We start from the raw sequence: 72,089 nt of genomic DNA on the forward strand, positions 1-72,089 counted from the left end.
TTGGAAGGTTGACATTTATTCAGTGACCTAATATATTTTAAGACAGGCTTGCACGCACCACTGTTTCATTACCAGAATTTGTTTAATCAATGCCGCTAAAATGGGACCTTTTAATATTCCTATGAAGATACTTCATAGAAATTCCTATAAGATAGAATTATTATAATTGGCGGTTGCCATATCACCACAGTAGGAGACTATGTCGAATCAAGTCAAATTTTGTCTAAAAGTTGTTTTATTAGTCAAGTCCGGGGCCTATTGAGTGAAGTGCTATTTGAATTAATATTTCCACAAAACGGCACTTATCTTTGATATTAGAAATCATCATATTTTAGCGTGTATTTCAGTTATTTTGTTGCAAAAAAAGTTTAAACAAAAATTTATTATTATAATTCCTAGTAAATATTCACATCGATGTTGCTTACGCCATTTATCCGCCGAGTGCATCTAAATTTCCTCAAGGATCCAACTGTAGTTGTATAGTTTGGTCTCAAAATCCAAGCGTTTGTAAACTCCCCGAAATTCATCTTTCCTTTCTCTATTTGAACGTACAGCAGACAGGACGAAATTTTTGAGTCGTCTCTTGACGAGGTAAGCCGAAAACTTCCTTTTTTTCTTTTATATTTCAAATAAATACTTATTTTAGACCCCTACCGGGAGCACTAAGAGTTGCCAGAACTATGTATCATAACTAACACGTCCGAGTTTATCTTTTCTGTATTACACCGGGCGACTTAACATTCAACGGTTGGAACTGAGGATACTCTCGTCAGTGTTGCCAAATTTACCACGTACATATAATACTCTAAGCCTAATTAAAAAATTACTGCATCATATGCTTCTTCTATATAAGATTATAAACGAGATCCCAGTATGGTTAAAAAAAGGGGGTGTCAAGCAATACATTTGTCGTATTTAAAAAATATATTTAAAAATTATAACATATTTTTTTTTATTATACAGGCAAATTAAAATAAATACAAAGAATGAATAAAACTTATCTCAAAAACTTTAATGTACAAATCAAAAAAGATATAATTACAACATTTTCATGTCTTAGATAATATTTTTTCAGGCAGTTTACTTATTTATATACATTATTTTAAAAACATCACTCCACAGTACGTTCAAGATGCTGAAAACAAAAAGAAAATGTCGATTAGTTATGAAACTGAAGAGGAACATCAATTTATGTAAAATTAACAGTTTTAAAATTGAGACGCGCCAAGAGTAATGGCAGTTTTGAAAAAAAAAAATATGCAGCGTGGGTCACATAAGCCCTCTTTGTAGTTAATTCGAACTAAAAATTGCGATTTTGATTTTTTTTTTTAAATGAGGTTCATAAACTATGTCCTCATAGATAGAGATGAATTTCTCTAGCGTTTTTTAGCAATTATAATGTGGATGAGATTAGACAAGAAACCAGAGTTGAGAGACTATTGGAGCAACAATCCACTTAATAAAAATGCGATTTCTCAAATATGCAATTTCAGCAGGAACTGATTCGAGGTCTTTTTACATTTTTTTTTTTCACATTTTCCATAATTAAAATATTCCACAGGAACTGATTCGAGGTCTTTTTACATTTTTTTTTCACATTTTCCATAATTAAAATATTCCACTAAATAACAGACTGTACAAAATCTCACCTCTATAACAATTCTTTGTGTATGAAACATTTCCAAGAAAATTCCAAATTCCAAATTTTTTTGGAAATGTGTTCCATAAAATCTAGTACATCTTGCACCAATAAAAAGTCTGACATAAATAAACTGAGCAACATTTATTGTTACTTACTGGAAAAACATCCAAAATAAAATAAATATTTACCTGTACATAAATTACACTAGTATGCATAACATGTTGCATACCATTAAGACAGGTTTAAAAATTAAAAAGTAAAATCACCCAAGATGGGCCTCTAGTATTTCTTATGCTTTTATAAATAATCTCAACGACTAGTAGTTGCACTGAAGAATTGTGATATTTTATAAATATTTACATATATTTCTTATTACAGTGTCTTGAAAAAGGAATAAAGCCATTCCGAAAGCTAGACAAAAAGTCAAAAGAGTGTTTCATTAACATCCCAGCCAATTTTCTGACTGCAACCCTAATAAACTGTGTTGTTTGTAAATATTATCATCATACGTGGCTCGACAATCGGTTGTGGATCTTGGCCTCACAAAGAAGTCGCCACTCCTGTCGATTCCTGGCAAGTTCCATCCATCTTCTAACCCTTAGAATCTGTAGGTCTTCTTCCACATCATCAATCCATCTCTTTCGCGGTTGTCCTCTGCTTCTTGTGCCCTCTGGTTTTGAAAATGTTAATCTCTTCGTGTATTTGTGATCTGACATCCTAGCAATGTGTCCAGCCCATGTCAGTCTCTGCACTCTAACGAATTTCACAATATCTGGATCGGTGTATAACTGATATAGTTCAAGTTGTATCTTCGACCATAGCAAATTTTCATTTACGGCCCCAAAAATCTTTCTAAGAATTTTTCTCTCAAAAATACCAAAAAGTGTTTCATCATTTTAAGATAAGGTCCACGTTTCTGCCCCACATATCAAAACCGGTCTTATTAAGGTCTTGTATACATTGAGCTTTACTGCACGTTTTATATTTTTATTTTTGAAATGTTTCTGGAGACCATGAACAGTTCTGTTTGCCGAAGATTTTATACGCAGATGCTAACAGAGTAATGCCTCTATAGTTCTTACATAGTTGATCACCCTTTTTATGCAACGGACATATTATTCCCTTTAGCCACTCTTCTGGTACCAGTTCATTCTACCATATAAGTACTATTAGTTTATGGATTGCTGCAAAAAGTTGATCATCACCTTTTTTATACATTTCCGATCATCGATTCCGGGGGCTTTATTGTCTTTGAGTTTTAGGACAGCATTTGACACTTCTTCTCTTGTTGGGTCTTTACTGTGTAGTTGACGTTGTAGATTTTGTTGAATTTTTATGTTGTAACCTCCTTCAATATCGTTTATATTTAGATGTTCGCTGAAATGTTGTGCCCATCTGTTAAGAACTGAGTTTTTATCATGTAGAATTTCACCGTTAGTGTCTATACAAATTGTTAATCTTGGTTCAAATTCTCAACGGCTATTATTTAAGGATTTGTAGTATTTCCTCGTTTCATTTTTATCGAATAATATCAAATATTACATATTATTATGTAAGCTTTTTTTTAACAATTTTATTTATTTGTTGCGCCACTGCCTACTAACATGAACACATGACGCTCGAGACCAAAGGAAAGGATTTTAGTTACCACATAAAACAATCCCTCGCGATGGGAATCAATTTTTAAGTACTTACAGGGAAGTACCGATAATAAAAAAAAACGGGTCATTCGATACAGGCAATCGATACTCAGCGTTCAAAAGAGTGTGTTTAAAATAACTATAAAGACGAATTTAAGTGCCGGTTATATAAACGTATTTAAGACGGAATTTTTTCGAATATGTTTTGTTTTTAAGCCCAAAAATAGCCTAATTATTCTTTTATAAAAAAAACGCATTTATCGTCACTTTGTTTTTTGTATTACAATGTTTAATTAATATTACACATCTATAATTTTCGACCTCGTCCCGAAGTGGGCCAGGTCGAAGAACGTAATGATTTAGAAACCCGAGGAAATGGTTTAACGAATCCTCTCCATCCCTTTTCCGAGCTGCCGTCAACAAAATTAGTATAGTCAATTTGAAAGCCAACGCACGATAATCCAGGATGGCGCAGGAAGAAGAAGAAGACAGATAATTTTCATTCAAAACATTATGGTAGTAACAAGTGTTCACCTAATTTGTTTATATAATGCAGTAGTAGTAATTAAAATATCTTTTGAAAATATATATTGAGGTATGATGCGAAGAAGTTAATACTACATTGAAACCATAAACTGTGCTTACCTCTAAAACAGCACCTCTCTATAATTCTATGCTCTATAAAACGGGACTAACTGCCATTATTATAACTAGACTTACTACTACCAGCATTGGCAGCCATTTGTTGCAAGGAATTTATGAACTGTTTCTGGAATTCGTCCTGGAACCCGCCAGGGAACTCGCTTCGGCTATTCGCGTCGCCTCTACCCAGATTGAGACCCGCCGTGGTCGTTTTGGGTGACGGGAAGTTTTTGTTATTGTAAGATATTACCGATACAGGAGAGTTGGCACTGGTGTCTGTCTTGGCAGGAGAGCAGGATAGTTTTTGCAGCGCCTTGAGGTTCTCCATTACCATCTGAATGTCCTGCTGGCCATCTCCCTCCGATTTAGTGACTAGTGGAGTTGATGTTGAGTATTCATTATGCTTATTTGATGCTGAAATACACAGAATAATATATTTATTGGTTTGGAAATTATTAAAATATAATAAAAAAAGTCGTGGGAGATGGTAGATGATAATATTATTATCAGTGTGAACTGGGTGAATAAATATAATAAATGTTCAAACAAGTTTGCAGGAATGCGCAGATTCTAAAATAGACAAGATGAGTGAGTCGGTGGGTGTCACTAAAGTGTCACTAAATGTCTGGAAGTCTCACAGATACCTTCCATGGAGATCCCTGGATTGAAAGTAATAAAAAATAAATTTCAATTAAATAAATTGCAGATGATACTGCTTTCCTAACATCTCATAGTAATCCAGTAATAGCATCAGAGATACTGCAACTACATCTAAACAAATCTAATGAATGGTTTAAACTCTGGAGAATTAAATTAAATCCCCCAAAGTCCACACACATTACATTTACTCTAAGAAGAGGTGTATGTTAACCTCGACGACGTAAAATATCTGACTGACTGACAGAATGTTTTAACCTTGTTTAAGCTACATGCTTCTTCAAGGATGGTTTTTTATATATTTATTAATTGGTGCTTAAAGCTTGGTTGGTTCATGCGAGGACTAAGACCGGGTGCCGCCACTGTAGGCAGGAGTGTCAGAAGAACTATATCCGCGACCGATGAGCAGCTGGAGCCCTGTGGACCAAGCCCGCTACTAAGTACAAGTTCCATGAAAAACGGTTCCTTTCAGATTGTTGGCCATTATTTGTTTGTTTGGAAATCGCGTGGAGGATAGCTGTGGCTATATCCTCACCTAGGATCAGGTATCATTGTACAATGAGATTGTATGGATTTTGTATGTTTATGAATGAGTTTCTATGTTTATGAATTGTGTTGGTGTGAGCGTATTGGTAAGTGTAATGTGTAAATGATAAGTGTATGTATTCTGGTGTGTGTATAGGTGTGCATGTGTGTTTTAGGTGCGGAGTTGGGTAAAGGTTTGGTTTATGCGGTTAGTATAGTGGGAAGTGGTAATGGCATATCCGTATAGTGCATTTGATATTTGGTTAATGACTCGGATGGTTGCGCTTCTCTTTTCAGGGAAGACGTTGAATAGGGTCATGGATATGAAGTGTATTAGGGATTTCATATCGGAGGAGAGGTTGTTTAGGAGTGTATACTGGTTGGGTTTGATCGTAGTTGTTGGGAAATGTATTTGGTGTGGGCATCTTGGTGAGAAGGCAGGGTGGGAACCGCTACAGTTCGGACACTTAGGTTCGGATGTCTTGGGGCATGCAGAGGATCTGTGATCTTGTCCACAATATGGACATGTGTAAGATTTTTCGGGGCATTCGTTATTGAAATGTCCGCTTTTGCAACATTTCTGTAACAACATGTAAAATGCAACATGTAAAATATCTAGGCATTCATCTGGACAAAATATTAACATGGGCCAAACATATATGGACGAAAAAACTACAACTAGGAATTTTATACAGAAAACTTTATTGGATGCTGGGAAAAAACTCACACCTATCGATCGGCAAGAAGCTGATGATATAATGCAAAGTTATAATAAAACCCGTTTGGTCATAGGGTTCGCAGCTCTGGGGATCAGCTAGCAACTCTAATGTTATGAAAATTCAAAGATTTCAATCTAAAACTCTAAGAACAATCGCTAATGCCCCTTGGTATATCCAGAATGGCGCCTTACATAGAGATCTGCAGGTACTAACAGTCTCTGAAGAGTGCAAACGAATTTCTGAACAATATCAAAACAGGTTGAGCGTGCATCCTAACACCCTGGCATACAATCTTCTCCACAACCAACAAGCGAAGAGATTAAAGCGGTATGATCCCTTCGACCTATCAAACCGTTCCTGACAGTGCCTACAGTAGTCGAAGCTACACCTTCAACAGCGCCCAGCCATTGTGCCGTTTTTAGTATTCGTGTTCGCGTATCCGTGTATGTGCGCATCCCACCGGTAAACAAGCTAATATTTGTGTTATGATGCTTTGGTCACTGGACCTTACATCTCTCTGAAATTGTAAAGACAAACAATTTTACTTATTCTTTTTATTGTGAAACAGATTGTAAAAAACCTTAGATGTCAATAAAAAAAAAATTAAATAAATATTACTTTCATAAAAAAATACATGAAGTGGCTTAAAAGAATTATTTCGTAGCGTTTGGTGGTATAGTCCCGGTAACATATATATTAAAACGCTTTAAATGCCTTTTCTTTTACAACCGAACGGATGCCGTTTTAGTAAGATAAGGATTTTATACTATTTTTCAAAGTAAAAACGTTGCACGTCACAATTTATATAAAGTGAAGTCACTTATATTTAAAATTTCCAGAACGTCAATCTTAAAGTTCAAATTTTCCTAACACAGCTAATAATACGAAACCCATACGGAACTGCTTGATCTTTCATAGGCGTCAACATGGTATAATAATCAGAAAAATGTAATCATCATTATATTGGGAATTTTAGAATTATATTGATTAATTAACCAAAAACATTAGTTATTATTATTAATATAAATTTTATTAAATAACTCTTTGAGTCTAATATTCCACAAAATAATAATTTTAATTAAATATATTAGACAATTGTACGCAACTGGTACGGGAATACTTCAAATTTTTTGACAGTTCAGCGTGTGGTAAAATTGTTTAATTGCCGCTTTTTTAGAGTAAGAATTCTGTTTATGTTTTGATTTCTTACACAATTTGATCATAATATATTATATATTAATAAATTGTATTTATAAATACATATTAAATTTAGATTAATAGATTTAAAAACTAATTATTGCTGTGTATTGTGATTGTGCTATGCCAAAACAACTAAATAGTATGTAGTAATATAATAATAGTTCTGTGTAATAGTTTTTACTATTAATGCTCTAAAATAGGTAAGTGTAAAATTTAGAATATATAATTTTGTATTAAAATGTTTTTTATGTATTTTAGTGTGTTGCAGTAGTCTTAAAACTAAGTGTATTTACTGTTAATATAACAGGTAGGCTTAGATGGGCTGGACATGTGTCAAGTAGAGATGTGTAGTTCACCATTGAAATAGTTCAAATGAACGATTCTTTCAACTGAACTAATTGAACTAGTTCATTAATTTTTATAGAACTAGTTCACTGCGAACGATTTGCATTATAAATTGTGAAAATAATGAATGAATGAGATCATATATTTATTATTTTGAGAATGGGATGGACTGACTAGTTTAAAAAGAAAAATGTCGATTAGCTTCAGATAACAGATCATAATTCTTATGAACGTGACAACAACATAAACAGTCTTATCTTAATATCATAATGGTTAATGGTTCGGATCTTATGCCCATGCATTGGCCTGAACGTTGACATGCTGTGTTGTTTCTCGTATTGTAATTTTGAACTAACAATTTTAAGTTGTGGTTAAAATGATTGATGCATCTACATAAAATATAATTTTATGTAAAAGTGAGAATGAATATGTGTTATTTAATGTTCCTAGAAAATTCACTGATTTTTTTGTAAGGTTCTTTTAGAAATAACCTAATATAGATACCTATGAGTTTAAATATACGTAAATATAAAAATAAATCATACGTGAACCATATTTATATTTAAAACGGTTAATAAAAAACAAATCTTAATAATTTTTTGCAAATAAAAAAAATGTTATTTGCAAAACATTTGAGAAATAAATTTAAAACATTTAAACCTAAACATACGATCGAAAGAAATGGTTCCAAACCCGAACTACTTGTACGGTAGTGAAAGAGTGAAAGACTGACTGAAAATCGAAGAAAACGCGCGGCCGGCGCCGAGCTTGTATGATGATAAGACGAGACATCTGGCAACCAGTTATGTTAGGGTTGGATTTCGATTTCGGTCCTACAAATAGTTCTTTCGCGAACTAGTTCACTGAACTAGTTCATTTTTGTGAAATAGTTCTCTTGAACTAGTTCGTCTAAAAGAACTAATAAGCACACCTCTAGTGTCAAGAGCAAATGAAAATTACTCACCCAGACGAACTCTATTATCGGTCCCAGTGGGAAATAGGAGTAGAGGCAGACCACGACTGAGATGGAGGGACGGTGTGGACGAGGACGCAAGGAAAATCGGCGCGGCAAATTGGCAACGGTTGGCGATGAACAGAAACGACTGGCGAAATAGACTGGGGAAGGTCAAGGCTCAACTAGAGCTGTAGCACCACTAATGATGATGATGATAACAGTTTGACAAATAGTTGACATTTTAAAAATTCCTCACTTACTAACTATTCTAATGTTTTGGCAACGCTGTGGGGTTCTGACGTCGTAAATCTTGCACGAATGACGTGCAATCATTTTTATATGAAAAATTCTGTAGTTGGGAAGCAGTTCCTTAGTAGAGTGTAGAGCGTTATTTTACATTCAGATTAGAACAGTTTGTTCGACATGATGTTTATAAATAAATTATGATATATTTACCAATACGTTTAATACAAATAAGTTACGGAATAACAAAATCATAATTTAAGTACATTAAATTTATAAGTAAATTATTGTACTTGTCATTTTTAGAAGGGCAATAATTAATCTGTTATATGTGGGTGGGTGGGTGTGTGTGTGCGTGTGTGTTTGTGTTGAACCATGAATTTAATATTTTTGTTAATTTTTCTGACACCTATACTTTATTTTGCAGCTTATATTATTTGCCCACCCTACAGTGGAGGGGTGGGCTAAAATTACCCAACTTTTTTTTCCTAATTTTGGTTTAGACACTCTTCACAACAGGCTGTAATATGCTCCAGACAAACTCGGCTCTTACACAATTTGCAAAAAAATCTAGTTTTACGTCTTTTACGCTATCTTCGACAACATTTCTCTGATCGGTGTTTAAAGCTAACCGCCGATGCAATGAATTCCTCTAAGGAACATCCATTTCATCAATAGAACTTTTCAGAGATTTCAATAACTTTCATATCTTTTCATTAACAAATAATAATTACAAACATTCATTATTTAAATAAAAGCTATGCGAGTAGCTTCTAGTAGTGAACCAAGAGCGGTTTGGTCCTTATTTTAATTTTTGGTAAAACCGATTTTTATAATCGTGTCTCTGTACTTTTGCAACTTTATTGTAAATTAATTTAGTATTATTATGTACTTGCTATAACTTATTACTTTTAAAGCCAGTTATCTCGAGATAAGTGTAAAACTTTAAGGAGAGATATTTATATGATCTAAGTACTCTTTTGAATTTTTTTTTAAACATCAAGTTCTCCTTAATGTTATATTTTATTTATATGTGCATGTGTCTATGGCTATAATATTGAAAGATTACATATATTACCGTAGATTTATTGGTATTTCTTGTTTTTGGAATTCACCCGCCTGGTGATTCAGTTATTGAATATATTTTGTTTTGTTTACCTACTGAATTTTATTTGTCTACTCCCAATAAGTTTCCTGATAATAGAGTATCTCTGAATATTTGCTAATAAAAATATTTAAAATATCACGATATCTTAGACCGGGAGAAAGATCAGGCTTTATATGGTGTAGGTAAGTAGGTGGACGAATTATGTCGAACATATTTATTATTTGTTTATGTAGTGTGTTGACCACATTTATTTAATAAATAACTGTTAACATCTTTTCTTGTATTTGGTCTCAGAACCTAATTATATATCCTTATCTCTTTTCGTTTCTAAGTTTTCTTAATTTTCCCTTGTAACCCCAAAAAGTTAAATGGCGCCCTTTTTCTTATCTTCTCTTATCTTTGGTAATTTTACCTATCTCTCTTGTTTTATATTTCTCGTATTTTCTAATCTATCTTCGCTTGTCTTAATATTTATTATTTCTTCTGTTGGATCCATTCTCGGTCCCAAAAGCTAGTTTCGAATCCACGACTCGCTCTCCACTAACCATCTAGCTGCTGTTCGCAGTGTCTCCATTGGTGACCTTTCAAGCACCATCCAAAAAAGGTTTTCGAGGTTACAACATCTCAGTTGCTCCTAAATTAATATTGCTTGTCGATTTTTCGTTTATTTTTGGTTATATAAAGAGCAAGAACCGTTAAAATTATATCGTTATCTGACATGTTTTGACGTGACAACGTCTTAAATTAGGTTGTGGCTCGGAGTCATTCATGAAAAAGTGTAACGCCCGCTCACGTCTGTTACGATGAGTCACCGAACGAGAGATAGGCCCGCCGGACCGGCGAATGCCTGGCGTCTCTCTCCCACTCAAACATGATCGGTCCGCTGCGCGCGCAGCACTAGAGAATTAGGCGCGTTGAATCGGTGCGTGCTTGTGTCTCTGTCTTTCTCGAGCGTTCTTGGCGTTCAAGACACATTAGAGCAGAAACACTTCCTTTCATTTCATATTTCTCCTATCATCGTCCTATCCTCAACAAAATCACTCAAATAGAAATTAGTTAAGTTTAAGTTTACATGTACAATGTTTTAGTAAACAAAATATATTTCTATAGTTAAAATTTGTGCAATTCTTATTTTCATTCAATTCCTTGTTCCTATTGTGCAATTTAATAATATTCATATCAATAAATATTCTACCGAGAAAAAGACGTTGTCACATAAAATCTTCGCCCGTAAAACCGACTTTACAGGCAACCGATTTTTTTTGATTTGAAAGTAAAACTCATACTACAAAATCAGTACGTCTGTATTCCCATCCGATTTACTACTAGTGTACTGCAATTGCATCCAACAAAATCGTACTGCGCTGTTGGAACGTGAGTGGCGGGCTTTACACTTATAAAAAATGAATGTGTTAACCTTGAGATTCATTATTACAACTATGAATATAATAGATGCTCCAACATAGGGGTTGATAACCTAAAAATATTATTGCGGCAATAATCCGTAAACGTATTCAATAAAAACATCGATTGATTTTTTTGTTTACAAATTTTACTGATCTTCAATATCAGCTATTATAAGTACGTTTCTCACTGGTATTGAATGAGTGAAGTCGATACAGGTTTTGTATATGGGCAATAGTAACAGTAAGAAATCATGTTGTGTTGCCAAAACTCAACAATGAATACCGCCACTACTAATAATCTCTCAGCATCTGTATCCTAAATAGATGCTACGAAGTTAAAACCAAAATCAAATTTCGCAAAAAAGGACCAAGCGACTACGTCAAGCGTATATCTAGAATATAATATTTCCTCTCGTATATCGAATAATATATTTGGAATTTATCTAAATAAAGTTATAAATAACTCGTGAACCAGCTCATTATCAATGTAAGCGGTTTAGATCTACCTAGAAGAAGACTGGTGACTGGTTTACTTGTATCGGACATACTTCTTTAGCGATTACAGATTATAAATCATATTAAGTAATTTATAATTAAAACAAAAAGATGAAATATCATATATATGCATTTAAATGTTTATAAAATCACCCACGACGTGTAACTCATTAACTTCAAAGAACTTACCGACGGTATAATAATTTGGAGGAGTAATCTCGGCGGAGTTCCTGGAATAAGTTTCCATTAGTTTCCTTTTGACCGCTTGGCAGTGAGCAGGTGTTGGTATCACAGGGTTATGGTGATCTTCTCTATTAATGTCTTTCGTTTGGATATTCTTAACTATCACGCCGTTATCTTCCTTGACTTGGGGAATATCGTTACTGAAAACAGAACATTTCGTTAAAAAACAAACAATAAATTAAGTTGATATATCACTTTTTTATTTTATTACATGTCATGTAAAGTGAACTAAACCCTTTCAGTGCGATATACTTGTACAAAAGTATTTACGTCAAATAGATCTTAAACCAAGACCAAGATCTACTTGTGACCAAGTAGTGACTGTCCAAATCCCACTCTGATATCTCAAACCATGTCCACTGACGTCACACGCTACGCCCACTAATTTAGATGCATTGTCGCTCAGATGTAAAACGTCAAAAAAGTACCAACAAAGTGGGATGTCACGTCAGCGAGCGTAGTTTGCAAGAATTGTACGGGGTAGACCTATATTTAAAACCTACTATTTTTAAAAACTGGGTTCTTGTAATGCCTACTGTAACAGCGCTATTACAGCCCATGGACCAGGAGTTCTCGAGAAAATCAAGAAGGTTTACAGAAGACACATGTTAAGCACAATCATAAAAGATGAAGGGTATCACGGTGTAGTTGAGATTCTCAGAATGTTTAATGCCAAAACTGTAATTTACATGATTGCAAAATTTTGGGAGCAAGTGACTAGAATCAGCTTGATAAAATCTTGGAAAAAACTGTGGAAGGGTGTATGCGACTTGCCCTAAAATTCAATTCAACCAATGGAGAACTGTAACCCGGAAAATGACTCGCCAGACGATGTAAACCTCCAAGAACTTTTGGACATGTTCCAAAATATTGACGGCTGCTCTGAAGTCGATGAAAGTGACATTAATTTGTGGTTAAGGGCAGACAATACCGGAGGCTATGTGCCACTTACTGACGAGGCGTAAAGACGTCGTGTTTACCTGATGCTATTAAATCAGACGCTGAGGACGCAGTTTTATTACTAAGAACAATAACTAAGAAACAATATTGTGTACAACTGTAAGTAATTTAGATCTACTGTGCATATATGTATTTCCTGTTTTTACAATTACAATGGAGTTTACTGTAACTTTACTGTAAAAACTGGAAGAGACTAGAGATTGAGAAAGTTTAATTAGTGAAGCCTCTACAGAAGAGATAAAGGCAAATAATATGATAAATTTGGTTGTATAGTCAAGGTCCTTTTATGACAAAATTGACAACAATGAAAAAAAATTTCTCAAGAACAATTGTTATTTGAGACTCGAGGGTGAATGAACTACATCTAAAACATGCTCACCTGAGGTTACCTATAGTAAAACTATGTACATTGGTGCTCCGATGCTTCGAAGACGAAACATCGTACCGCGAATTCATAAAATCACTGGGCGTAGTAAAAGCTTTCGTTGTAAAGTTGGACGCATCTTGCGGCATTGACATGGGAATGTCCATAGATCTTTGGTGTTTGTCCTCCTTAGCTTTATAGTCTGCGATGGGATGATGCTTGGTAAGGTCTTTCGCGTCCATGTGTGACTTAGGTGTCTCAGAATAGGGTTTGAACATCTGAAACTTCGACAGGTCAGTTGGCTTATCTAGCTGTTTAATGAGATTCGCGGGTTTGTCGTTGTGCAACAAATTATCCAACTTGGAGGTTCTTTCTTGATGGTGCAACAACTTATCTTCGTACTTCTTGTGCTTATCTCTTTCTAAATGCGTTGAATGTCCATGTCTGTCTTTGTCAGAGTACGATTGGAAGCTATGCTTGTCTTTATCTGCTGTATACGAATGTGAAACATGCCTCTCCTTATCCGAATAGGAATGGGAACTGGACTTTTCTTTGCTGGAATACGACGAAGATTGTTTTTCTTTGTTCTGAGCAGGAGCGGAATGTGCAAGGGCAGCGAGTTTCTCCTTATCTACGTAAACGTGAGAACTAGACTTTTCCTTATTCGAATAGCTATGGGAACTATGTTTATCTTTACTCGAATAACTATGAGAGCTGTGCTTTTCTTTCTCTGGATGACTGCGTGAACTATGTTTATCCTTTTCTAGGTAAGCGTGAGAAACATGTTTATCTTTATCTTTCTCTGCATATCCATGGGCCACGTGTTTATCTTTATCCGCATAACTATGAGAAACATGTTTATCTTTTTCTACGTATCCATGCGTAACGTGTTTATCTTTCTCTGCGTATCCGAGGGGAACGTGTTTATCTTTCTCTACATATCCATGAGAAACATGTTTATCTTTCTCTACGTATCCATGGGTAACGTGTTTATCTTTCTCCACAAAACCATGAGAAACTTGTTTATCTTTCTCTGCGTATCCGAGGGTAACGTGTTTATCTTTCTCCATAAAACCATGAGAAACTTGTTTATCTTTCTCTGCGTATCCGAGGGGAACGTGTTTATCTTTCTCCACATAACCATGAGACAAATGTTTATCTTTCTCTACGTATCCATGGGTAACGTGTTTATCTTTCTCCACAAATCCATGAGAAACTTGTTTATCTTTCTCTGCGTATCCAAGGGGAACATGTTTATCTTTCTCCACATAACCATGAGAAACATGTTTATCTTTCTCTGCGTATCCGAGGGGAACGTGTTTATCTTTCTCCACATAACCATGAGAAACATGTTTATCTTTCTCTGCGTATCCGAGGGCAACGTGTTTATCTTTCTCTATATAATTAAGCAGCGCATGCTTGTCTTTGTCTGCATAGCCATGATCGCTATACTTTTCTTTTTCTATGTAACTAGACGTGCTATATTTATCTTTATCGGGATAAGAGACAGAACCATGTTTTTCTTTATCCGGATAAGTCATTAAACTGCGTTTATCTTTTTCGGGATTCGTTTGCTTCTCTTTATCTACAACATGGGAGCTCTGTTTCTCCCTGTCTGGATACGATTGCGGGCTTCGTTTGTCTCTTTCTGTATAACTATGAGGGATATGTTCTTCTACGGGGAATATGTGTGTGCTGTACTTTTCTTTTTCTACACCTGTAACAAAGATTGTTTTTATAGTAAAATAAAACAAATATAAAATACAGAATACGTTAGGGCAAGTAGTACAAAGAATTTTGTGACAAACTACGGTAGCCAACACGCGTCGGTTATTTCTTTATTTATAACTAAAGAGCAGATAAAATGTAAAAAAAATCTTTAAAAATGCTAGAACCGGAAAAAAAGTAAACAACAAAGTGATCGGTCTATTTGGAGAAGAGAAAATAACTCAAAGCGTTGAAAGATTAATAAGTTCCTGCCATCATATGAATTTAAATATGAATGGATACTATCAGCGGAAAGGATATTCATAAATTCAAGTGGACCTAACAAACGAGAAATTTGAAATCAATAACCGATTACTGTATATGCAAGCAACACTCCACAATAAAGGTTAACGTTATAATCCATCGAGGAGCAGAGTGTGGATCTGATCACCATTTACTTCGACCGTTACTACTACTTACATTTAAAGAAAACCAACGACAAAATGAAAATGAAAGTTCAATGATACTGCAAGACATTTCATAAAGAGATATAACCTACAAGGTTTTGAAAATTAGTCTACCCAGTTTCTACATCGAATGAGGTTGAATTTGAAATTAACAATGTTTGATACTCCTCACCAATTAATACGTACAACGAAATTAAGAAAGCTCTTGACGTTGCAGCAATGGACGAAGCTATGCGAGAAGTGGATATTCTAGAGATTAGAAATGAATGGTGGAATAAAGGAATAGAACAGTATAAAAATTTAAAGAAAGAAGTAAACAAAAATAAAGCCAAAATGAGATATGAAATAAAGCCTGCGATAATGTAGAAACTTTTATGGGTCCCGCAAGAAGTAAAGAAGCCTGGAATCTAATAACGGAAGTAGAACAGATAGAAAAGAACGCAGTAAGTTAACTCTAATATCTCCGGAATTATGGATCGAATTAAAGAGAAGAGATTAAAAATCACGTCAACGTTATGAAAAATGAGTAGGCTCCAGGACCGGAGGAAATACCAATAGAACTGATTAAATATGGCCCTGATAAACTAGTTCAGCTCAAATCACGTTTGCTGTACAATACCTTCGCTCTTTGGCTCAGTTGATTTTGAACTACCGCACAAGATGTTCAAGTTTTATTTAATTCGTTCGAGACCACACCGGTTGATTGCCATTTCAAATAACTTCATAATGATTTTAATAACAAAAAATCTTACTACTGGATTACAGTTATGTAATTAATTTACGAACATGAACACGAAAAATACTTCGATGGCCAACAACTCAACAAACCGAGAATAAACTTTGCTGATTTCACACGAAAAAAGACTCTAATTGGCTAAAAATCTCATAATCAGCCGATCATTAACACTTTTCAGTCTCTTGGAAACATTTGCATATTCTTTTCAGATAGTGGAACTATTTTCAAAAAATGGTGGTAATCCTGGACTAAGACTATGACGTGTTGTGTCATTTTCTTTGAGGTTACATAAATGTATTTTCTAAAAACAAAACGAATTGTCTACGTTTTAGTTATATATTGAATATTTTATTAGTTGTTAGTTTATATTTACTGTCTGTGAAAGTAAACTAGTAGCAGCTTTTTCATAAATCAAATTTTCTAAATTTGTTTGAAATATTTTTTTCTCTTTAGATGTTGTACTCAATATCCGAATTTGGCCATTGACCAACATTTATAACCACAACACGTTGTGAATTTCGTTTATTTCTCGCGTTGTGGATAAATAACAATGACCTACAATGCGAAACTACGAAGGCCGTCAGAAACACACGACGAATTTTGCTTTATGGCTAATATAAATACTCACAAAGAGAAATACAGAAATCGCCTATCGAATTTTGCCGATAACACGAGTCTTATTCAGTGTAGTTTCTGATACAATGGGTGAATCGATCGAAAATCTTAAAAAGGAATTCGAGGATGGGTTAAATAAACTTTACGTGGAGTCAAGTATAAGGTCTACGCTACTTTTAGAAGGCGACTATTTAAAACTAATTTATGAGGTTAAAAAAGTACAAGAATTGCGAAGATTCGGCAAAGGACTATTATCTAAACATTATTGAAGACTCAATCGATATGAATTATTAAACATTGGAAAAAATGAACATCTGATAGCAAAAAGACACACTATGTGAAATCAGGAGGAAATCAAATTTTTTGTTCATCTTGAGCAATTATTAGATATTGTGCATACAGCCCACATAAATATAGGACATAAAAGAGAAAAAGCTAGGTACGTATTTCCGTTTTTTAACTATGCGTTAGGCACAGTCTTTAGGTGCCCCCCCTCTCTCCCTCTCTATCTGGCAAGTTGTTGTCAAAAAGTCTTTTTTACTTTAAACTTCAAACATTTTTTTATTGTTTCTAGGAATGGAGGATGAGTTAAAGAAAAAATACGCAAATATAACCCGAGAAATTATATACTTGTACCTTAGTAAATGTTATGCCAGTTGAAGGAAAAAAATCCAAAGACAGGCTTGGTTGTTAAGCCTATAATTTCTAAATATATGAACTGTAGATATCAGGTAATTATAAAGAGCTAATAATTTGACTAAATTTTTGTTTTTGAGACCATTGAAAAAAAAACAGCACTTATTGGTTGATATTTTTTGTTTAGTAGGTGCTCCATATATTTTGCAAATTAATAACAGCCGTGAGTTTGCCAACTCGGTTATTGTAGAACTAACTACAATGTGGTCTGGTCTGAAAATAGTTCACGGTCGACCAAGACACAAAGCCAAGGTTCTGTAGAGAGAGCTAATTAAGATGACGTCATGTTTGGCAGCAGACAAACAAATGGTTTAGAAGATGCAGACCTTCCGAAAGATGTCCTTGATAAACTACAAAATGAAAAAGACTTGGAAGAATTAATAAAGAGCATGAAAAACGAACTTGATGATGATTATTTAAAAAATGGAGAACAAAGCAACAGTTAGAACCCTGTCAAGATAATTTAGAGAATCAAGACAAATATATGAATGAATCTTTAGAAATCCTGGATAATAATAACCTGATTAAAAATAATGAAGATGCACCCAATATACAAGAAGGCAAAAATGACGGCAATGATCAGTTAACCCAAAGAAGTAAGAGAATATTGAATAAGAGAGAAGAATCACATAAAATGATGAGAGTTCAGGCATCAAAGATGATATGTGGGTTAAATAAAAGATTTTGCTCCTTTTAAAAAAGGAACTAATGTTTTGATTCGAGTGCCGGATGTTGATAGAGATCGATGAACTCCAAGAAATGTATTAGCCATTGTTTCTGAAATTAATAATGATGGCTTGTACAAACTCAGTACTGTGAATGGATCACTGGATGGATTATTTTCAAGAAATGAACTCCTTCAAACCGATTCGCAATTCATGTTTGAATCAAATGATATTAGTAGTAAGAAAATACCCTTGCGAACTGTGGCAAATATGTGATCCAAAGGTTCTGGTCAACGTTTTCTCAGATGCAACTGTAAAATAAATATTCCTGTAAACCAAGGAACAAACAATGTAATTCAAAGTTTCGTGGATGGCTGACATACACAAAAAAAATGAAGAAATTTGGCCCTAAAAATTTTTGTGTTGAAAACTTATTGTTATCTGCGTTTTTTAAATAAAATTAAGTTTCGTTATGTGGGTATTTGTATTTTTATTTACATCATTTAGCATCATTTACATCTATTATAGCCATCATTTTTATTATTTACATTTTTTAAATAAAATTAGAAGTTTAGCTTTGTAGGTATTTGTATTGCCCATAACGCGAAAAATCGTCTTAGGTGTCCGACGGTCTTCGTAGCTTCGCATTATATTCACAACGCGTTATATGCACGTCAAAAATACCAGAAACGCTATGTGAGAAATAAACGAAATTCACAACGCGTTTTGGGTTAAATTTCGGTCAATGGCCGAATTCGGTTATTGAGTACAACAGATAGATAATATACCGAATAAGTATAATATGGTGATAAAACATTCCAAATACATCTATTAAAAAAATTAAAATGACCGCTTTGGAATATTTCTAATCAAAACCTCAATATACCATAGCGGTAAGATGGTCATAAAAAATGAGGCGTACTTTTGCGAATTAAACTTACCTTGTTTGCTTTTTTCGGAGTACGACGACTGTCCGCCAGCCTTTTCTTTGTTTGGATACGAATGATCAACATGCTGAGCAACTTGGGGTATGATTTCGGCATGAGGTAGACGATGTTCTTCATACGATGAAACTTTCGGTTTTTCTGGAATGTTCCGTTCGATCGATATGTCGTCGGCGTATGGCTTAAACATCTCAGTTTGCTTCGGTTGCTTTTGGTAAGTCAGAGGTTTTCCCTGTTCTGGTTTCACTTTATTGACTTCGAGAAATTGGGAATCATCACTGCCGAGCTCGACGACATCGCTTTTGTTGGGAGGTATCGATAAGTCAGCGGGTACATCCTTGGGATCAACTTTGGGTGGACTGGGATGCTTAGTGATAATTTCCAGATCTTTATAAGAGCTGGAGCTACTTCTCTCATCTTTCTCTTTAATTATGGTGATATCTGGAATCAAATGGTTCTTTTTCGCGGAATCGATCTCACTATTATTAACTACTTTGGTAACAGTAAGACTATTAGTAATTTCCGGCTTTTCTGTGTTAGTTTTGCCATTGGTGACAGGCGTTATAGAAAGATTGGAATGTTTAACTGATTTGACAGTGACCGTGCTGGTACTCGACTGCGAACTGGAGGACGAAGAAGCAGACTTAGAGTTATCTTGCATGCTATTGATAATTTTCGTCATGACGTTCACGTACATCCACCCCGTCGGCCACATCGGTATGATCTGTTTTCTTAAGTAATCCATAATTTGCTCTTCTAGTAAGTTATCTTTGCATTTACCTTCGAGGGTCAAGCAACGTTTCTTTAAACTTACTACGTCCTTCAAAAATTTTCTAAAAAACCAACATATTAGTTTATTTGAAATTAAAATAATGGTTACTACTTACTTAGTTTCTTCAGACCAGACAAACTTCCTTCTGGGGAGCTTCAATGCTTTCATATCTTCGTTATTATCACCTTTGGGGAACCTAAAAAAATTACATTAAAAAACAGCATAGAATATAAGGAGTATTAGGACAAAACCTTACTTTTGCATGATTTTTTCGCTCTCCTGCTGATACTTCTCTTCCAACATCGGCATTACGGCGGCGACAGATGATTTTAACTTATTCTCTAAGATCTTCAATCGCCTCTCGCTGTCTTCAAGATCTAGAACTCTAGCACGACGTGTTAATGTGTCTTTTGTACAATTCACATACTGAGAAAGATGTTCGTAGACTTTCACCCTTGACGATTTACTTATGCTTTTGCTTCTTTTTTCAAGACTGAAACAAAATATAATATAAATAATATAAAATTTAGATCATTATTTTGTATTTATTGTACAACATATACAAAATTAGTTTAGTTAAAAGATCATTGAAGATAGTTACAAGAAGACTGTGGCCCGAAAAAAAAATGTCATGCCATTTTGCCATGCTAATAATTTTGGACAATAGTAGACTATATTAAACTACCTCGTATAACATTGCAAAACCTTGTAATACCGAAACAAGAACATCGAGAAAAATCCCAAAAATGTAAAAAATATATACAGGGTGTTCCATTAAAAAAAATTATTCTTCTCTGTCGATATGGGTGGCCTGTATATTTGAAAATATTTTCAAACAAATAAGTAATTGGAGTTCTTCGTACTAATGCCAAAATACAAGAAAATTTGTATTTTCAACTAAAATTATGCTTAATTATCATTAAAGAAAGTAAATAGCAAGAAAACGACAAAAACTTACTTTAAAAGCATCGAGTTCACTTCCTTCGTGAAGAACGCCTTTTTACCCTCTCCCTTATAATTTAATGCTGCTTCCTTCATCTTCGATACCAAGTCTTCTATATCTGCTGGTAAATTTTCTGGTAACTTCACCATTTCCTCTTTTTCTAACCTAGTGAGCTGTGGCTTGTTGTCCTTTTCTTTAGTCAGAGAATGTTGAGAGTCTGAAAAGAAAAAACCGTTAACCAACAAGTTTAGTAGTAAATAAACAAAATGGTTCTTTGCTTCATTCTTTAGACTTATATTTTTCTTCAACATTAAAGTGAGCATATCAGATATCACCTTCTTTGGTTGGCTTGCGTGAGCCAATTGTCAAAAACTTATATTGGTCGAACAACCTGCAGGAACCCAAAAGAATGCTCGAACATAAAAGTCTCCTTTAACCCAAAATATATGAATCTCATATCTTTATATAGATCACTTTATATGGAAGAACCCAAGACAATATTGAACATTCACCAAAAGTTATCCCAGTGTATAAGTTCTCTATTTTGATGATAAGAATATTAATATATCGATCAAGACCAATAAATATTGGGTAACTATTTAAATTACACTAATTTTACCCTTATAGTAGAGTATTTCCAATCAGAGACACTTACCACTTTTATTTTGAGTCAGTACGACATTCGGAGTGACCTCAGAAGGCGGTTTGGTTTGATTTATATTGTTATTATCTAACTGATCTTCTTCTTGAACCACTTTTTTCAAAACAGATTCTATGGCATCCGTGACACTGGTAATATTCATTGGCTTCTTATTTTCTTTCGAGGATTCTTTCTCGACGTTATCCTCCACAGTCTTCAACTCCTCTGGTACGGTCATGTTGAGATCCTCGCGTTTCTCTCGCAGTAAGTCTTTCACAGTCTTTTTAAGAGGATCTATCAAACGCCTTTTCTTCACCTGTAACGAAAAAAAAAAATTAATAATTTAAAAAATGCGTGATTAAGCTAATTACTGTTGTACATTCATATGTACAATATGCCAAAAAAAATATAGGTCTTGACAGGAACTCAATCTTCATTATCAGAGTATCTTTTACAACCATTATTGAGGATCGTCATTTTCTTAGATCAGAACTATGGAAGGCAATGTACAAATTAGAAATACAGACGGAACTCATAGAAGCTACAAAAGCTCTGTATAAAGAAAATAAAGTGCCCATTAAAATGGGAACAAGAATCATAGGACACTTCAACACAACAAAAGGGCTCCTGCAGGGTTGTTCCACATCTCCAACTATATTCAAAATATACTTAGAGAAAGCCTTGACTATATGGAAAAGAAAATGCGAAGGCATGGGAGTACCGGTACGGAACGAATACCTATATACGTTAAGCTTTGCAGACGATCAAGTAGTGATTGCACAAAACCAAGACGACCTCAGCTACATCATGAAGAAACTACAAGAAGAATATACCAAGGCTGGCCTAGATTTTTAACTCTCGAAAACAGAGTACCTATCTACAAGTGAAGAAGACATAGAAGATCTACAGATTGATGACAACGTAACAATCAAAGGAAAGGATAAATTCAAATACTTGGGGTTTATAATCACGAAAAAGGCAACAACAGAGGAAGAAATTACACAAAGATTAGGACAAACAAGAACAGCAATCCGCCAACTTAACTCAGTATGGTGGGATAGACACCTAAATATGAAGACAAAAACACAGATTTATAAAACATTAGTGCGAAGTATTATGACATATGGGGCTGAAAATTGGATCATAAACAAGAAAAACAGCAGTAAGATAGTAGCAACAGAGATGGAATGCCTGCGAATGACGAAATAAAGCAAAGAACGTCAATAGAAACAGACATACTAACATACATAGAACAAAAAAGATTAAAGTGGTATGGACATGTAAGAAGAACTAGTGACAGCAGATGGATAAAGAGAATAACCGAATGGAGCCTCATAGGAAGGAGGAAAAGAGGACGACCGCGAAAATCCTGGAGGAACAAAGTAGACGACGCCATGAGTAAGAGAGGCCTAAACGATGGAGAATGGGACAACAGAGAGAGATTGGGATGTTTTGGGAATTTCAATTTCTTGAGCATTGAATATTGAATTGAATATTGGAGCCCCGATTATCCAGGTCCAAAAGCAGAAACAATAACGCGTAGCTACCACTTGACTTGCTACATCAAACAGGTAAGTTATATTTAAGTTGCTATCTCACTTGTGTTTGGTAATGCGAAGATCACGTGGTCAATAAACTACGGCCGTTATAAAAGAAATGCAGGAACTGCTTTGCATCATTTTTCTCTGTCGTACTGGGGGAACGGGTCTATATTACAGCACTCAGTCTACGTATTCAACGTCTATGCCAAAAACAGCTATTTTTGTACTTTTAGGTTACGTTATCTCAAAAACCAGCGCCAATTCTGCAATTTGGAGCTCAGATTCGTATTCAGCACACCAAAAATCTTAGGAAAAGTATACTCTGTTTTCTGGGTCTCATGCCTGTCTGCCTGTGTAATTTATTTTTAAAGTGTAGAGACTTTGCAAGCCCGCTGTAATAAATGTTAAGAGCACATGTTAAATAATAAAATACTTTGATGCAATACAATCACGTAGTAGTATACAAGAAATAGTAGTTTTGCCAAGTCAGATAGTAACGTTAATACAGTCACAATCAAATTAGTAAAAATCTTAATGTGAGTTGCTTAAAAAAAAAACTGAATACATTTAAGAATATAGTGACATACTATCAAATGTAGCAATAATGGAAAAATAAACTGCATACCTGTATTTTACTCGTACTGAACAGTTTCTTTTGGATAGCTTGATGCATGCTAGTGGCTGCTGATTGTACTTTGAGTTTCTTTTCCTTTTGGGCAGGATTGGCAGTATCGCTATCACTATCGGCTGAGCTATCCAAAATTCTTTTTCGGTTTTTGGGTGTCTGCTTTTCTTCACCTAAAACAAGGACAACGTAAACTTTGAGTGAATGTGTTAAAGAACATTTTTATTATAGAATAATAATATGACAGTATTTAAGAGAATACAAGTTTACAATCAATTACATTCTGACCTGTGTGAATTTAATCGAAAGATATAAGTTTTTATATACAGGAAAAAGTGGCAGTGGCAAATTGAAAGGCAAAGAAAAAGATAGTTACGAAGAAATCGCATAAAGCCCCATTCGCTTAGCTCGGGCATATTTTGACAGATTCATAGCTGGAAACCTACAACACAAAAGTTCCTAGCTCACAGTATTAACAGCTTAAATAAACTTTTATTACAGACTTCTTTCATTGAAAAAAGAAGAATTATTATAAATAGTGGAAGTGTATATTAAACCCATAAAATTTTGGGTAGTATGTATTTAAAAAATATATTTCAGTTGTTATAATTTAACATATTCCACTAAATATTTGTATTAATGACGCTTATAATTTTATTATTTGTTATTATACATTATATCAGTCGCCTAGATTCAAAACCCGTCCAGATAAATGAGATTTGAGATAATGAAGAAAAACTTGTAAAATCTATATCCTATTAAATTAAGCAGCGACTTTTTGAGAAAATTGAGGTTTTTGATAATAATACATAAAAAACACTTTGAAAAAATCTAGGGGCCCCCAGAAACAGGTAATTGTATGATATATTTTGGACATGTCGGGGTTTGCAGATGAATTTAATATTTTGAAAGAAAAGAAAATCGAAATCTATTAGAAAAATAAGTTTAATTACTCAACAAGGCAAGATAACATTTATCCACTATTTTATATTGCAAAGCTAACTGTTTCTGCTTCGCAATTATCTTCCTCTTCGTTTGCCTCACTGCCTTGTCCCTCCTCTATAGCTTCGTGGAATACTTCTTTGAAAAAGACCAGTTCATCTCTATCTTGCCATCCCTTTCCGTAGTGTTTCTCCAATAGCTTAGTAATACTTTTTTTCTTATCTTCTTTAATCGCTATCTCAGCCTTCAGTGTTCTTGGACTAATTAGTGAGACTTTTTTCCCTCTTTTACACAAGCTTTTGGGGGCGCATAAGTCAGTTTTAAATGCCTCACCCCTTATAAGTGGTACTGTTTGTCCTCTTGTAATGATTACTCTCTTTGACGGTTGGAACTTAAAATGCCAATAGCCTGGTTGTTTTATTACTTTTAAGTTTCAGCCTTCCAGTCCTCAATTGCAACACCAGTTCCAGCTCTGTAAACACTGGCAAACTTTTTGATTAACTTTACATATTCATCAGGATGAACAATTACCTTGTGTTTTTTTTATAAATTCTTTCAATTTGTCCAAACACACGATCAGGGGGAATATAAGAATGACCCACAACGGGAAACACTATCTCAATTTCCTTTATTTGTCTTGGAGCTTCAAACTGAAGCCAATAGCTCAGCATGGTGATGACCGTGGAATTTTTATTCTGTGCTCCACACCCATCGCAAATAAGCCGAAGAACACGTACATTATCCACAAAATTAAAATTTGAAAGGAAGTGGTGCAAGAACGACGATATTTCGTTTGAACTTCTATGATGGTCCAACTCCGTCCAAACATATGACGTAACATTTTCTGGAGTTAATTTACTTTTTGAAGATCCACAAACTACAGTTAGGTGATAAAAATTAAGTTGCATACTGAAATAAGCCGACTGATCCGGAAGTTTTGGTAGCGCCAAATTCTTCTGACAATCAAATGAAAATGTGACCATGTCGTCTCTTTCTTCTTGAAGAAGTCTACTGAAACTCTCACTTCTTACTTTGTGGAGACGTTGTTGTGCTCCCAGACTAGTTTTTTTTGCTTTGTCAGTCTCGCCTTTTATGCTGGATTTGTACTGTAAACAAGTTGAACACAAATCTGTCTTCGGAGTTCCAAAGCCAACGTTAAAATTTTTGTTAAAATAATCTCTAAAGAAACATTCTTTGACTTTAAAGTCTTCGTTTTGGGCCATTTTGTTGTTGCATATTCTCCATAATTTTGAGATACTTAATTCAGCAGGCAAATAAATTCTATTGAATGTTTTTGAACGGCAATGTGATCCGCACATTTTAGGGACTCAATGAATTTTTTTATAGATTGTTGTTTATCTTCGTTGTTTGCCCAATTCGATCTCCGCCCCTTCTTTCGGTAGGAATAAGCGAATGCTTCTTGTAGTTTTTCATGTTTAAAATTCTACCTTTTTTAATTCCCAGAATACCCTGGACAGCTGTTCGACATACAGGAACAATTAGGCTGTCACTTCTCTTCAATTTGTAGGATAAAATACAAGATTTTGGTTTATTTTTGTTGGCTGTTCGTTTCCTTTGTCTTACCGGGATATGTGAGTCAATGTGGCGTAAAATGAACATGTCTTGTCCCCTTTTATCCTTATTTTAATACAAAGCTGAATGAAAGTCTCTTATATCGTTCATGGACAGATGAGATGTACATTGAAATGGTTGATATGGCTTTCACTTATGGCCGCAAGTGGGGTACACAAGTAATGTTTTGGCAGCATACCTAAAAATAATTATTTCATCACAAATAATGTACTAATTTATTGTAATATTATAGGTTATGCCTTGCACGTTTTGCCTATTCTCTTCTTGTTTCGACCTTCGCTCTTTTTCGAGCCTTTGTCACATCACATTGTTTTATATTAATAAACTGTCCAACAGTATTTAAAGTTGCCAATGAATCCATTATTTTAGCAATTTATTACACACACTGCAAACAACTTAATTAAAAGCAAAAACTAAACTGATCTGCTTGACTAACACGTTGTCAACCGAAATCAGGTGGCGAGTAAAATACTACTGGTCTATTGGCCGATTGGAAGTGTCGGCTTTTGCATTTAAAACGAGAATGGACCTGTCGGTATTTGCATCTAAGGTACATTTTTGGGAGCCTATAATTATCGGATATGTCGAGATTTGCTTGATAAATGTATTATGGACTTGTAGGTTTATGTATTTCAAATTCTTATATCTAATAAAAACGGTTTTGAAAAAATTGTGACTTGTCGGGTTTTGAATCTAGGCGACTGATATGGTGTAAATAAATAAATATTGATTGTCAGAAATTCGTAAAGTTCTATTTTATTCACGCTTGTTTACATTAATATTGGATATGAGCATGTGTGCTTAATTGTATAGTAATTTCTAGCCACTTCTAGTCTGTCAAAAAGTAACTAAATTCGCAAAAAAAAATTACTAAATTCACTAGACAGTTCGGACTGGGAATAGCGAACCGACTATACGAGTATTTTTCTCTTACCCTAAAATTATTCTTTTGTTTTACCAGGCTTAATATTAATCCCACTAGTGGTAAAGCGCTCTGATCTCACAGGAACTGTTAAAACTTAGTTAAACTCAAAAAGACCGACTTACCTTCGCTCTCAGACGACGAGGAAGCATCAGGTGACGAGGGATCGGAAGAGGAAGCGTTTGAACTGCCCTCATCATCAGTCTTGAATACAAGCGCACCGGAATTGACGTAGAAACCTCCGTGGAGCGTCGTAACGTTCCGCGGTATGATCTCATCGTAACCGTCGGTATTATCTATGAACGGATCGGACTCGTCGTAGCCCATACCTATATCCGCGTAATCGTCCTTTCTTCCTTTTCGCTTCTTCTTTGTCACTCCGGAGCCCTGCAAACAAAATCGACATATATAATTACATATTTTATTGAATTTAACAAGGATAAGAATATAAGTAATATTCGCAGAGGAATTATGCCTACTGCAACAGGTTACCTTCTCTCTATATATTTGTATTACCAAAAATTTTCCGTGGTTTGTATTAGATATTTCTTTTATTTTTAGATATATGCTCCACTTCTTCCTATTTTTTTGTACCATCCATTTCTCTCTGGGACACACCCTTTTCTCTTCTATGTTTACTTTTATATCGTAAACGATTTGGAATCGCATTATAGCACAGTTTCTATGATTATGGTCAAAAGTTTCTTCTTCTGCCAGTGCCTATCCTCTATGGATGTTGGCTACCACAATGGCCCATCGTATTTTATTAGCAGCTGTTCGAAATAGGTCTGTGGTGGCCATACCTGTCCACTGTCTCAAATTCTTAAGCCAGGATATTCGGCGGCGTCCTGGTCCTCTATTTCCTTCTATTTTCCCTTCTAATATCAATAGTAGTATTCTGTATTTATTTTCATTTCTCACTGTATGTCCGAAGTATGCTAACTTTCTTTCTTTAATGGATTTCAAGACTTCAGGTTCTTTTTGTAAACGTTGCATTACTGCATCGTTAGTTATATGATGTAAATATGATATTCTGAGCAGACGACGATAGCACCACATCTCGAAAGACTGCAACCGTCTACAAGACGCATCAGTGAGTGTCCATGCCTCTGCTCCATACATAAGAACAGAGAACACATAACAATTAAGGATTTTGAGTCGGAGATGTAAGTTCAAGGTTAAATTGTAGAGAACTTTCTTCATCTGTTGGAAGGCACTCCTTGCTTTTTCGATCCTACATTTAATCTCGTATGAGTGATCCCAGCTGTCCGTGATGTTGCATCCTAGGTATGTTATTTTTTTCTGTTCTATCCAATACCTCATTGTCTGCCATAAACTTTGCATCTGTATCTTAGTTTTTGCTTATGATCATAATTTTCGCCTTCTTATTATTAAGTTTCATTCCATATTTTCTACCGATGTTAACTACTTGATCTATCAGTCTTTGTAATACTTCAGCACTATCTGCAACAAGGACAGTGTCGTCTGCATATCTTAGATTATTTATTACTTCACCGTTAACAACCACGCCATCAGTCGTTTCTCCCAAAGCTTCTCGAAATAGATGTTCAGAGTACGCATTAAACAGCAAAGGCGAGAGTATACAACCTTGTCGTACTCCTCTTTGTATTGGGACTTCATCGGATAATTATATAATTGATTGTCTACTCGAATCTTGGCTACTTATTTCCTATAGAGATTGGCTATTTTCTTATATCCTTGTCATCGATGATGTTTGTGATTCGAAAAGTTTCGATAAGCCTCTCTTGCTGTACTTTGTCAAATGCCTTTTCGAAGTCAATGACACAGGCAAAGACATCTGTATTAACATCTCTTGCTCGTTGTATCAATACTTGTATGCTAAAAAGTGCTTCTCTTGTGCCAAGACCGCTGCGAAATCCAAATTGTACATCAGCAATACCCTCCTCCAATTTCTTGTATATGCGAGCATGGATGATGTTTAATCTTCACATTTCTTAGTATTTGCTTTTTTTGGCAGTGTTATAAATATGGACATGTACCAATCTTTTGGTAAAGTTCCTGTTTCATATATACTGTTAAATAATTCTGTCATAATGTCAAGTTGATTATCTTCTATCAATTTCAATACCTCAGCATATATTCCATCAGGTCCTGGCGCTTTGTTGTTTTTTAGACGACTTATAGCAGATCTTACTTCTGATTTTGTTATTGTTGGTCCTTTCTCGACGTTGTCATATACTTCAATATGTTGGTTGTCACTGAACAGTTCTGCTATATATTCCTGCCATCTGTCCAGTTTTTCTTGCGTATTGAATAGTAAGTTTTCATCTTTAATAAACAGTGCAGTGGGCATTGTTGTTATATATATTCCTGCCATTTCTTTGATCTTCCTGTGCATATTGAATATATCATGTTTTTTCTGTAGGATCTCTATTTCTAAGCATCTTTTTAACAGCCAGGATTCTTGTGCTAATTTTATTTCTTTAAGTACCTTTTTGTGGCGTTCCTTGTACTTTTCTGCGTCTTTATTCTTAAATTCTCTTCTTTGCTCCATCAGCTCTAAAATCTGTTGTGTCATCCATGGTTGTTTTATTTGTCTTTCCTGTTTGATGTTGTTTATTGTTGTTGTTACCAATACATCTTTGATCTCGTTCCACATTGTATCTATATCTTTCCTATTATGTGTTGCAATGTCGTTAAATGTTGTGTTTATTTCTTCTTGCAAAAACTTCTGGTTAAAAGTTAGTCCTTTATATTTCATGAAAATTGTAATCCTTCTCAATGGTCCAACTGCAGTTCATAGCAAGTTCCGATTTTGGCCTCAAAAAATTCGAGCGCTGGTTACCTAACCGCGTCCCCGCAAATGTTCTCTTTCTGAACGTCCAGCATACAAGACGAAATTTTTTTTAAGTGGTCTCTTGACGAGGTAAGCCTTAAAAATCCCTTTTTACTTTTATATTTCAAATAAATATTTATTTTAGACCCTTACCGGGAACACTAATTGCTGCCAGAACTGTGTTTGTTTACCCGATGTTACCTTAATAGTTATGGATTTATGGTATGATGTGTTCTGAAGTCAGAATGAGCATCAGTCAAATTATGAGGAATTCAGCGATTACACAATCATCTTTCTCACTGCCAAATAGACATACAAAATTGTTTGTATTTGACTCATGACTATTTCCAACTTTGAATGAATCTCATGATAGATGTAACATGTGGATATACTTTAATCATACCGCGCACAGCATTAATGTTTTCCGGGAAGCTGCTGTAATTTAAGAAATTTTTTGTCTCTTTTATCACTAATAGCAGAAATCTAATCAAATATTGCTATGGAATATAATATACCGGTTCTAATTTGAAAAATGTCTCTATATTTTAACTTCTACAAAAGAAAAATTAAGAAAAAACATAGATACTTACATATTTTGCTTCCATTTCTTGCGCAATTCTTCTGACATCATCATCATTCTCGCCAAACGGATCCAAGCCATTTTCAACACAATTGGAGGAATCTTTCGCGGGTTTTGATTTTCTCTAAAACAAAAAACAAAGTTCACTGAATATTTTCCGTGATAGAAAGCTCCTAATGATACATTTTTCGATCATGCTACAGTGAAGCTTATCAATATCGTCCCCTACATAGGGCAGTTAACGACAGAGGGGGTGTCTCGTTCCACCCCTGGGTAATTTATAATATACTAAAACCCTACGAGAGTTTGTGCCCACTGAAGGACATTGTATTAACATAGAGTAACTTGTGAGAATGAACATTGTCAAATAAATATAGAATGGTGAGCAAAAAAACTAAAATTACTAACGAAGTATTTGAATTTCACACATGATTATGTTTTACGCCTCATCGTCTGTCGTTTGGTTTAATTAGAATATAAAAAATCACTTTATTTAATATTACGTAAGTAATTCTTACTAATAGTGATGTAACGAATATTCACATTCGCATATTTTTGCATATTTGCAAAGTTTGTGCAAATGTTATGTGAATATGAATATCAGAAAAAAACAATTTGAGGATAATATCAGGTTAAAACAATAAAAATCCATTCCTTACTTTTTTTTATTAAGAAAAGGTAAAACATCGTAATCACATTCTCAGCCTTCACTTTATTTTACCATTTGGTATAATGTAATAAAGCTTAGGCGCAAAATTTCGGGCCAATCTTGAGAAAACTAATAAGTATTTTTGAAAAATTTAAACGCAGAATGAAAGATTACTTTATTACCGAGGGCCGAGAGTCCCTGAAAACTTCTATAATGTCTATTGTAGTAAGTTACAGGGGTGAAAAAAAAAGGAGAAAATTAAGTGTGATTTTTAATTTCAAATATCTCATTCAAAACAAACTTTTTGTTTATTCTAAGGGACTTTCGGCCCTCGATAATAATGTAATCTTTCATTTTGCGTTTAAATTTTTCAAAAATATTTATTAGTTTTCTCAGGATTCTAAAAAAATGAATGCATTTAAAAAGCATTGGCCGGAATTTTGCGCTCCGCTCTTAAGATTCAGATTGATTTACACTAAATATCAATTTTCTCATAAATTAGAAAAAAAGTAAATGATGCAATGTACACAAACAAACACAAATTATTCTCTGAAACTTTTGTCGGAAGTTTTGAATGTTAGATAATCATAAAAAATCATAAAACAAATTATAAAAATTCTTCAACTGCCAACTATAAATAATCCATGTTTCTTATGTAAACACTTTAAATAAACAAAAATAAACAGACTGTGTTTTACAAAATATTAATTTTGACTTTGGAACAAAAATACTGTTCTCTTCTCTCTTAACACGCTAACTGCCGATCTATTCTGGGTAGGTTTTCACACCAAGAGCTGCTTACTGTTTTTGATACATATACGTTTAGTTATTAGTTATTGGAAAAGTTCGAATAAAGTAAGTATTTTTAAACTAAATGCACATTGCACATATATACAAGAAATGTTGGCGGTGAAAGCGCCAGAGCGTCAGTGGCACTCGGCTCTAGTATTTGTATACACATACGCTGTACGACGCGCTGGTGCGTTTTGTAAATAATACTGATAAAAATCAGTTTTAATAGGAACATTTATTTACTAACAACCACTACAAAACAAAACATGGAATACAAATTAACACAAAATATAGGTATATAAAACAAAACCGGTTTAAATGTGGTATATTTAACAGCAATCCAGACAAAATGCAGGGGATCGGGACAGGTTTTGCATTCGTAAATTGTATCTTTACGGATATTTCGTTCGCTTGCAAATTTTGCAGCGTTTTCTCATAACTTTTCCCTTTAGATCTTTTACCTCTCGTTTTGTTACTAGGTGATCTTTTGTAACATGTTTGGTTTCAGAATTATTAATTTTTAAAAGTGATCTAAAGAGTTCTAAACGAAATTCGTAAAGATCAATCTTTTTTCCAGAATACTTATATAGTATGTGGGCATTTTATAATCATTATTGTATAATAATATGCATAAACTAAATAAACTGTATATCGGTCAATACCAGTAATATTTTTATTATATCTGATAATAGGCTCCGGTTTCATTACATGCTGACCTCTTCTTGTTGTAGGGTGTTTTGACATTATATTGTTATATAGGTAGTAAATTTCTCTCCTATCCTTCCATTTGCCAACTAATACCCCTTTTCGGCAACGGGCAATTGTTGCAGCTTTAGCAAGTTTTTCTTGATTTACTTCTGCCGAATTATTTTTACGGTCAATTCGAAGAGTTCCTGTGCAATAAATTGAACATTCAAGCAAATTTTTAGCTAAATCAAAGCTGTTGTAAAAGTTGTGCATATAAGCGCAATGGCCTACATTTAGCTTCCCTTCTAAAAGATGCAAAACCACTTTATTAGCATGTCCTTTTCCACCTGAATCGTCAAACATTCCAGAATAAACTAAAAATTTTAAAATTAGACCATTTGGTTCGGTCAACATACCGATGTAGTAGGTATACAACTTAATTCCATATTTATCCTTTTTGTTTTTTAAGTATTGTCTGAAATTAAGTCGTCTTCTGTGTAATACCATTCTCATCTAAACTCAAATTAAGATCAGGACAATAAACTTCTTCCATTCTCTTATTGAAAAAGTTTATCATCGATCTAATTTTATATATTCTATCTTCAGGTACTTGTTCCCCCTCTTCTGGATTCTAAGACCATAAATCTGTTCCTACCCATAAAAGTGAAAAAAATTTACATTAAAAAAAGAGTATCTTTCTTTTTCCAATAATCCTCAATCTTAGGCACAGAAATGTGACCCATATGTAAAACCAATCTTAAAAAGACTAGCAGTTCTTCGAGAGTCAAAATTTTCCAATCGAAAATTCTGGAATATGTCGCCCCTTCATTAAACAAAAAAACAGACTCGGCATACCTGTCACATATTTGCAGCAAACATTCATCTGTAAGTAGCATTCGAAAAATTGAAATAGATTATTATCGGAAATTTGTACTAGTAACTCCTGGTGTTTTAAAAAAGGAAAATTTTTCATATCATAAAATTTTCCTCCCATTTATCGCTTTTATCAACGAGCAGCTTAGTCTACAATTAAATATGTTTTTATTAAAAAATTAATATTGGCATCTAATTTTATCACATACATTATCTTCTGTATCCTCAATAGTGCTGCAGATAAGTTATTTTCAATTTCTCATCAGATTCTGGTAAATACTCAATGTCTGAATCAAGAAAGTCATGGAATTTTTTATCGCTTGCTTCTAATAATCTCAAAAGTTCTTCATCTGATAATTTCTTTTTCATATCTAAATTTTAATTTGAGACAATTGGTAAAATATCGTTATTTTTATTCATTTTTGCACTTCAATATGCACACGCTTCAAATATAAACCAACCAAACAAGATGTACAAGAACCCAAATCATATATTTAGAGGAAACATTGAAATTATCCGGGTATTACCAAGCTTTACGATTCGCGACTCTAATTACACAGCCAAAAGATATAGACATCCTATCGGGACAAAAAGTCGACGAACCAAGAACAAAATTAGAGAATTGATACCTCTAGTTACCTGCCTCTGAAATATAAAAGGCCCTGTTGTAGCGCCCATGAAATAATCATCACCAGAGAGAAAACAAAAACCTCAGAGAGAAAAAATAAATAAATAAATCAACAGAAGTTAGTAGGTAGCTCTAAATAGTCGACAAACACTGCAAATCGCCGCACTGTGTGGGCCCCAAGGGGTAAGGACTAACTAAACCATAACAGGATTTTTTTATAGACATCCTACAAAAAAAAACTAACAAAAAACAAAACAAACGGCTTCCGCCAACAAAAAAATTAACAAAACACTAACAAAAACCGGCGAAAGACAACAAAAAAATAAACAAAAACAAAAAATCCGGGCACGTAGGGCCCAAACTCTTGAACACCAAGTCTCCAAAAATGACGTAGTGCGGAGCGGAGGCTTGGGACCCAAGCAAGCAATTTCAGTTTCGCGGATAGTCACAAGATAAGTCACAAGAGTAAGAATACAACTGCAAGTAGATAATGCTCAAATCGATCAAGTGAAAACATTTAAACACTTGGGAATGATAATGAATGACCAATGGGATCCTCAACAAGAAATAAAATGCCGTAGCGAACAAGCAAGACAAGCTTTTATCAAATTTAAACCGCTACTATGTAACCGCAATCTTTCCTTCAATCTCCGCTACAGGATGGTCAAATGCTATGTATGGTCCATATTGATATACGGCATGGAAACATGGACGTTAAGAGTACCTTCCATTAAGTTGGAGGCCTTCGAAATGTGGACGTTGCGAAGAATGTTCCGCATACCATGGACAGATAGGGTGAGAAACGAGGAAGTGTTAAGAAATGCAAATACTGAGAGAGAACTACTCAATTTGATCAAGGTACGAAAAATTGGATACCTCGGCCATATTCTGAGACGAAAAAAATACGCAATCCCTCAACTAATCATCCAAGGAAAGATTGAAGGCAAGAGATGAGTAGGTCGCAAACAAATGTCGTGGCTACGGAACATAAAGGACTGGACAGGCATAAATAACACGGGCGATCTTTTGCGTGCCACAAAACACAGACGTCTGGCCTTAAGATAATTCGCCAACGCACTATAGGTGCACAACACTATAAGAAGAAGAAGAAGGATAGTCACATGAGGATTACAGGAATAAAGAGCGTCACGCTAGCCTGAATTTTAATCGGTTAGGGAACCATGTTGGAGTTCTATTACCCAGCACTCCCACATGAAGAGCATTTGGCTGATAGTTATGCCCCTATTGCGCATCAGAGTGCTGTAGAGGGAAAGGGATGGTCTGGAACATTGGAGCGAGGTGGAGTGGTTCCTGTTTTACTCGAGTTAATACACCCCTCTCCAACAAATTGTTACACCAGAACGTAATTCTAAGGGGTGAACATGTCTCACATGGTGGGTTTAATTACATTGCTTGCTTGCTTGCAGTGAAAGAATCCAAGACCATAATCAATAAAAATCTGAAACGGCAAGTCTTATCGGCAAGGAACGTGTTAAACAAAATCAATTATCTATTTTTTACTTATTTTTCAAGTTAATAATTAAAATGCAATAAAGGAATATTAAACTTATGCTTCGACGTCTTTTCTCCTTTAAGTCTGTTTCGATGTGGTATATAGAGAAGTCCAGCGCAACAAAACAAGCTCTCGCTCGGGACACTCGTTGGTGGTGTAACTAAATAATGCCAATGCCGTACTACAGAAAAAAGAAAAGAAGGCCGTACCTTTCCGTGTTCACTTTCCATCATGCTAGAAAGTCGACGTTATTTGCCACGCGTTTTTCTGCTGAGTGTTCTGTGACAGTTTTACGGATTAAAAGATGGATACGGTTTTGAAAAGTAAGAAGAGGCATGTCATCATCTTCACCGTCACTCGTATTCATTAGTAAATTTATCGTTTCTTTGAAATATACACTTTTGTGAGTTTCGGAAGCTTCGGTTTCATTTAATCTGGACACGCTTTGCATTCGGACAAAGTGAAATGGAAGATATACATACCGGTTTGACTGTCTGAGCAAATCCAAAATATGCTGTAGGACAAATGACACGCTCTTTAGGCAGCGTATTTTAAAAAACTCTGCCTTATATCTTGAGTCAATGAAGGTCGCCGTGGCAAACAATATTTTATTTGCTGAAACTAAAACACGCTGTAACACAAGATAACCATTTCATATTTCTAAACATCATATTTTTTATTCCTACTTACAACTCTCATAACAGTTGCTGGTATCGGTTGTTTTATAAAAAAAAAATGAATTAATGGACGTAGTAGTAAGTTCCTTAGAAGGACTATTGAGTTGTTTTTGGAATTTTGTTTATGAAATATAATAAATAATTATTTATTCACACTATTTTAGTTTTGTTTACATTACAAAAACTTTTTGATATTAATAAAAATTACAGGTGGCAATGGTCAATAAGTGGAAATAATACAGGGTGCCACAAAATTATTGGTCATAAATTATACCAGGATTTTTAGAGACAAAAATAGTTCCTAACTGTCATTTGCATTCCATAAATTATAGCTGATAAGTCAAAATAATTCAGAGTTCCAAAACTCAGATAATTTCTAAACAACTGGTTCTACTGTGACGATATAGAAATTTCATTGATGACATGCAACTGACTTTAAATAGAAATAACCTATACTTGAAATCATCAGTAATGCTATGCGTTGTCAATCGAAATCACATCGTGAGCCTCATGTACACTAAAATACAGCAGACGATAATAGTATTGTAGTATTTCCGACACCCACCCTATAATAGTGCACATTTTTAGTCCATTTAAATTAAACATTAAAAAACCGCTCAGTGAATGTATAAACGATGTTAAATTTATCGTCTTTCTTTAAATTGATTTCCTCATAGATTTATTAAAATCGTTCATTCTTAAGAAGATATTTAGGAGAGATACATAACTTGTCCCCCACATTACTCTTATATGCAAAAAAATCCGATCACAATGTAAAGGACTATAAATTAACCCACCGGTTATCTCTAACAAACCTTAGAGTACACGTACATAGGAACTACTTTTGAATGAGATGCTCGACACATAGGCGTAGGAAGAAGAGCTTCAGATAAAATTAATTTCCGGAAAAAACAAAAATGGTAAATATGTTTTGATAAATATGGTAAAACACCAGTTGATATTATTTAATTTCAAGGTTTTGTTAATATTTTTTATTATTTTAAGCAATAATTTTAAATATCAATATTTTTAGGTATGCTTCTTGGACGACTTTATTTGAAAACATTCATTTAATTATACTAATTGATTACATATTTAATTCAAGCAACACGTGATTGTTTTATTAATAATACACATTCAATCATACCCCATCAGGTTTCCAAAACTTTCTTAAGGGTAATTCCATAGTGAGTACTGAGGAAAGCATGAACAAACTCACGATACTAATCTCGACATACTAATTATTCGACAAAATGTTTTGTTTTCACTTAGTATTGACATCGAATTCTATGTAGTTTTATATTTCATACAAAAATTGTTTTTGAATATACAGGGTGATTCTTTGGGTGTTATAATTAGACGTTTCAGAGAAAATTCCGGTTATACCGGAAGTTGACTATAACTATCTTATTGTAAAAGGTGTCAAATTGGACTGTTTCAAAATAAAATTAGTGATATCTCGTAAAACACTCGGCATAAGAGAGAATAACCTTATAATGAATCTTATACAGAAAATGGGTTCTTACTTAAGTGTTTACAATGAAAAAAATATACATGAAGTGTATAATGACATCCCCAGGCACTAGATGGAAACCAGAAGTGATAAAGACTCATCCACACCTCATCATATAAAACGAATGATGAAAATGGAGAGGCACTAGTTGAATGGTCCGAAGAGCAAAACACATATCTCAAAATATACCAATGACAGACCACTAACGACTGTGAGAAGTGTCTTTGCAGACTTTCTACATAATCAACATAGTCCTGTCCTTATCACCATCGGCATATCAATCCCAATAATCAGATCACAAATTCGACCTAGGTGGAATCTTAAAAAAGCGAACTAGAGGAAATTCTCTAAACAACTACACCTTGAGCTGGATCCCACCAACCAGCAAAAATTATGAGAGATTTGTGGGTGAAGAAATAAGCGCTGCAAAGGAAACCATCAATAGGGCTATCGCACAGAATATGCGACCGGATGGACTAAAATACAAATGTGAAGACTTACACGGGCAGTTTCTCGAAAGTGGTGACAGGGAAATAGCCGACGAGCTATTAAACAACAATTCGATACAACTAGATGTGTCCATGGTCCCGAAGGAGCTAGTTAACTGGAATCCAGAGCGGAAAAAATATCTCCTAAGAAGGTTGCCTATCATATAATATCTCTATCCAGAGCTCCACGGTACCGAAACTACCAAAATGAAAAGAGACTTAAGGACAATAATTAAAAAACACTATTGGAGACACCAATTTTCTAATCCATGTTAAACTCTTAAAAAGTGTAAACATGAAATATAATATAATGTAATGTTTATAAAATAAAGTGCTTATTGAAAATAGCAAATTGCCGAAACGTTTAAGCAATAGTTTGCGAACATTTCTGACATTCCAACCCCCGCGCCAATCCCCACGCCAACCTCCACCCAAACCACGTCACCATCGACAGTATAAATGACCGGTTTTCTATCCCCAGCACCAGTAATGCATTGATTAGTGATCAGTGTAGTAGTGTCTGGGGGCTCGGCAGACTGAGACCTTGGAAGCCCCGAAGAAGACATCGAAGAGGACGTCGAGAGCTCGGCGCAATGATAATCGTCGCGGTTCAACCCCGGAAGACTGTTGAGTTTAATATTAATTCCTGCATTAGTATTAATTTTAATTGTACTAACCGCGGAAACCTTTCGGAACATATATAACAATATATATATATATATATATATATATATATATATATATATATATATATATATATATATATATATATATATATATATATATATATATATATATATATATATATATGTTCGGAAAGATTTCCGCGGTTAGTACAATTAAACTTAAAGCTAAGATTAATATTATTATAAAAATTAATATTAAACTCACCAGTCTTCCGGGTTGAACCGCGTCGATATCCATTTTACCGAGCTTTCGACATCGTCTCTGATGACTTCTTCAGGGCTTCCGAGGTCTCAGTCTCCCTAGTTCAAGTAGTAGTGTCTGGGGGCTCGGGAGACTGAGACCTCGGAAGCCCTGAAGAAGATATCAGAGAGGATGTCGAAAGCTCGGCAAAATGGATATCGACGCGGTTCAACCCGGAAGACTGGTGAGTTTAATATTAATTTTTATAATAATATTAATCTTAGCTTTTAGTTTAATATATATATATATATATATATATATATATATATATATATATATATATATATATATATATATATATATACAGTGTGTCCGTAAAGTATGGAATAAATTCGATATTTCCTAAATGAAAAGCCTTTTTAAAAAAATCTAAAACACATCGATTTTTAAATTTAATGTTCTACATTTTACAATAAAATTTCATTATACGAAATGACACACATTACAGTGATGACGTCATCGGCTCTTTTTTTAAATGTAACACCCTGTATTTTAGGATATTTGTAGATCGATAAAAATGAGCTGATTCCAAAAAAGTATAATACTGGGGGTCTAACGGATGTATTTTGAAAGATATACGCTTAGAAAATTAATTTTTATTGATTTTAATAAATTATAAATAAATTATAATAAATAACTTCAAAGTAATCCAGTAATTAATACATGACTTAATCTTAAATGTTCGAATTGTAGCCCTTGTTGTATTTGACAGTAACCCAAACGTTGTACAAATTCTTGTAAAACCTTGTTTATGCTTTCTTGAGCAATATTGTTTATTTCTTTACGAATTCTTGCTTTTTAAGTCTCCAATATTTGCAGGTTTCGTTTTATGAACAACATTCTTTAAATGACCCTACATAAAATAAACCAAAGGATTGAGGTCTGGCGACCTCGCTGGCCATTAAATATGTCCACGTCTTCCAATCCACCTGTTCGAAAAAAATTCGTTTAGGTACCTTCGAAGATCTAAAGCATAATGCGGAGGAGCACCATCCTGTTGAAACCATAAACTTTTATCAAAACCTCCAAGATTAATTGTACCTGGGAATAAATTAACTAAGGTAGGTACGAGATACCCACTTAAAAACTGAAGGTATGCTGGCCCGTTTAAATTACCATCGAAATAGTAGGGTCAAATGATTTTATTTCTTACAATGCCAGCCCATACGTTAACCTTTTGCGGGTATTGTGTATGATGTTCCCGCATCCAGTTGGAGTTTTCTTTTGCTCAGTAAGAAATTCATCAGAAATAATAATATTTTGAACCAAGAGAGGGTTTCGGTGGCTGTTATCCATCATTATTTCGCAAAATTGTATTCTTTTATCTGGATCATCCTCGTTTAATTTCCTCTACAACTGTGCATTTTACTTACTTTACTTACTTTTACGTACTTTGTGTACCGTTGTTTTGTAAACATCGAGATCACTACTAACCTTACGAACAGAAGTGTGCGCATCTTCTTCAAAAGCAAGTAAAACGTCTAAAGTTGTAACATAATTTACAGAGCGACTACCTGATTTGCGTGCATTTTCAACAGTACCAGTTTCTCGAAATTTCTTTTCAATTTTACTTACTGTTGACTGCGTGATGGGTATTTCTGGATATTTATCATTAAAAAAATTACACACTTCCATCTGAGTTCGCGATTTGTCTCCATACACAATCATCATGAGATCAAATTCATTTCTACTTAAAATTAATTCTAAGCAATAATATAGAACATTCACGAATTAATACAATTATTGTACTACTTAATTGTTATTGAACGTTACTAAAAAAAATTACAGTTTACCAAAAACTAGAAGTAGGCTACTTTTTTGCAATTGATAATAAATAATTTATTTTCTAAGCACATATCTTTCAAATTATATCCATTAGACCCGAGTATTATACTTTTTTGAAATCAGCTCATTTTTATCGATCTAAAAATGTCCTAAAATACAGGGTGTTACATTTAAAAAAAGAGCCGATGACGTCATCACTGTAATTTGTATCACCTTGTATAATGAAATTTTATTGTAGAATGTAGAACATTAAACTTAAAAATCGACGTGTTTTAGATTTTTTTAAAAGGGCTTTTCATTTAGGAAATATCGAATTTATTCCATACTTTATTATGGATATATATATATATATATATATATATATATATATATATATATATATATATATATATATATATATATATCTACAGTTAAACCACTAAGTTAAATAGCCAATGGAATCATTCAACATAAATTAATAAATAAACAAATGGATATTTGCTTTACATACAAGTAAGTTTCATTCATACAAAGCAAAATTGGTTCAAGATTTCTGATTATGATTTTATTTCTATAACTGTTACATTTATACATATATAAATCGTCAAACATCTAGTGATCCATTAGACAACAACAAAGTTCTTAATATTATAGGAAAAACTGAAGATCTGACAACACAAACATCAATTGAAAATCGGCCATATTATACAATCCCCATAAAAAAAAACAAATTCCATAATTAACCGTTTCTGATATAATTGTGTGTTCCGTATATTTGACTCATATTGTGAGAATAGAAGTGTGTCAATTAGAAAAACCCAGGAAAACTGTCCAGATGAATAAGTCTTAAAAGATCAAAAGTTATAATAAAATGTGAGCAACTGGAAACTATTTGAACATTTTAGAATGTTTACCGTAATAAATCACATAATCCAATTACTACTTTCAGAATGTACAATTTCGCAATATATCTCATTAATTATTATTTATATCACTATTTAAACTGTCTTCTTCCAAAACAATACATTATTTTTGAATACAATAAATTATAGTAAGACTTATCCCAACATTAGACAGTATTTTAGAGCCACCATTAACTGATTAAATATAAAAAAATCCTTCAGATAATCAGTAAACAATTTCCCTATTTATAATTTTTTAGATTACTTGACAACATTGTGGAGCGTCATAAAATACCATTGCTCAATTTCTATTCCAAGAATGTATGCACGATTTCGACAATTATTTTTTATTAACGTCACACACTATCATAGCCTCGAATATTTTTAATAATTATTAGAATATTTTCCGCCTACAGCTCTTCCTATGATATTGTTTTATACGGAGCAAGTACTTATCTGCACTGTAATATATTCCACATGTTAACTCAACGATGTTTTGTTCATATTGTGTAAATAAAATTCACGACAAAATATCAATAAGCGATAAGAAAAATACGTTAAAATAATAATGTGCAATGTAATCATATCTAATATAAACCCTAATTCCAAGCGCGTTCCCCGCCCATGGTCACAGATGTACCCAGTCCGCGATACTCGCAGCAGCATGACGTTACCTTCTACACCTCCTGGCGTTTCTGTACTCCTGATACAAGCGCGCCCAAAACTCAATCTCTACCGCTTCAAATTCGCAAAAAATGTACTTTCTGAATTAACTATTAATAATTTACCACCAAAATTTATTTATGGTATCGAACAATTGAAGAAATTTTCCTCAAGTTTCAATATGGGACAGGAAAGGATGCCTGAAAGTCTCATCTACTTATATGTACCAGCAAGCTGTTGGTATGACTGACCGACTACAATTACTTACAGTGTTTCTGAAGCACAAAATAACATTAATTTATCTAATCCAATAAAAAGAACACATTCATACACAATAATATTGTTTTTGTATAAAAATGAATATTTACTTTTATAAACAGATGTTTACTCATGTGAGTAATAAACGAATAATAATTTGAGGGTGGGGGTAGCTGCCCTAAATAACTAAACAATGTTTTAATGATGTGAGGCATAAATTAACATAAAACAAAACTGAAAGAATCTAAATAATTACAACCACAAAAAGTAAATGCAATTTTAAGAATTTTTGTCACAGAAAATTCCTTTTAAAAAAGCTAGCAAAACCTACTAAAAAAGATAATAAATGTTAATTCAACAATAATGATCAAACATGAAATTTTTAAAAGGCATAATTCATTCTTTTTTATAGATGAAATAACACAGAGCTAAGTTGTTTACAATAATAACATTCTCCCTCATTATTTGGAGGTTGTAAAACGTGGCAACATTGCAAAAAAGGTTAATTTTCACAATTATTTCTCAAAATGATTGTTATAAATAATCATTTGCCAACGTTTACAAAACTCCTTTATGATAGAAAAACAGTAAAAACTATGTTTAAATCGAGTGGAGGTGTACTCCCCTACAAGGAAGCAGACAATGCAATTGTTACAATATGTAGTCCAGATTGGTAGGAATAAAAGGACATAACCGTGATCGATCTCTGTGAAGAGCCCTGGGAGGTGGTTTTCGTATGAAACCAACCAAATTAGTCACGTAGACCACATTCTTCTCATATCTAAGAACAATACACAATTTGTATAGAGTTCAAAATTGAATGTGTTTAGGACTAAAAATTTGTTTTTTAATCAATCTGCTTTAAACATGGCGACGTAAATACTAAGCTTATAATTAAAGTGTAAATTTTAAGATCCTAAAAATTGTAACTGCACTTAACTACATATTGCAAAGGGGCTGAACCTTCCTCAAGAATTTTTACCTTGACAGCTGTCACCTGACGGGATAGATTGACCAAAAACACTGGAATATGCTTATTTTATTGCATTTATCGCGTGTAAAACAGAAATCGAGACCATTTTCTCTCATAACTTACCTTTACAGCAGCAGCTAGCTCGTCCTTATAGTTATACTCAGGGTGCTTGTCTTCATTAGATTCGGGCAAAATAAGGTGATTCGCACAGTTTTGGTCACTTTTTTATCACTTATCACTCACTTTTTGCGTTTCGAGTGTATTCAGGACGACACGTTTGATTTCTGACATATTTCATTACAAATTTTCACTAAAACACTACCCGGTTTTGCTTCAACATGTTTGAAATGCACTACACTCAAACAAGCACACGAATTCAAAACTTTCAGCTTTGCGCATAGATGTACGCAATGCATGGCTTTTGAATGGATAGGATAGAAAACAATTTGAAAAGTGTGATACGCCGCTGTACAGAGGGAAGCACAATATTTTAAATGAAATCTGTAAATTACAACCATCAGTTGACACTTAGTAATATTTCTACCAGTAGATGACACCATGCGTTTTATATCAAATTCCTCATACTATACAGGACATTGACCATTGAACACGAAAACTTAAAGAGTTTATCAAACTCAAAAATTTATTTGAGATAAAAAACGCTGATGAATATTTTTTCAGATTTCGCGAATATGCTCTATAGGAATTAGTATTTAGACAATTAGATTTTGAAAAATTTATCCAGCGGCGTACACTCTTTTTAGCATCAAATTATTGGTACCTTATTGTTTCACTTTTTATTTGATTTTAGCATTTTAGCCACATAGTGGCTATCACTCTACATAGTTGTATACATACAAGGTATGACTATTCTCAGAGCCTTTTGTTCTGTTTTTGAGGCATGTCGAGAATTATTATAGGACTATTTGAGATAAATTTGATAAAATAGTTGCCAGTTTAACTACTCTAGTCGTTAGAGACGAAAAAAAAAAAAAATTACTGAATCTCTAAAAATCATACAAACAAGCTAAATTTTGCTGAAAATGTCAATTTTGGGATCCCAAAAAGATGCAAAAGAGTTTCCCACTTCGGGCGTTGGAACGGAAAACATAGATTTACCGACAGTCTGTACGCTGTTAAAAAAATGTTTCAAATAAGAAATGTAGCTAATTACTTTTTCTGTAGAATAAACCGTTCTCTCAGAAACAAGGCTTGAAGTTCCAGAGATTTAAATCTCACGCACGCTAAATCATTCTTCTAATTTTTTTAAATAAAATTTGTATCATCTCGAAGGTAAAAATTCGATATCTTTTGATCAGAGTGTCTTATCGACAAAAATCAAAATGCATTCTAAAGGTGAAAAGTGAAGCTTTCGTATGTAATTTTTTCGTTTTATCGCAAATGAAGTCAGGTTCTATAAAGCTGCTAAAAAAAAAAAAAAAAAATAAACGTTCAATCAGTCAATAAAATTTATCAGTTCCATTGACCGGTCATTATGGAATTTCCGTTGCTAGAGCCTAATTTTCAAAAACCTAAAGTATAAAATTTTAGTTTTTTTTTAAGTTTTGGCAACAAATATGAGGCATTTGAAATATGCCTAAGAAACGCTAAATTTAAACTTTCATATTACAAACGATCTAAAACATTTAAAACTGCTTTTTTCGATAACACAAAAGTACACAACGTCAGCTACAAATTTCACGCAATACCGTCTTCATGTAAGCATTTCCCGTGACGTGAGATTGTTTGTAAGGTGAAAGAATAAATTCAGTGTTTTTTAGTCATATTTCCAATGCCTCCTATTTGTTGCAGGAAAAGTGGATTGAGACCCTGGAAAAAATGGACATGACACATAGTAGCAAAATAGCATGGAACCTTTGTCGGTGATCCAAAAGAACATAAACCAGTTTGCAAGGTTACAGCAAACCAAGTCGCTGCTCAACTCCTTATGAATGGAAGAACTACAAACCGATATAAGGACCCAAACACTAGAAGAAGATTGGATTCGGAGACAAACCAGCTAGGGACTCCTTTTACACTAAAAGAACTCCACGACGGTATGAACAGGTTAAAAAAACGGGAAAGCTGCAGGTATGGATGATATATGCAGTAAACAAATAAAGCATCTAGGTCAAGGAGCAAAAAACTTTATCTCCCAACTTTATACCACGTGTTGCAAAGCCTTCGACATTCCAAAATCATGGAGGAAATCTAAAGTAATAGCCTTGTTAAAATCAGGTAAGGACCTAGAAACTCCCAGTAGCTACAGACCTATTTCGCTGTTGTGTCACTTTTTCAAACTATACGAGAGACTCATACTCGCCAGAAAAGAAAGAAATGTCGACAAGCACCTCATCCCACAACAAGGAGGATTCAGACCCGGCAACTCTTGCACCGGTCAAGTCCTCACACTAACAAAACACATTGAAGAGGGCTTTGAAGAAAAACTTATAGCTCCTGTTACGTAGATTTGATAGCAGCCTATGACACAGTAAGGCACAAAACATTACTCCGCCAATTATATGACATTCTCAATGACCACCATCTGGGTAAGGTCGTATATTCTTCACTGCAAAACAGACGTTTTTTCGTTATGCTGGAGGGTAAAGTAAGTAAGTGGAGAGTTCAAAAAAACGGCCGCCCACAGGGAAGTGTTTTATCATCAATGCTCTTCAATATATACACAAACGACCAACCTACGCCGACCGAAACCAAGCACTTCTTCTATGCTGACGCTCTTGCAATATGTGCTCAAGGAAATAATTTTGAAGAAGTGGAGGAGAAACTCGAAACTGCCTTAAAAACAATGAACGCGTACTACCTGCAGAATTCCCTGAGACCAAATTCCTCTAAAACCCAAGTCTACTTTTTCCACCTTTCTCGTAAAAGAAGCCAAGCGAAAACTCCAAATTGCGGGGAATGGTAATACATTAGAACACACAAACCAACCTATATATCTTGGAGTAACTCTGGGCCGATCCCTCACCTACAGACAACATTGCATAAAACGAGAGGGAAACAACGGCACAAGCACTGTGTTTCTCAACTGCTGAATATGCGTGCCCTGTTTGGGGCAGATCTTCTCACATCAAACAAGTTGATACTACGCCAAATGAGACATGCAGGATAGTAACGGGGTGCATGAAACCAACGCCACTCTCAAATCTATATAAAGCAGCGGGTTGTGCAGAACCTTCAACACGCAGAGGCGTTGCAGAGCACATAGAGAAAATTAAACAGATCGCGGACGTGCGGTATGTCCTATAAAAAGTTCGAACACCACGAAAGCGACTAAAATCCAGGAAAAACTTCCTTGGAACAGTACAGGATGAGCCTGAGTATTTTCCTCTTCCCCAGGTTCAATGGACGGGTCAGTCCCCAGAGCTTAAAACGTGGAAAAATATGAATAGGATAAGAATGGGGGTCGCTCCAGTAAAATCAAACATGGAAAAATAGGGAAAATAGACGTGAATGATGATGTGAATTGTGACTGGAAACACAGAATATGGAACATCTTCATACATGCAGAAACTGTCCTCATCAATGAACCCTCGAAGATTTGTGGCTCGTCAACAAAGATGGAACCGACTTAGCCTGATACTGGGCTGAAATTTTTTATGACATGTCCGGAAACAATAAAGAAAGGAAAGGGAGTGATAAATTTTATCGATCTCATGAGAATCGTAAAAAATGGCAAAAATCGCGAAAAATTGATTTAGCACGGGTAACTGACATGCAAAATCGACGATCGCTTCAAGCGTTGTTTCTAAGAGGACGGTTCATTCTACATAAAAAATTCTAATAAATATTTTTTTCTAAAGCTTACAAATTCTTGGTAAATCATTGCTCGGTGGTAGGAGTGACAAACGTTTTTGCATGTTTTTTGAGGTCTCATAATTGAAATTCTCAGTAAAATCTAGCTTGTTCGTCTAGTTTTTGGACATCAAAATATCTGACGACTGGACTAGTTGTATTAGCCAAATGTTCACATGCAATGAGATTAAAATGGTAGTTTATTACAATTTGAATTAAAAAAGCTTTATATTAATCAACAAAGTTGCAGTTTTTACTATTTTTTTACAATTTCATAATATTTTCAATCAAATTTCTATTCAGCAGCAATTTTTGTAGGTGTATATCTTTTAAGCTATTTACATGCTTTACCGCATTCGTTAGTCAGATCTTTTTTATGCTTCCTGTACAAAAAATTACCAATAACAAATTATGGACGGTTTTGCCTTTTTGTATATCTAACTGCCACTCCTCCATTAGGTACACAAATGAACTCTTCTTCTGTGACTGTATAAAAAATTTAAAAATGTTTTAATAATAACTCTTATTTTAGAATATTTTATTTGCTGCTTCACCTACAACAAATGGTCGGGTTCTGACAGCCGTACCATAATCAAATTTTTTAAAGTGTTTTTGGTGGAGTCCAGTGTACAGTCTTTTTTCGATGAAATATTTTAACATAGAACCAGCTTAAAGGAAAATTTCTGTATTTTTCCATCATATGAAATATCTCCTGGTAGTGATACTTTTAAAAACTTGACCATAGCTCTGAAGATAGCTTTGTAAGCCGAAAGTACTCAGCTAGGAAATAAATGCTTGCACACTCTAAAAATAAAAAATACTTTTCTTTTTCCATTCTTTGATTTGTCATAAATGTGTACAAAAACATATAGGTAAGTCTTTTCATCTTTCAAATATATGTTAGAAAGTAATTGTACAAATAAATAAAGGTTGGATATAATTATTGTACTTGCAAACCAAACAAAACAAAACATGCATTACAGTTACTTTAGGTATATTGTTTATTTTTTTTTAATTTGTTTTGGTTTCTATTCTAAAGAGGATAGTATAAGAAGGCAAAAATATAGTAACTACATTTTTTTAATTCATGTTTGCTATCCAGATACAGTAAATTGTAACTCGAGACACTTAGTTTGACTTCTGACGTAAAGATGTCAGCACATTATTTTGTAGTCATCGAGCAAAAAGACTTGTAGTACATATACAATTTTCATTGTTCTTAGTAAATCTTATTCCTCCCAATAAAGAAGAAACTTATTCAACTAAGAGAATATAAAAGTTTGAGTATTTAACACAAAATTACAATTATAATAAATTTCCAATATATGATTTGTCTATGTATCTTTTACCTTTTTCGTAGAGAGAGCAGCACACTATTCATAGAAATATTATTTTTATTAGGAAAGTTTAGTCATTTTAGTTTTATTTTCTAATATATGAGATAATTATTACCACATTAACAGTAAATAAAAAAGTGTAATAGATAAAAACGTGTAACTAGGAATACTTTAAAAATGGACATGGATGTGAGGAAGGTTGATTTCTAACATATAAAGACAGCACATCAGATTTAATAAATTTTGCAAATAAATTTAGTTTTTAGTAAACATTTTATATTTTAGTAGATAGTCCTTAAATAAGTACATTAAGAAAGAACTCAAAAGTCTAGGAGTAGTATGTAGTATCATGTAGTATCTTCTAAAAATTAACAGTTTTAATTTTTAATCATTTTAATACACATTATTCCGATGCTAACTTAAGTTTTGTAATACAGATAGCAGCACTACATATACAAAAAATAGAAATTAATAATTTCACTATGTTTACAAACATCTTTAACTTTAAATCTTTAAATAGGGCAAATAATATACCATAATCAATAGAAAATATAATAAACAAGTGTCTGATGAAATTTATACGAGTATATTAAAAACATGGGTGTATGATATTAGTTTGTCCTCTACCGTATAGAGGGCAGAGCAACAGTGTCACAGAAATACTTAAATTGAATATTTTTTTTAGTAAACCTGTTCTATCCCATCAAAGATGACGCACGAGTGTGCTGGTGCTAGATATATTATCCGTTTTTATTTGTATAAGCATGTATGTATTCAGAAACAAAAAAACATAAAATTTCTAATAGGTAGTAAATAGTATAGTATAGTAGATAGTATAGTCAAATAATAATATAATCGGATAAAAGGTAAAACAACACAATGTTGACGCTAAATCTAAGTCCAAAGTTGAATCAAAGCAGATGAAAAGGAATATTTGATGGTATATATTTTATAAAAATGGTATCTGGAAAAGAAAGTACAACTATGAAAAATATAAGAAATACATACATATAGTATTTTTCATATAAAAATGCGTGCACGTCATTCAAGGTTTACGACTTCAGAACCTCACAGCGTTGCCAAAACACCAGAATAGTCAGTAAGTGAGGAATTTTTAAAATGTCAACTATTTGTCAAACTACTATATTAACAGTAAATACACTTAGTTTTAAGATTACTGCAACACACTAAAATACATAAGAAAACATTTTAATACAAAATTATATATTCTAAATTTTAAACTTACCTCTTTTATAGCATTAATATTAAAAACGTCCCGCCATTATTTCTTGTTCAATATAATCTATCTTATATGAAAACTTATCAGCTTTCTACAGACTATTTAGTTGTTTTGGCATAGTACAATCACAATACACAACAATAATTAGTTTTTAAAGCTAGCAATCTAAATTTAATATGTATTATAAACACAATTTATTAATATAGGTATAATATATTGTTGCCGAGAGGGGGCATTTGGGCATGTAGGACCCATCGCCGGCTCTTCGGGCTTCTTCCTATCCCCGGAATTGGATCGGGTATTCACCATCTTTGGTTTGTCGCTGGTAGAAAGGTTAAATACTACCGCTGTTATAAATAACAGTTCCAGTGACAAATATCTGTTATAGGTAACGGTTCCAAGGAACAGTTACAAAGTAACAGAGCAAAAATGGAAAACAGATAGGTACAAATGATCTAAGTATTCCTTGACTTACGGAAGGAATAACTTAGTAAACAATTAAATTAAATGGTATAAAAATATAATGCAGTGTTTCTTGATTTGCGGAAGAAACAACTTGGGACAGAAATATAGATAAATGTAATATGTAAATGTGAGAGTAAAATATGGAAATATTTCTAAGTGTTTCTTGACTTACGGAAGAAACGACTTAGAGTGGAAAAATAAAATACTCAAAATATAAAACGAGAAATGCAAAAAATGAAACAGATTATAGAAATATGTCTAAGTGTTTCTTGACTTACGGAAGAAACAACTTAGCATAAAATAGAAAATGAAAGAAACAAATGTATTAAGTATTTTCTTAACTTAAGAAAGAAAATATCTTAGATAAAATATCGGAAATAATAATGCAACAATGATTATGAAAATATTTCTAAGAGTTCTTTGACTTACCGGAAAGAACTACTTAGACAAAGTACAAATCAAAATATAAAATAGAAAAAGCAAGATAAATATTTCTAAGTGTTCTTAACTTACGGAAGAACAACTTAGACACAAAATACAAGAAAAATAAACAATCAGTACATGAACAAATATAGATCAATGTAATATCCTAACCTGAAAAGGTCTGAATATACAATAATGCTAAAATAAAAAGGTATACAGAAAATCAGAAATAAAACAATAACTTAGTTGGAACAATAATAGCACCGACTAGGTCTACAGTAGAAGAGGCAAGCTCGACTGATCGATGAGAGAAAATCTACCTGCTTTTATGTAAAACAAATCCTTTGTTTTACGTAGCGAAAGTGGAATTTCCCTGCATCGAATCAATTAGAAATTTGGATTTGGCCAAACTTGGAATTCCCAAGTATTTTGACCGATATCCAAATTCCTTGATGCGTCCGGCACGGCTGTCAGCTCCCGGCTGACACGCCTCCAGAGGACAATATTATGATCAAATTTTGTAAGAAATCAAAACATAAACAAAATTCTTACTCTAAAAAAGCGGCAACTATTTAAACAATTTTGCCACACGCTGAACTGTCAAAAAATTTGAAGTATTTCCGTATTAGTTGCGTACAATTGTCTAATATATTTCGGTTTTACCACTAAACCTTAACGTCAAAAAGATTAAAAAGAACTACTTGAATTGTCAGTACATGCGTTCTGGTAAAACAGAACCTCACATTTAAACTTTCTAACAATCAAAAATTTAGTTATTGCCGACAATTCAAAGAATTACCTCCTTTTAAATGTAGTTACATTGGGTTTTTCGATTAACCTTGGGTAAACCTTTGCGTTTTAAGTTCAAAGCTACCATACATTTCCAACGTTAAAAAAACTTTTTTTTGCACATTGTAACAAAAAACACCACTATGTTGTTACTAGCTTAGTTTTTTAACATTCCAACTCTACAATTCTAAGTTACGGTAAGATCAATAATGTTTTTAATAGATAATATATGGTAGCTAATTATAATTATTCTCTTTCAGCCCTAAAGAAGCCAAATTAATTCTCTTTGGCGAAAACGTTCGGCGAAACAATTGATACTTATTAGAGTCTTTCTTGCAGATTTCCCCAATATTTAAGAGTTTACTATATATATATATATATATATATATATATATATATATATATATATATATATATATAATATATATATATATATATATATATATATATAAATAAAAGAAAATTTATCTTCTATAATGTTAGGAGCAAGACCAATCTATTATATGTTGCAAAAACTTAGAGACTAACTAAATGGATGCAATCACAACATCACTACGGATATCCGGAAGAAATAGAATTTCCGGAATTGTATGGGATATAATACAATGTAAATCCCCGTAACATAGGTAAGGAAAACGTAGAAAGTGAAAAAATGAAACTAGTTAACAGGCCAGCATCCACAATACGATAAGCGCAAGAGATCTGAGAAGAGACCTGTGGAAGAATATTTTCGAAAGGTAGGATAAAATCGTTTTGGTGATGTCTGAGTTGGTCTCGGTGTATTAGGTTTTTCAGATCTAGCAATTTTTGCGAGCCTTTCATCGTCTATTCTGCTGATGTGGTCACTCGACTCGCCATGTCCCTATCTGACCCATCTTACGATATCCCGGACGTCGCATCGTTCTCTTATAAACTGATTTTTTTTTTCGGACCCTAAGAGTGTAGGAGTTTCTTGTTTGCAGCTGTTTCTGGTGTTACGCAGATCATATATTTTCACTTTACTTCCTATACCAATGTGCTTATTCTTCCAGATAAAATTGCAACTCCACCTTGTTTCTTTTTTACCCTACAAAAGAAATTAGCTAATGAAAAGCTGGAAATGATAATTATTTGCAAGAGCTCAGAAAAACATAAGACGCCATACAAATTTTCATCCGCAAGAAAAGCATTGATTATATCGACTTTATTTGAAATGCATTGCAAATTAACATGAAACATGCTTACTGTACCTTGTCGCATTAGTTTATTTTGATAAAAGTTTGTAGAAGCTTCTTAGTTTCTTCCTCCGTCTTCTTTATGTGCTAAAAATTTCTTTTGAAGTTAAATCTAACTGCAGCTTCTTTGGGACAAATATTAGGTCTGTAGACTGCGTCAATTTTATTGAAAGGGTAAATAAGGTAAGATACCTTATGTATAGAGTATTTGTTACTTGCATGCCATTCTACCCAGTTAACCGTATGGTCCAGAAAGATTCTGGAATGGCGACCAAGGCAAGAGACATATCGAAGCAGAGGACGACCACCGACTAGATCAACCATACTCACTACGCGGCCCGCGGGCCGCATGCGGCCCTCGGGGCCATTTTTCGCGGCCCTCAGACTTCTAGACAGTAAAACAAAATTTGCGAGTTATAATATAATTATGTTTCTATTTAAGTATTTAATGAGATTACAATAGCGTAGAGCGGCGCCATGCATTATACCGCATTTCGCATTAGTCATCTTTACCCCCACCACAGTGGCACTGGCTGGCCAGTAAAGATGTTTCAAAACTTTGTGGACCTCGTAAATACGCATGCCTGAAAAAATAAATGGACCCTAAAAACATTTTCCATTTACTGTAAATTTTTTTAATGGGCATATCATTGATTTGCAAAACGTTTTTTCTGCGTGTACTGATGGTTGCCCATCAATGTTGAGGCGAAATATAGGGTTTGTTCAGCTGTTGAGAAAACACTTGGGAAATGATAATTTATTGAGTTACTATTGTATCATTCATCAAGAAAGCTTAGCTCCTAAATTTGATGAAGATTTCAGCTGTGTTATGAAAACACTTGTAAAAATTGTGGATGTCATAAGATCAAATGAACTAAACCACAGAGAGTTTCAAGAATTTTTGAAAGGACTTATGTCGTAATGTGGGGACATTCTTTACCACACAGAAGTGAAATGGCTGAGTAACGGTAAAGTTTTGGAACATTTCTTCAGCATTCGACATGAAATTAATCTGTTTTTGGCTACAAAGAATAAAGAGTTTCCTAATATTCATAATTTTGGTTGGTGGCTTAAAGTAGCGTTTCTCACTGATACAATGAGCATTATGAATGAATCATTAAGCAAATTGCAAGGAGACTACAATAACATTGTAACGAAAATGATGAATATTGTGTTTTAACTGGAGTAGAAGCTGAATATGTATATTGAAGAATTGTCAAATGAAGATTATTCAAGCTTTCTTTCCGTTAAAGCACTGTTTGATGAAAATCCAGGTGAAGGTCAAGAGATTTCTGACCTACTGAAGCTGTTAGCAGACCTAAAGGATGAAATGTCTGTGAGGTGTAGTGACTTCAGGAAGTTCCAAGAACCGTTTCGTTTGGTGGAAAATCCATGGGCAATAACAACAGCAAATGTAGCTCATCTTTCTATTTTTAGATCCGAAGCTAGGGATTTGAAAAATTAGTTAATTGATCTTCAGAATGATACAGAGCTCAAAAGTATTTTTGAAGAAAAAAAGAAGGAAAAAGCTCACTATGAGTTTTGGGAAGTAGTTGAAAATGATAAATTTCCTAACTTAATTGAGTGTGCTCAGAAAATTTTGTGTATTTTTGCATCTACATATGTCTGTGAATCTACATTTAGTAAGCTGAAGTTCATAAAAACAAGTACAGATCTAGGCAAACTAGTGAGAACATTGAAAACATTTTGAGAATTTCAGTTTCTTCCCAACCTGGTAACATAGATGCCATTCTCGAGAGCTCTTGAAGATTTCGCTCGTCGACTTCAAAGAATTAAAAAATTCAGGACTTGACATTCCTGGAGTCAAGTAAAAGACATTTTCCTACTTTTTACATTCAAAACAGTCTATATAATTTACAATTATATTGTTTTTACGTAACTTGTAATAAACTTATGTTATAGTCATATAGTTTTAAAGTTATTTCACACCACAACTTGTACTTGCGGCCCTGAGGAAATTTTCATTCAAACTATTAGGCTCTCAAAGATATCCTAGTGAGGATCCCTGGACTAGATGAACGGATGATATCAAGCGCATCACCACAAACTGGATACAAGAAGCTCAAGAGGGAAATAGGTGGAACATTTTACGGGAGGCCTACGTTCAGCAGTGGACAAATATAGGCTAATTGATGATGATGAATCGTATGGTATGTAACACTATTGTATTCTTATTTCCCTAACAATCTTCTTTTCTCTTGGACCACATCTAAATAATTGGTAACAGGTTTGCTTAACAAATCTACAAGGTAGGTGTGATTGTTTATTGTTATCAGTTTATATAAGTATTTTGGTTTTGAGTTTTTTTTGACTCTCGAAAAAAAAACAAAGTGGCGCCCTTTTTGGCAAACTATTTATGATTTTTCTTTGTATCGTTTATCTCATACTTCTGTTTAGCTCTGGTAGCTAGTATCTCTCTAGGTTTTCTTCCTTTCAATTTTTCTTTTGTTTATGTGCTAATAAGAATGATCCAAAGAACCACGCTCACATTTCTTCCGATTATAAGTAACACAGCGTCGTTCATTTTGTGTACCTCAAACACCGACGATCGTTTTATGTGTTACAATATTTTGTCCAATAAGCAAATAATCTGATTCTAGTCTGTATCCCAATAGTTATAATTATTTATGATTTTTTGTTTGTTAAAATCCTCTATTTAGTGCCTCCTTCGAAACGTTAGAATACACCACTGTATTGATTAATGCGTATGATATAGTAACAGTTAAAAATAAAATATTTTAGGTAACGCAATTAATGTATTTTGCTTTGTTATCCATGCAATACATTGGTAAATTTTAAAAAGAATTACAGGAATTTTGATATTCGAAAAAATCATTTCATATATTTTTACGATGAAAATGGACCAAAAAATAATCCCCTTGTAACAAACAACATTTTGAACTATATATTTACGATTTTAATATTCAGATGGTGTAAAAATACAGCAATAATCAAAATGTTCGCATTTTTCTCATACATTTTTTGAAGTGTTTTAACTTTTATCAAATATCACATAGAGAATTATAAAACATAAAATAAAACAATAAATTAAAAAGACATAGGATAAAAAATAATAAATACAACAAATTTTTCAGAAAAACAAGTTTAAAACAAAATATAGTTTAAGGAAGAACTGTCGTTGATACTCAGAAAGGTCTTCAAGAAAAAAAAAACATGAAAAAGAAACTGAACTAGTTGTGGTGTCGAGCTTCCGCTGTACTTGACCAATTTATTTTCCAAAAGAAATACGGAATGTACTTTTTAATTTATTGTGTAACTTAACACTTATAAAGTTGACCCAAGCCGGGTTGCTTATTAAGTTAGAAAACTGTGTCAGCGATGATAACTAATTAATTTGTGTCTATTTACATTTTCCCTTTAAATATGCGAATTGCGTTGTTTATACAGGGTCGCGTATTCGTATATATATATATATATATATATATATATATATATATATACTGTATTATAATAACAATTCTATCCCTATTACTGTATCTATCAAAATTTCCTTATTTGGGCAACTTTATTCAACCAAATACTTTTCAAATTCCAAGTTAAAAGTATAAATATCCTGTTGATAATTTAAGGATCCATCTTTCTTGGAAACTTCAACGAGCCTTTTAATGATGTCTTCCATTTAGATTTCATATGCCTTTATACCACTCAGACAGAAGATTTAAGATAAGCTGAATCTCTTCAGGCAATTAACCATTAACTCTCGATTTAATGATACTCTTTTAGCAACGTAAATAGGTACAGCTCTCTTTCCAAGAAGCTGTGTTAGGTAGAATCTGTCAGTTTTAAGTGTAAACTCATTGTCTGGTTCGTTATTTTTAGACAGATATTGTTCCCAATCCATGCCTGACTCATGCTCAGAAGAAGGATTCGAACTATCATCGTAAAGGATGCATTTGACATCGTCGTCGTCAATAGATGATAAGTTCTTCTTTTTCTTCTTCTTCGCGCGACTAGGATTACCCCGTTTGTCTGCCTCTTATTCTGTTTCAGTCGTTGTTTGTACATTATCTTTCCACCTTTTTGGCGGCCTTCCAACGGGTCTTCTGCTATACGGCTTGTTGTTTTTACACATGTTCGCTGATCTATCTGGTCCCATTCGGTTTACATGTTCGTTCCAATTTTTTTTTCTTGTTTTTATCCACGTGTTAATATTTTGAATTTTGCATTGTTCGCGTATACTTCTGTTGGTTTGTCTGTCTCTTAATGATATGCCCGCTATTGATCTTAATACTTTCATTTCGATATTGTTGATTTGTTGTTTCGTCTTTCTTGTATCGGTCCTTGTCCCCGCTGCATATGTTAGGATTGGTCTTACTGTTGTCTTGTATACTTTAATTTTGCTTTCCATGGTCAGATATTTGTTTCTCCATATGGTTTCTCGGAGGCAACCACTTACTCTTGCCGCTTTTGATGCTTGCCTTGTGGTCTCTGTTCTTATATCTCTGTTACTAGTGATTTCTACTCCTAGGTAATTGAATTTCATTACTTGTTCTACAATTTTGCCGTCTATTTCTAGTTTGCATCTACGCGGCTCTTTACTGATCACTATACATTTAGTTTTTTCTACTGATATTCTCATATTAAGTTTGTTTGCTGTGATATTGAAGGTGTGGAGCTGCCTTTGTAGGTTATCTTCGTTATCAGCAATTAGTACTGCATCATCGGCATAGCATAGTATCGTGATTTTATGCGCTCCCATGTGATATCCGTGTCGTTTTCTTACTTCGTGAATTATTTGATTCATCACCATATTGAATAACAATGGGCTGAGCGAGTCTCCTTGGCGGATTCCTCTTTTAGTTCTATGCATTCTGTTTCACCTGTTGGCATTATAACTCTGGTCTTGTTGTTCTTGTTAATTTCATTAATTGTCCTTATTATCTGATGGCCTATTTGTTCAGCTTGTAATAAATTTAAGATGTCATTTCGCTTCACCCTGTCAAAAGCACTTTTTAAATCTACAAAGCACATGTATGCTGGTTTTCCATATTCAATAGACTTCTCTATTATTTGTCTGAAAATAAAAATTGCGTATATTGTGCTGCGGTTCTTTCGGAAGCCTTGTTGTTCATCTGCCATGTTCGCTTTTTCCTCGATTTTATCTTTTATGACTGCCGTTAACAATTTTAATGTATTATTCATCAGACTAATGCCTCTATCATTTTCAGGATTTCTCGAGTCTCCCTTTTTAAGTGTCGGTAGCAGGAGACTTTCCTTCTATTCCGCTGGTACTACTCCGGTAATTATTATATCGACGAATAATTTTAGGAGCCATTTGCGTAGTGTTGTTCCTCCATATTTTAGCAGTTCATTGTTTATCTTATCAGGACCAGGTGCTTTTCTGTTTTTTAAATTTTTTTATTAGTTCTTGTAGCTCTTCTTCTGATATTAGTACTCTATCGTGAGTATCGTTAATGATTATTTCAATGTTCTCTTCTTCTCCTTCTCCATATAATTTCGTGAAATGCTCAGTCCATTGTTCCTCCGTAATGTTATCTATGCATACAAATTCATTCTTTTCTGTTTTTTTGTCTCGTTATCATCATTCATATCCTTATGATGATAAGTTGAGATCCTTTTTTATAACTTTTTTTTTCACAGCATTTTTCTACATATTTTTGTTCATTCTTTGCACGTGTTTCTTTTCTATTTCTATCTTCTTAGGTGTATCAGTTAAGACTCGACATTTCCTCCTTTTACAACTTTTTCGTCTTTTTGTTTTTGGAGGTGTTTTATGTAAGGGGTGGACAACCTCTGGTGACTGATATAATGATCAATCTTCTTCAGTCTCATCAGTTATTTCGGAATAATTAATAGAGGGTTGAAAGGAATGCCTTCAATGATATTAGCACTCGTAGATTCGCAGTTTTGCTCCTTCTTGATACCTTTTTTTGCTTTCAGTATAGAGTTTAGTGACACTCTGCTCCTATTCATTAACCTTTTGCCTATCTCTTTTTCTTCTTTTCCCTATTAGTTATAGTTACCTTCTAAGTATTCAAATTCTGTCATTTTTTCAAAACTATACACAACCTCTGTTTCTTTTATTTTTATATGTTTGCTGTCATTTATTATGTATCCCTTCATTTCCATAATTATACACTGTTACTTGCTATTGAATATAGTCCTATGTTTGCTCATATTTGATATTCTTACGATTTGTTCTAATATTTAATAAATTTGTTGATCCCTTTGTTTTAAACCTCTATCGACTGTGAACTGCCATGAAAAGTTTCTTCCGCTGTTACTCTATTTCTTGTGTTCCTAAGCGTTATTCACAATAGCTTTATAAACTTTTTTGGTATTTTTATTGTTCTCATGGCCTCATATAGCGTATTTTCGGTTATCGATAAATAACATTATGTACTCATGTAATCCTAAGTTTTGTTCTTAGCTATTGTTTTGAATTAATTTTAACATTCTTATTTAACCCAGATATTACTGAAACTTTTATTGTTAACATTTTGAATTCATTTCGAATTTTCATGGAAATTATAGCATATGGAACCAAAAAACACAATCATATATTTTTTTATGACGATACCTGTCAAGTTTTGACATGTTCTTTTAAAAGGACGGTAGTAATATACGGTACCAGATATCATATATATTTTATTAGTATCAATTTACAAAGAATGAAAGGATTTAAAACAAAATTTTGGATGTAAAGGTATTTTGCACTTTTCACACAAAAACTGGACTTTTTTGTGACAATATCCACATCGCGATTGCTTTTCTTGATAAAGAACCAAGTGGTTAATACCATCATATCTTGAATTGGCTACCGAATTCGAATTCCGCTTAGAAGGTCCGCGTTTTGTTTCTTTTTTAAAAGTTTCCAAAATATTAGTTGCAATAGATCTTCTAAATTCAAGTTGATCCAGTTTCCCGTCTTGAGTTTTGTGAATCTGCCACGCATTTTGAATAGCCATATCAACGCAATGAGCAAAAAGGGGAAAATACCATTTCTTTCCTCGTATGGACACTCGATATAAACTGATGTTCTGGTCACTGCGATCAACGCCACCCATGAAGTTATTGTATATTCTAACAATATTTGGTTGAGGAACTTGAATATGTTTTTTCTTTGCTTGTGAAAATCTCTTTACAGAGAAGCAAGGCATTACTGGTACAAAATTGGAAGCAATAGAAACGATATTATTATCATGCCAGCGGCAAACCACTATTCCTGTATTTTTATCAAGACGATACTCGTATTTACCACGTTCAGTTTTTTTCATAATAGATCAACAGGGTAAAGGGCATTTCATGGTGCGATTTTCCCTTACAGTGCCTGTACCAAATATGCCTCTTTGTTTTAGCTCATGCAGTAAATGAATAGAAGTAAAATAATTATCAAAAATAAGATGGAATCGCCTTTGAGGCCATACTTCATTCAATCTGTCTGCATAGGATAGAACTAATGATGCACCCAATCCAAGGACTTTATATTGTTCAGGTATTGTAGTGGAATTACCTTGGTAAGGAGAAAACCAAACTATGTATCCCAGACGAAGGGCTCCTACCCACATTTTGTACCCCCAACGGATTGGTTTTCCCTTGATGAATTGTTTTGTGGGATGGCGACCAAAATACGGAACCATTGTCTCATCTATGCTGTGATGTTGTTTTAAAGGGGAAAATTGTATAAATTTTTTGTTTATTACGTCGAACAGGGGTCGCATCTTGGCAAATCTATCAAATTTATCTAATGACAAGTTATTGCAAGCATGCAAAACTTTCATTATTTGGGTAAATCTATCCCTAGATATAGCAGCTACCACCATTGCGTTGTGCGAATCGTCACGATTTTCCCAGTACATGTACCTTTTCGGCACAACCACATAACCACTCAATACAAGAACGCCTATAAAACATCGAATCTCATTTTGAGTAATGTCGTTCAAAAGATTTCTTTGTCCTGCGTAGATGGTAGTGTATTCGGTAACCAAATTGATGACTTCATCATCAAAAAACAAATTGAAAATTTCCATCGGCGACTGAGTCCTTTTCGGTCCAAATTGAGATTTTCAGTAAGTACAATCAGGGTGTTGATACAAGTCTCCTTGAATCCAGTGTGCAGATATTCTCTTCTCTAATTGATGGGGCAGCTTTTCCTTGGAAAGAAACAAAGCCAATGGTATATTGTCATCATCCGAATCTTCTTCTGGTAGGCTGGAATTCACAGAATCTTGTGGTAATTCAGTCGCGTTGTCAAAAACAAGTTCTACAACGTTTCTCAACTGACTACCCGGTAAATTATTTATTGTAGTTAGTTCTTCATCGCCGGAGTCGCAATCGGTGACATCATCATTGGCATTTTCTGGGGGAAATATGATCAAACCATCTGGAGGGACTGGGATTTCATCAGAATCAAGCTCTTCTAATAGCTCATGCAATTTGAGAGGCCTCCTGAAACAAAACGCACGTTGGTAGTACTAATTACTACCGTCCTTTTAAAAGAACAAAATGAAATCCCAAGCGGCGAGCCTTTGAAACAACGTGACAACTATTCGAGCCAAGGATATACGTACATAAGTCCCTATTATACAATAATCCACATGCCAATGCCGTGAAATAACAGTTTTTTAATTCTAGACTTACCTCCAATTATAAGCATCCATTTTGTAGTCCAAAACCTGGCAATTTACACAGATAACCAACCTCACAATTACAGCATGTGTGCGCACTAAAATCGTTAAAACTTGTCGAATGCTGGCTCTTGAAAATACTCCATCTAGAGCCATCTATCAGTTGGTAGCTGTACTAACCTAAATTACGCATAATTTACACTGCCTTTTAAAAGGACGGTAGTAATATCTGGGTTAATGAGTAGTTGTTCTTACTGGTCTAAACCCTCCCTGATAGTATCCGATAACTGTTTTCATATTTCATTAATATCGGTCGGTATAGAAATAGTTAAATAAAATGGATACTTTCTACTGTGATTTTTAAAACACACAATACTTAAGCCTGTTAAATAATTTTTACAACTCCTTTGCCTCTGGCAAACTTTATACAGTATTAAATACAGTATTAAAACATATAGGATATGTGAGGTTATATCAGAAGAGCCATCAATAACCCATTGAGAACTAGACGACAATAGGAAAGCACTTCTGGCGAATATTTGGCGATAAATCCATAATCCTGATCCATTTCCATTTCCAACGGCTGCTATGTAGCACAGAAGTTGAAGACATAAGCGAATTCGGAAAAGCTTATAGAAAGTCAGCCGAAAACTCAGCCAGCCAGAGGCCCATTGACTTACTGTTATTATTCTCATCACACGCTATATTACACAGATAAGAGAGATGAAGGAAAGTAGTGGTCAATTTCTACCATAAGCGCGCGGTAAAAATGTGTGAGTAGGGTGACGATTCAATTGAAACGCAAGATATTTCAAACCAATCTTAACCAATTTATAATATTTTGTTTTTATAAATGCTATCTATGCAAGTGATATTTTTATATCACTGCTATCTGGTTTGCAAGATAGATATAAGGAAATTATTTCATCTCTTCAAACATTCTTCGTTCTTTTAAGCTGTCTAATATGTTGCTCTGGTCCGGTTTGTGATTGTATTTCATTGGCATTTTCATCTGGGTTCAGCAATTTCTTAAAGTATTCTGCTTACCTCTTTAGATTTTTTTTACGTCTGTAGAAGCGTGCAATTCCGAGACCCGTAGCTTTATTGACTTTGACTTCTTGGTAAAAATTGTTAATCTCTTTGTTTATCACATGATTTTGGTGAATACGGCCGGTTTGCGCTCGACTATTTTGCACCCTTACCTGAAATCGACCGGTTTGCGCTTTGCAATTTTCATAATAGAAATATCTAACTACTATAGTTTCCTTAATCGGCCGAGTTGCGCTCTCTTGCAATATAATTTTAATTTCATTCTACAATAATAGTCTGGTGAACCTGCAATGAACAAACTAACATGTCAAATAAACAGAAACATCTTTTTCCTTTAGATTAAAAAAAAATGTCAAATCAAAACTAACAAAATTATTAAATTTTTCTAATACTGTCGAACAACAGAGTGTTCTTTAATCTTTAATACCTCTCTTTATAATCCTTCTACCTGGAAGTTAATTGTTTAGATATAATTAGTAACTAGAATTCCCAAAATGAGAGATTGCTGGAACTAACTTTCCTTTCTACCTGCTAATGCGAACTGGTAACTACTTAAGTCATTAACAAAGGGTGTAATAACAGAAAAATTACCTGAAAATTCTACGTGATAATGACCATATTGATGGTCAATCATTTCTATTGCGTTCTTTGAGATAGTGGGATCAAGAATTATTGTGAATCAGTGTGAGTTAGTGTTTTAAAAATGGATGTGCACATTATTAAAACTTCGAAGGAAAAACCATGTGCATTGTATAAAGGGTACAGTTTTCGTATGAAAAAAACAAATAAAGATGGTTCGGTTTTTTGGAGTTGTTTGAAAGAGAAAACTGAAAAATGTCGAGGCCACATAATTATGGATAATAACACAATAATTAAGGAAGCCAAACATCTGTGTAAGTCGAGTGTTGCAGCGACTGAAGTGAAGCAGTCTGTCTTCAATGCTCGAAAAAGAGCTAGGGAAGACAATAGTTATTTGCCGATGTCAAAAATATATCAAGATGAATTTCAAAGATTATATAGTCAAGGACTGGATTTCGTGACAGACATCCCAAAATTCTCTTCAGTGAAAAGTGGTTTAAACGATTGTAGAAAACGTGCGCATGGGCTGCTCACAGATCCAGCGGCAGCATCCGAAATAGTATTTCCAGAAGAAATTATTACAATGAGCGACAAAACGAAATTTTTATTTATCGACAAGACCACTCCCTCGGGATACAGCATCTTGGTGTTTGCCAGCAACAAAGCTAGGGAGTTTTTGATTAACAGTAACGACACGATATTTATGGATGGAACATTCAAAAGCTGCAGTAAGCAATTTAGTCAAATGTATACCATTCATATCGATATTGGTAGTACGTCAGAGGAGACAAATACAATTCCATTGATATTTGCGTTACTTCCTAACAAATCCAGAGACATACGATATGTTATTTTCATCAACTAAAGAGAAACTACCAAATTGGAAACCATCTCTTATAAAATTGGATTTAGAACATTCAGTGATTGGTGCCTTAGAAAATTATTTTCCCGAAGCCAAAATTTCTGGTTGTAATTTTCATTTCAATCAATGTATATGGAAAAATGTTCAAAATATTGGACTTGTTTCTGAATACACTGACAACGAAGAGATACGTTTGCACATAAGAATGTGTGCTGCATTAGCGTATCTACCCATAGAAAATATCGATGATGGCTGGTTATGCATTCAAGAAACCTCAGCTATTTCTGAAAAAACGGAACAGTTTTATGACTACTTTGTCAAACAATGGTTAGAAAATACTCACATTACCAAGGAAAAGTGGAATTGCCATGATCAAAGGCATCGCAGTAATAACGTTTTAGAAGGTTGGAATCATCGTCTGAATACATTAATAAGACCACATCCCAATGTATTCCAATTAGTGAAGTGCCTGGTTAAAGAAGCAGAATATTGTGATTACCTTTATGATCGATTTACTTTCAATCTAGAAGGAAAGCGGCGCAAGAAAACATATATTAATCTTGATGAAAGAATATCCAAAACTTTACAGAAATATAAAGATACAAGGGAATTAAGGTTGTGTTTAAGGACATTGGCATATATCCAGAAGCTGCAATAAATAGACAATTTTTTATTTCCAAGAATTTTTTGTATTGTACTGTATAAGAAGATTGAAAAAAACGAAAAAAAAATTAAAAAAAAATAAAAAAAAAATTAACAAATTAAAAAAAACGAAAAAAAATTAAAAAATAAAAAAAAAACATCTTCTAAACACGCCAATATTTATATTATGTATAAACTATGACAGTCCTAAGCCTGAATGAAAGTGTGAAGGGAAGATGGTTTATTTTTATTTTTTTATAGTTTTATGATTTTTTAAAACTAATTTTACTAGCCTAACCGTTACCTGATCGTTATGGTAGAATAAAATTAAACGTCGATTACAAGAGAGCGCGAAACGGTGGATATAAGAAAATAATTATACATATATCTCCATTAAGATAGTGTTAGAGCGCAAACCGGCCGATTTCGGGTAAGGGCGCAAAACGGTCGAGCGCATATCGGCCGACACCGATTTTGGTCAGTATTCCTTTTTTGTTTGCTGTTTCGTAACTTTTCCTCGTTTCTGTTGTATTTAGTATATTCAGTAGATGTTTTATCCTTCAGCTTTTTTAAATTAAAATGCTTGGTTGCATTTAGGTTCCGTGGTATAAAATGGTCCGTGTTGATGTCAGCCCCTCGGAAACTTCTAACATTCGTGATCGTATTGGCATGTTTATTTTTAACGTATCCTGATAGTTTCTGATAAACATATCGATAACTTCGCGAACTTTATACAATCTACTTTCTTTGTTTGAAGTTTCATTATCAGCAAAGTGTAGAAATTTGAGAATAATTTCAAAGCGATTTCTGGCCATCACTGTGTGTGCTTAAGTGATATTGTGTAATATATTGCTGTTCTAATAATCTCGTATAGAAGGCGCTTCACCAAACCCATCCAACCAATAAGTGCTAAGAAGGAACGTATTTTCTCGACAGTTACTGGTTACCACCCATGTAGTCGTGATTGATCAGAAATATCTGTGGACAAAAGATATTGCGTTGCATACAAGTTGGTCTGTTCCAGTATCGTCGTTACGATGTCAGAAGTCACAAATAATTCAAAGTAATCTATAGGGTCGGCTTCTGCTAGAATTCCTGTATAAATTTTTTTCATACCAGACCACGGTACTGTAACTTCAATAGCCGGAGGATCATCGTGAGTGGGCATGTGCCAAGATATATTTTGTATCTTTTGTTTTACTCATTCAGTTTCTGAATATATCTGATTATCTTCATCCTGCTGTTGAGAATTGTGGCCATCCCGATTAGGTTCTGGAGAAGAATGGTGTCGCTTTCTGGAAGTTGACGGCTGATTCCATTGATCACTATCATTGCTTGAATCTAAACCCGGTTCAAAGTCTGGATCATTGTCAAAGTCGTCACTTGAGAAATACATCTTAATCAAAGTCTACTAAATCAATAAAAGCACAATTAAAGTACTTTACGTGTACACAATAACATTATTTTGTTCGTAGAATTGTTCTTTACTTTCCAGCACTATTGTTTTTATCGAATTGTTTATCTTTACAGACGAACACTGGTATTTGTAGAATGGTTAATAATCTAAGCAAAGGAGTTGGTCAGTCAGAATCTGAAAAGAAATAAAAATATATTAAAAACAAGTTGTATATCTTTTTGATACACATGGCCCTTGAGCCAAAGTATTCGAAAAACTTTATGCTAGGCCAGTGTATCGAATGATACACACTTGAAAAATAAAAAAAATAAACTGCAAATAAATAAAAAAAGTGCTTCAGTCACCCTAAAATAACAAAAAACTCTATTCATAAGAAAAACATTTTGACGCAGAATGAAAATTTTGTGAACTAGCGTGGTGCTGAAGGTATTAATTTATATCCTTTTCTGTTTGCTCGTCTCTATCATTATCTTTTTTGTTTACATTTGCCTCTTTGATTTCCATAATCGTGTCCTTATTTTTAATTAACTGATCGAATAATCCAAAAAATATAACCGATTTACTTACTCCATAAAAATGCTTGATACACTTACCACTATTTATTGTATGCAAATTATACTCGAAACCATCCAAAATTTAAGACAAAACTTCCATATTATCCACCCGGTCTACCCACGGACTTTTTAAGACGGTCTTTCTTCTTAGAGTGCCGTCTCCCTACGGAGGTTGGCAATCATAATGGCTATTTTTATTTTTGAACTTGCTGCTCTAAACAAATCAATCGATCTGCATTCATACCAATCACGTAGATTGGTATCAATGCCGATCGATATGATCTTCTGAATGATTCTTCAACATCGAGTTCTGCCTTCGACCAACAGATCTTCTTCCTTGAATCTTTCCCTATATTATGAGTCTCAAAATTTCATATTTTGGTCCCCTCATCACGTGGTCTAGGTATTTCAGTTTTGTGGTTTGAATAGTGTTGATTAGTTCTGTTTCTTTACCAACCCTTTCGTGTACTTCTTTATTTGTAATTCTATCAGTTCATGATATTTTTAATACTCTGCGGTATAACCAGAGTTCGAAAGCCTCGATTCTTTTTAAATTGTATTTTTTTAATGTCCAAGTCCCAGCTCCGTATAATAATATTGAAAATATATAACAGCTTATGGTAGTCTGATCTCCAAATTTAGATTTTTGCACGTTAGGAGTCGTGTCATTCGTATAAATGCTGATCTGGCAATCTCAATTCACCTGTTTATTTCTGCAGTATGATCATTGGTTTCATTGATCAAAGTTCCCAAGTACTGATATTTTTCTACTTGTTCTGTTACGTTACCATTGATTGTCAATAGGTGATGTATATTTTGTGGTCTTTTTGTAATTAGCATGTACTTCGTTTTTTAGCGTATATAGTAATTCCCATCTCAGCACTATTCATACTTAAGCTTTCGATAAGATGTTGTAGATCTTCTATACACGTTGCTATGATCACAGTGTCATCTGCATATCGTAAGTTGTTAATTAATTGTCCGTTAACGGTAACTTCCGCTTTAATATTATTGACCGTGTTTTGAAAAATTTCTTCAGAATATAAGTTAAAAAAAAAGTGGCGATAAAACACATCCCTGTCTAACTCCTCTACAGATCTTCCTTTCTTCTGAGTGTTGTCCATAAATTTAAACTATAGCACTTTGGTTCCAATATAATGTTTGCACTATATTTATGATTTTACTGTCAATGCGCTTGTTCATAAGTATTGATATTAGTTTTTCATGTCTTACTTTTTCGAAAGCTTTTTCGTAGTCAACAAAGTACAAGTGTAGATCAACGTTTACATCCCGACATCGCTGAATTAATATGTTGATGGCAAATAGTCCTTCTCGAGTACCCATTCCATTTCGGAACCCGAACTGCGTCTGGCTAATATCCTCCTCTAGCCTTTCGTATATTCTCTTATGTATTACTTTCAGCAGTACTTTTAAATCGTACACCATGTTGAATAAATCTGCCAATACTTCCAAGTTATCCTCTTCCACTAGTTTTAACAGGTCTACTGGTATTTCATCTAATCCAGCTGCCTTATTGTCTTTAGAGTTTTTGATAGCATATTTAATTTTATCTATCGTGATCTTCTGTCTCTCTAAATGATTTAATTCTAGTATTTTCTGCATTTCACCTCTTTAATCTTGGAAAAGTTCTCTAACCTATGGAGGGAGCTCCATCGTCTTAATTTCTTTGGTAAATCTATCTCTTTACATTGTCTCATCAAATAGATTTCCTTAGCTGTTTTAATTTTTTCCTTAATTATTCGTTGTATTTCTTTATACTTCTGTAGATCTTTTCCTTTATATTTCCTTCTTTCTTCTATCTGTAATAGTATTTCTTCTGTCATCCACTGTTTTTTAGCATCTGACCTATGTTGTATCAAACTTTCTTGAGCTGGTTTCAGTAAGGTACTTTTTATATTATACCATTTTTTATTTACATCCATAATTTGTTTGTAGTCAATTAGTGCTTTTTGCATATTAACATTTACATTATTTTTTAATTCCTTTTTGATTTCTTCGTTTTTTAGCATTCTTACATTAATTTTTGGTTGTTGTTTTCTGAGTTCAATTCTTTTTAATTTTATTTTCACGTCACCAACTAACGGATTGTGGTCTGAGTTAACATCTGCTCCAGGATAAGTTTTAACTGAGGTTATAGAGTTTTTATATCTGCTATTTACGAGTATAAAGTCTATCTGGTTTCTGACAATATGGTTTTCTGTATGTGAAGGAGACGTCCATGTATATAGTCTTCTCTTAGGAAGTTGAAACCAAGTATTAGCAATTACCATATTCTTTTCTTGGCAGAATTCTATGAGCCTTTCTCCTATCTCGTTTCTAGTTCCTAATCCCAACTGCCCAACTATATTTTCAACGGTACCTACTCCAATTTTTGCAATAAAGTCTCCTAAAATGTAAGTAAAATCTCTAGATTTTGTTAACTTGATTGTATTGTGCAATTCTGAATAAAACTTTTCGATCTCATCTTCAGTCTTATCTGCTGTGGGAGCACTGTGGGAGCATAGACTTGGATCATATTAATATTACAGTTCCGTGCTTGAATTTTTAGCATTATTATTCTTTCTGAGACTTGAATCACACTTAGTACTGATTTTCTAATAGTGTTGCTTATGATGAAAGCTACTCCGTATCGATGATCAATTTTGTCTCCTCCAGTGTAATAAATATTTTGGTTATTTATTGATATCTCTCCATTTCCTGACCATTGTACATCGCTAACCCCAAATATATCTATATTTACCCTCTCTTTCTCTTTAATAACATTATGTAATTTTCCAGGCTGATACATACTTCTTACATTCCAGGTAGCTATTTTTATCTAATAGGGTTGAGTATTTTTTTTTTGATTTTTTGTGCAAGGGTTTCGTATGTTGACGACCGAGGAGGCCTTGCGTTCTGATGGTTGTCCTCCCCTGCCAGATTTTGGTCTCCGATTACCATAATCAATAATGTTTCTTGCGCAAAAAGTGCTAGCCATTATAATTTATACTAGATATGTCATCAGGGACTTTTAATGCAGTGGTTTCTCATTGCCTTCTGCATTCTGATGCAGTTGACCACTTTCTTGGTTCTTCTGCCTTCGAGACCAATTTCTCAGTCTCAGGACAACAGAGTGTCCTTCCACTTACTAGCTCACCCGCCCTAAGCCGTTGGTCAGTATATGGTGGATTGCTTATCCCGGCAAACACTCGGACTTTAAGGTGGTACTGAGTGGTAAATCATGACTCCTAAAGATTTATTTTATTTTTATAAATATTTGTTGCCAATTGTCTTTCGTTTTCTTTCTAAATGCATAGATATCAACCCTGTTAATTGGCCGTTGGTTAACCCAAAGCTGTGTATTTTTTATTTCGTACTTATTGATTACAACCAGACTCATGTCTCATATATATATAATATGCGTGATATTGTTTGTGAACTTCTTAAACTGTCTGAAAACACTTCTTTGTCGTCAGCATATCTAGTATTCACTCTATTGACTAATATGCCTTTCTCTCGTTCTTTAAGCGGTTAACATATAAGTATATAAGTCGCAGTTGACATCTCCTCATCTCGAAATCAGAGCTTTGGACTTAATTTGACCACATTACTTCCTCAACTTCAGTTTTCTTCAGTTTAATCTTATTTTTACTGCGTCTAAATAACATTATATTAAAAATTAAAGCCTTGTATATAAGTGGTTACAAAAACAATTTCCTAAAAGTCTGAATACCCAATTCTGAATACATTCCATCATAGAACCGGTCCAATATATCTCTTCCCCCTCGGATCATCCGCCCATGAATTATGAATCCAAAAGAGAGAGAAAGGACGAGCTAATCCAGTGGTCGGACTCAGCTGAGCTAGCGTTTTGTCACATCAAGAGATATGAGAGGAGACCGCAAGAAATATTATCCTCTGTTCGAATCTTTGAATTATACCCGCCAGATGCGATATAACGTTACTCTCCACTTGCCGACGATATGGCTTTTTTAACAGTTCGGTTGCGTGGCCGATGGGGCCGTTTTCAAGATTTCTCAGTAATGGGGAACGTCCTCGAGGAAGCTGTGAACTTGGGGTTATAATTTGATCTAGACAGTAACTATGCAAATTAGAAATATTGAGCGTTTCCAATTTTTTATTCGAGTATTAATATGAGTAGCTTGATATTTGTGTATTAATGTCCATTTTAAATTTATTTATTATAAGAAAATATCTGCTATTTTTACTGTATCGAGTGGACCAAAAGTCAGTTAATCGTTTTGTATATTAATTAAAGCAAAAATAACTGGAGTAACAAAAAACGTTTATTGTTTATTGTAAATAAGTAGGCACAAAAAATGCATGTTTTACATTTTATGTTCAAAATGTAAACCACCTTCATCAATATATTTTTGACAACGCTTATACACAGTGAAACAAGTCTTTCTGCAGAATTCCAAGTTGACACGGAGAACTTCAAATTCTTCTGCAATCCTGTCTTTTAACTGCATAACCCGTATTGGGGTGCCAAAAACTTTATCTTTAAGTACTCCTCACAAGGCAAAATCACAGGGCGTCAATGGCGAACGCGCTGGCCATTCAATTGGACATCTCCCTATCCACTCACTAAACTGGTCATTTAAAAACTCACGAACTTGCAATCCGTAATGAGGCGGTGCGCCGTCTTGATGAAAATATCGAATACCTTGTAACTGTGGATTATTTTCAAGTTCTCCCTTTAAATCGATGAGAAGTTCCAGGTAATTTTCAGAATTTATTATCATCGCAGATTAGCTTTTTGTCTATGGTCTCAAAGTGCATAGCGAATGTTTTTTTTAGAATATATACAACCAAACTTATATGTAATCAACTGATATAATATATCAGCTTCAAATAACTAGATATTATCTTGTTATTTACAAACAGTAGATATTTATTTTAAAGCAATTTAACCACCAATATATAAATGTTAAAAAAACAATAAATTTTAAAAATAACAAATTTAAACTTTTTGTTTTAAAATCAATTGTATACAAAATTTTATTGCAAAACGAATAATGTTTAAGTTGTTTTTATTGTTTATGTATGTTTTTTTTTTAGTAGTCAGTTATTTTAGTAATCACTCCTAGCGGTTATGCAAGTTTCAATTCTTGTGGGCTTGCTCCTAAACAAATTGTCAACATTTTGTTTTGGTACAAAAATTCTCTATAGGGTTAAGGTCAAGTGAGCAAGCAGGCTACTCCAGAACAGTGATATCTTCTGCTTCAAGGAAGTTTGTGGTCACTCTGCTCATATGTGGAGGTGCATTATCATGCACAAAAATAAAATTTTCTCTCATTGCACCTCTCCAGAAGCTAACTAGAAGTTGTAGAACCAAATCTGTATGGACCAGTATGGACCTATGGCTGCCAACTCTGGGGCTGTGCCAAGCCTAG

The 72,089-nt window shown here is 33.9% G+C and overlaps 1 protein-coding gene across 1 annotated transcript; it reads right to left on the reverse strand.

The window, feature by feature from the left end:
* Positions 1 to 991: 991 nt before the first annotated feature.
* Positions 992 to 44,043, reverse strand: yem (yemanuclein). The gene is made up of 13 exons (XM_072537743.1): positions 43,781 to 44,043; positions 30,361 to 30,474; positions 27,078 to 27,339; positions 23,496 to 23,668; positions 21,345 to 21,645; positions 20,705 to 20,906; positions 20,003 to 20,239; positions 19,862 to 19,942; positions 18,972 to 19,807; positions 13,160 to 14,861; positions 11,767 to 11,960; positions 3,928 to 4,338; positions 992 to 1,135 (listed from the first exon to the last, which is right to left on the reverse strand). The coding sequence occupies exons 2-12, from the start codon at positions 30,373 to 30,375 to the stop codon at positions 3,974 to 3,976; spliced, it is 4,368 nt and encodes a 1,455-aa protein (XP_072393844.1). The 5' UTR covers positions 30,376 to 30,474; positions 43,781 to 44,043; the 3' UTR covers positions 992 to 1,135; positions 3,928 to 3,973.
* Positions 44,044 to 72,089: the final 28,046 nt, after the last annotated feature.

The sequence above is a fragment of the Diabrotica undecimpunctata genome, chromosome 1 (genome assembly GCF_040954645.1).
Source record: "Diabrotica undecimpunctata isolate CICGRU chromosome 1, icDiaUnde3, whole genome shotgun sequence".
NCBI classification, from domain to species: domain Eukaryota; kingdom Metazoa; phylum Arthropoda; class Insecta; order Coleoptera; family Chrysomelidae; genus Diabrotica; species Diabrotica undecimpunctata.

Excerpts from the sequence above, each read along its gene's own strand:
- yem (XM_072537743.1), bottom strand. Across the intron at positions 14,862-18,971 it reads CTCCGAAAAAAGCAAACAAG|GTGTAGAAAAAGAAAAGTAC; the intron begins GTAAGTTTAATT and ends TCTTTGTTACAG. Across the intron at positions 11,961-13,159 it reads TTTACTATAGGTAACCTCAG|TAACGATATTCCCCAAGTCA; the intron begins GTGAGCATGTTT and ends TTCTGTTTTCAG.